The following is a 72089-nucleotide window of genomic DNA, read 5'->3' as shown; positions in this document are numbered from 1 at the left end:
ACCCCCAATACTGACCCCCAAGGAAGCCTGACACCCAGGATCCTCTCACCCCACAAGAAGGAGAATAGTGTGGAAGGAAGGAGTATAAGTTCGGAAGCCAAACTGCCCCAGGTTCAAATCCCAGCTGTACCACTTGCTAAGCTATGTGATCCTGGGCTCATTTCTTTTTTTTTTTTTTTAATTTTTTTTTAACGTTTTAATTTATTTTTGCGACAGAGAGAGACAGAGCATGAATGGGGGAGGGGCAGAGAGAGAAGGAGACACAGAATCGGAAGCAGGCTCCAGGCTCTGAGCCATCAGCCCAGAGCCCGACGCGGGGCTCGAACTCACCGACTGTGAGATCGTGATCTGAGCCGAAGTCGGATGCTTAACCGACTGAGACACCCAGGCGCCCCCTGGGCTCATTTCTTAATATCTCTGTGCCTCTGCTTTATCATCTGGGGAAAGTAATATGGTTGATTCTCTTTATTTGAGGTAGTTCTGTTTCATAAAGTCACTACGAACACTGAATTAGTGGATGTTGAACCATAACTCCAAAAAATAGATTTCCGGGAGCCTCTGCCCACAACATTTTCATCACCTGATCCATACATAACCTTGTTGTATGTGTTTCTGTTTAAAGATATCTTAGTTTAATGTATATTGCCAACTTATTAACGTTGACCCCACGGCCAATGACACTGTGACTCATGCCTGAACGAGGGTTGTCTAACACATGTATTTTCTCCCTGAAGCACATCATGGCTTTCCTGCACTTGAGAACACCGGACAGCACTTCAACACTATGCTTGGAAGCTGCTTTAACAGCGAAATTACCAGGAAAAGCACAAATATGTGAGAAATGGCGGCACTTAAGAGACCGCAAAAAGACATCTATTTACAGTATGACAGTTAAAACAGGAAGCCAGAGTAGTTGCTCTGTTTGACCTCAGCTGGGAACGCGGCAGCTCAAAGTATTTGCCTCGCTGCGCACGCGCATTGCTGCAAATGACCATCCAAGTGCCAAAGCGTGCTGCAAAAGGGTACTGACCTTGGGGTTTCAAATAACCCTCAGTGACTTCCCAAATGTGGGATCCACAAAAAATGAGGATCCACTGTACCTACGTGGTGAAGACGCAATGATTGAGAGTTAATGGAAGAGAAGCATTTAGGACTGTTCCTTGAACATAATTAACACAGGCAAAAATGTTACTTTATTGTCATTCTAATTTTACTACCATCCCTAAGAGCCTCCAGCCCTCAGAGTCATTCTGACCTTACCTGATTCCTGAGTCCCTAAGGCACAGGGTGAATTCAGTCTCTCAGACACATGAGCCCTCCAAGAAGTTTTGACTTCTGTACCTTATAGTCAGCATGATAGCCTGAATTCATGATGTTCCTCACAACCTTTTAGGACACCCAGAACCTAGACCCTGGACATGTCCAGACAAAGGCGTGGTGAGGTTTGGGACACTCTGATCATATAAGATATTCCCTTACCTTAGGGCGCCTGGGTGGCTCAGTCAGTTAAGCATCCGACTTTGACTCAGGTCATGATCTCACAGTTCATGAGTTTGAGCCTTGCATCAGGCTCTGTGCTGACAGCTCAGACCCTGGAGTTGGCTTTGGATTCTGTGTCTCCCTCTCTGTCTCTGCCCCTCACCCACTCGTACTCTGTCTCTATCTCTGTCAAAAATAAATAAACATTTTTAAAAATTTAATAATAATAAAAAAGGATATTCCCTGGCCTCAAAGGATCCAGACACTCAAGGGAATCCTGCCCTCTAGTCCATTCAGAAACACCCCCCCCCTTGCTCTTATCTTGCAAAGGGCATGCTGACACTGAAAAACCACCCAGCCCCCAAAGCCCAACCCAGGAGATATTCTCTACACACCAGCTGACCCATAGGACATTTGGACCAAGTAAAGACATATCCTGATTTGCTTAGGCACCCTGACCATGTGATGCCCACTGGTACTCTAACCTTCTCAGGTACTCTGACTCTCTCAGTCCCCGGCTTCTCAATAGGTACCCTACTCACTGCCACTTCCCCCTCCCTCCCACACACAGACAGCCCACCAGGACCTCCCAAATCCATTAGGTGATAATTCTTCTTTAAAAATTTTTTTTCATGTTTTTTATTTATTTTTGAGAAAGAGAGAGAGATAGAGCACGAGCAGGGGAGGGGCAGAGAGAGAGAAAGACACAGAATCCAAAGCAGGCTCCAGGCTCTGAACTGTCCGCACAGAGCCCTACATGGGGCTCGAACTCAAGAACCATGAGATCATGACCTGAGCTGAAGTAGGACACTTAACCAACTGAGCCACCCAGGCACCCCAAGAACAGTCCTTTTAAAATGATAAGCTTCCTGTGCCAGGCTGCCAGTATGAAGTAAGGAGTTCTGCTTAGAAGCAGTGTCTTCAAGATGGGCTCACTCCAGCTCCAGGCAGATCACCAGAGTTAAAGAGAGAAACATTCAAGGACCCTTGTTAAAGGTGGTAAGTCAGATTTTATCCAGAACCACTGGAATAGGTGTAGGGACCACTGCAATGGGACTTCACAGTGGGGGAGAGAGAGTGGGCTCAAGGCCAAATTCAGCATGGGCAAATGGGAATTTATATCCAAGCAGCAGAGTGGAGGGCAGCAAATGGAAAATTGCTAGGAAGAAACCTTGGGGGTCGTGAGTGGGAGATTCTAGCTAAACTGACCTAACAGGATCCTTGCTGAAGACAGGCCAGTGTGATCAGACATCATCTGGGAGATGGTGAAGGATGAGGAATCCTATCAGATTTGGAGGGTGACAGGATATCAAGGTCCGGGAGTTCTGGTTAGACTGACTTTGCAGGTTTCTTGAGAAAACTGGCTTTTATAAGGAAGTACACAGATGGGCCTAGAAGAAGGTTCATGGAGCAGGACTAAGGTTTGAGTCTATGTCACCAGTGAATGGCCTGGGTATCAAAATATCTAAGTATCTGCAATATAGGTGGGGTCCCCATCAAGATTTTGGTTTTATAGTAAAAGACAGCTGGATAAAGATTCAGCAAAAATATTTCTGTGGGAAAGACGGTGATTCAGGCAAAATTAAAAAGAACTTTAGAACTTGAGGTGTCAGCTTAGAGCTCTAGAGACATGCATTCCATCCATGGTCATAACAATAACAACAACAAAAGGTGGACAGGCAGAAATTAATGACTTCTTGAGAACCCATCCGAAAACTGAGGTCACCACTGATGGCGCAAACAGCCATCTTGAAATCTGGGGAGAGAGAGGCACCTTCAATGAGACACGGAACCTGGGACATTTTCTTTACCTGGGACAGAAGTTGCTGCCCTCCTCATAAGCCAGTCAAAACATTAAACTAGAAATTTTTATGTGATGCTAGAGGCCGAGGGTAGGCTAGCTCAAGAGTGGGAAGCTCCCTGAGGCCACAATCATGGGAGGAATTCCTACTTTGTCATAGGCTTTTCTTCCAGGAACCCCACCAGGCTCTCCCAGGGAGGATGGGGACAATCTGGAGAGAGCTCCCCCACGGTGCTGTCTTGGAAAGGGGAACAATTACCATTGCAAAATTTGCCCAGACCAATTCCCTTATGGAAAAAAAAAAGAGTCTTAATCTGCAGGGGAAGGACACCAGCTGAGGGCATTGATGAAATCCACTGCAGCTGGGGAGATAAACTCCACTCAGACCTAACCCCCATCTCACCTAAATTAACAAAAGGAGCCTCAAGACATAAAACTGGTAAGAAAGATAATTGGACTTCAGGGAAAGCTCTAATCCTAGAGGAGCAGAAACACTGTGACTAGATCACCCAAACACAGACCCACTGTGTATTCCAAGCACCGAGACTTAATCTCAACATTAGAGAATGCCCCCTGATCTTCCTTTCCCCACTATCATGGTAACAAACCTCCAATAATAATAACTGTGGAGGGGCACCTGGGTGGGTCAGTCAGTTAAACGTCCTACTTTGGCTCAAGTCATGATCTCACAGTTCATGAGTTTGAGCCCCACATCAAGCTCAGAGCCTGGAGCGTGCTTCAGAGCTGTGTCTCCCTCTCTCTCTCTGCCCTCTCCCACTCACACTGTCTCTCTCTCTAAAAAAAAAAAAAAAAAAGAATAAAAACATTTAAAAAAAGCAATATTTGTGGACTACAGGTGGGAGAGTTCAAGGGACAGACTCTCTCTGGGGATCCACACAAAAGGGATTCCAAGAGGTTAGACAAAAACAAAGAGACTAGAGAAATTTAAAGTTTCTAGTTCCCCTAACAACAACAACTTTCAGAACAGGTAATCATTGGAAAAACAAATCTCAAACACAACCTAGTTTGTGGCTAGATTAACATAAATCCTCATACTAACAGCCTATTACCTCAGTATTTACTACTTTATACAACACAGTCCAGCTTTCAATAAAAAGTTACAAAGCATCCAAAAAGCAAGAAAAAAACACAATGTGAAGAGACAAAACAATGATCATAAACAGACATAACATAGACATTAGAAGTATTAGAGAGTTTAAGATAAATATGATTACTAAATTAAAGGTCTAATGGAAAAGGTAGACAAAATGCAAGATCAGATGGATAATTTTAGGAGGCAGATGGAAACTATAAAGAAGAATCAAATGGAAGTGCTAGAAATCAACACACAGTACCAGAAATGAAGGATGTCTTTGATTGTCTTATCAGTCAACTTGATGCAGCTAAAGACACAATCAATGAACTTAAAGACAGGATGATAAAAGACTGAAAAAGATAAAGGAATGAAATAAGTGTCCAGTAGGAATGTTAAAGCAACTATTTCAAAAAGGAAGGGACACATGATATCAGTCAGAAACCTAGGTCTGCACAAAAAAATAAAGAGTGCTGGAAAAGGAGTAAAGTGAAGGCAAAGGCGTCTTTTTTTTTTCTTATTTTTAATTGCTATTAAAGATAGTCACTTGTTTAAAGCAACAATAGTAATGATGTATTTGACTGCACATTTTATAGCATGGAAATAACTACATGGTTACATAAAATGTTCTCTTATGATTTAAATCTCTTTAAAATATAGTCGTTAAAACAACAATATTAACAATGTAGCATGGGGCTTATAATGTATGTAAAAGCAAAATGTATGACAAAGATCAGGAGAGGAGAAGTGGAAGTACACTGGCACAAGGTTCTTGTATTATGCATGAATTAGTCTTGTATCAATTCCACGTAGGATGTGATAAGGGAAAGATGCATATTACAAACTGTGAAACGCTGCTTATATTAGAAAAGAAAAACTATACATACATAAAGTCACCACCAATTACACCTTATCTTACAAGTTTATCACTAATACCTCAATAAAGTTGGACAAGAGAGAAAGAGAGAAAGGTCTCAAATCAATCACCTAAATTTTATCTTAACAAACTGAACACATGAATGTCTAGTTGCGGACATTCTGCAAAGTAAGCAGAAGAAAGAACATAATAAAGATCCGACTGTTGACAAAGATTTTTCCCTGGACCAATCTTTAGTCAGGCTCTGGAACCTTCTCTTAGGCCCACTTGTGTACTTCCTTCTAAAATCCAATTTTACAAGAACCAGGCACAGTCAGTTTAAACAGAATCTCCCACCCTTGATATCTGGCCACTCCCCATAACTGGTAGGGTTCCTCATCTTCCATTATCCTCCAAGTGAGGTCTACTCACTCTGGCCTGTCTTGAGCAAACAATCCTGTTCGGTCGGTTGAACTAGAATCCTGTTCAGTCAGTTTGTTTATTTATTTTAATGTTCATTCATTTTTGAGTGAGAGAGACAGAGCATGAGTGGGGGAGGGGCAGAGAGAGAGAGGGAGACACAGAATCTAAAGCAGGCTCCAGGCTCCGAGCTGTCAGCACAGAGCCCGATGTGGGGCTCGAACTCGTGAACTGTGAGATCGTGACCTGAGCCAAAGTCAGATGCTTAACCAACTGAGCCACCCAGGTGCCCACCCCCCACCCCGTTTGCTCAGCTTAACTAGAGTCCCCCATTACACCTGGTGTCTCCTCTTAGCAATTTTCCATCCACTGCCCTTCACCTTGCTCCTTGACTATAAACTCCCACTTGCTCATGCTGTATTCTGAATTAAGCCTGGCTCTGTACTGAGGATTCTATCCCCCTATTGCAATAATCCTGAATAAAATCTGTTTTTGCCACTTTAATTAACATCCAGTTCTGATTTTTTCTTTGACAGTGTGAATCCATGAAATAGAAAACAGATAGGTAACAGTGAGAATTAATAAAACTGAAGGCTGGTTCACTAAGAAGATGAAAACACCAGTAAACCTCTAGCAAAGTCAATCAGGAAAAAATAAGACAGAAATGACTAATACAAAGAATGACAGAGGTAAATCAGTATAGATTATACAGATATCAAGTGGATAATAAGAGATTATTATGAACAACTTTATTCCACTAAAGTTGACAAATTAGATGAAATGGACAGTTTAAAAATTTTTTAATGTTTATTTTCGAGACAGAGAGGCAAAGCATGAGCAGGGGAGGGGCAGAGAGAGAGGGAGACAAAGAATCTGAAGAAGGCTCCAGGCTCTGAGATGCCAGCACAGAGCCTAATGTGGGGCAAGACCCCACAAACTGAGATCATGACTGGGGCCAAAATTGGACGCTCAACCAACTAAGCCACCCAGGTGCCCCAATGAAATGGACAATTTTATGAAAGACAATCTATCAAAGCTCACTCAACAACAGATAACTGAACTAGCTCAATACCTAATTAATAACGGAATTTATAGTTAAAAATTCCCCCCCCCCACACACACAAAAAAAAACACTTAATGCCCAGATGGCTTCAACTGCTGAATTCTATCAAACTTTTAAGAAATGTATAATAAAACCCTACGCAAATTCTTTCAGAAAATTGAAAAGATGTGAATGCTTCCCAATTCATTTTATAAAACATTATAATAACAGACCAATGTCCTTTATGAATACAGATTCAATAATCCTAGACAAAATTTTAGAAACTCAAATCCCATCATATCTAAATTGGATAATACATATGACTATATGGGCTTTACCCCAGAATGCAAACTTGGATTAACATTAGCAATTCAATCCGTATAATTCACTGTATTAATAAAGTAAAAAACAGGGCACCTGTGTGGCTAAGTCCATTAAGAGTCCAATTTCAGCTCAGGTCATGATCTCCTGGTTCATGAGTTCAAGCCCTGCATGGGGCTCTGCGCTGACAGTGCAGAGCCTGCTCGGGATTCTCTTCCTCTGCCCCTCCCCCACTTGCCAGTGACTGTGTGTGTGCACGCTCTCTATCTCAAAATAAATTTTAAAAAACTTTTAAAAAATACAAAGTTAAAAAGGAGAACGATCCCAATAGCCCTAGTAAATGCAATAGACAAAATTCAGCATACATTCATAATAAAACCATTCAATAAAATAAGAACAGAAGGAGATTTGCTCAACTTGATTAAAGTCACATATGAAAAACCTACAGCTAACATCATACTTAATGGTGAAAGGGTGACTATTTTCCCCTTAAAATCAGGAATAAGACAGGGATGTATCTTCTTACCACTTCCATCCAATATTGTACTGGATGTTCCAGCCAGTATAATGAGGCAATAAAAAGAAATAAAAATGTGATGTAATTGGACATATATATTTACTCTTCCTCCCTAGTTCCTGGCACATGAACTTTGAAAACCATTGGGATTTCCTGAGTGATGGGGATGAAAGGACCATATTTTGTTATGCATAATAATCCCCTTGGATATTACCTAAGTGCATGCTAATGAAGTGACCCTTGGTGTGCCCCAAGATAGCCTCCAGATGGGGGCTGGTTGCCAGAGGAACCAACTAGGTCATTAGACAGTTGAAACCTTTTTTTAAAAATGTTTATTCATTTATTTTGAGTGAGAGGGGAGGGGAGGGGCAGAGAGAGAGGGCAAGAGAGAATCCCAAGCAGGCTCCACACCGTCAGCACAGAGTCCCATGCGAGGCTTGAACCCACAAACCATGAGATCATGACCTGAGCCGAAACCAAGAGTTGGATGCTTAACTGACTGAGCCACCCAGGTGCCGGACAGTTGGAACTTTCAGCCCCAGATCCCCAACTCCAGGGAGGGAGGAGTCACTAGAGATTGAGTTAATCACCAACGGCCGATGATTTAACCATTCATGCCTACATAATGAAGTCACCATAAAAATTCCTAAACAACAGGATTCAGAGAGCTTCAGAGAGCACCTGCGTGTCAGGAGGGTGGCACACCCCAAACTCCATGGGGGCAGAAGCACCTGCATGAGGGCCACCCTTGACCTTTCCCTATGGTGCTTCTCCATTTGGCTATTTATTTGTATCTTTTATAATGTCCTTTATAATAAACCAGTAACAGTAAGTAAAGTGTTTCCTTGATTTCTATAAGCCATTAGAGAAAATTATCTACCCTGAGGAGGAGGTCATGGAAACCTCAATTTGTAGCCAAATTAGACAGAGTGCGGGTAACCTGGGGACCAACTAATTGTAACTGGCATCTGAGGTCAGCCTTGTAGGACGGAGCCTTTAACCTCTGGGGTCTGTGCTAGGTCAGGATAGTGTCAGCACTGAATTTAATTATAGGACACTGCGTTGGTATCCTGAGGGTTAGGTTAGAGAACTGGTCATCAGTGTGGGGCAAAAAAAATAAAAAACAAGACAAAACCCATACACTTGTTATCAGAAGTGTTGTGAGCAGAAAATACCATCATTAAAACACAACTGGATTAGAAAGACAGAAGTAAAATTGCCTGTGTGAGTGGAAACAATAATCATTCGTGTAGAATTTCTGGTGGAATTATAAACAATCTACTAGAGTTAATTTCACAAAGTTTCAGGATTCAAGATCAATATTTTTTAAATCATATAAAAACAAATAATAAAAAATTCAAATTAAAAATCAGTACCACTTAGAGTAACATAAAAATATGAAATATTTAGGGGTGCCTGGGTGGCTCAGTTGGTTGAACATCGACTTCGACTCAGGTCATGAATTTATGGTTTGTGGGTTCGAGCGTCACATCGGGCTCTGTGCTGACAGCTCAGAGCCTGAAACTTTCTTCAGATTCTGTGTCTCCCTCTCTCTCTGCCCCTCCCCTACTCGTTCTCTGTCTCTCTCTGTCTCTGCCTCTCTCTCTGTCTGTCTTTCTCTCTCTCTCTCAAAAATAAAACATTTTAAAAAGTGAAATAGTGTTTAAAGTTGTCAAAAATATGAGCAATCTGTACACTAAAAACTAAAAATAACATTCATGAGAGAAATTAAAGAAAACCTCTTATTTAATTTATTTTTTTAGAAAACCTTTTAAAATGTAGAAATATTCTGTACTCTTAGGCCAGGAGACTAAATATTGTTAAGCTGTCAATTCTTAATTGATAAAATTCCATGCAATCTCAATCAAAACTTCACCAGGATTTCTCATAGAAATTGCCAAACTGATATATAATAATTCAAAGAACCTATGTTGTCCTGAAAGGGTACTAGCTGTAAAGGGAAATAAGAAAACCTTTAGGATGATGGAACCATTTTGTACCTTGATTGTGGTCATGCACATGAGTATCAAAAGTCATCCAAGTGTACCCTTAAATGAGTAATGTTTATTGCCTATCAAATATAACTCAAAATAAGAAAGAACTAATTTTGGAATAGGGAAAGAATAAAGGCATAAAAATCAAACAAATGAAAAACTAGGCAATGATTAATTTCAGGGACATTCAAAAGTTGTACAGGAAAATAATTAAGATAAGTACACCAACAGTGAATAACAGAGTCAGAATGTCAATAATAAATATTGGCATGCCCCCAAAATGTGATGTGCCTGTATTAAAAGGATTTGAGGAAGAGGAAATGGGACAGTCACCCTTTCAAATGGGAAGAGGGTATAGATAAGATTGCAAATCAAAAATCAAAGATAGCATTATAGGGGTGCCTGGGTGACTCAGTCAGTTGAATGTCTGACTCTTGACTTTGGCTCAGGTCATGATCCCAGGGCCATAAGATGGAGCCCATGCGCAGTGCGGAGCCCACTTGGGATTCTCTCCCCCCCGCCCCAAATAAAACAATTTTAAAGAAGCATTATATACCTGAAACTAATGTAGCATTGTGTGTCACCTATACTTCAATAAAAAGTAGCATTATAGGTATACTATTCAGAAAAATATAAAAGTGCTTACACTGGGCAGTGGGACCCAGGGGTGGAGAGATGAACATTAGGGAACTGGGTTTTCCATCTAAAGACTTGCTTAACTTTCAAAGCTGTACTAATATATTTATTTGACTAAAGTAATTTAAAAAATAAAATGCTTGAGGGGTGCCTGGCTGGCTCAGTTGGTAGAGCACACTACTCTTGATCTCAGAGTCATGAGTTTGTGCCCCATGTTGGGTGCAGAGATTACTAAAAAAATAAATTAAATAAACTTTTAAAAAATGCTTCACCAAATACTTGATTTATTTATTTTTTATATTCATTATTAACAAGAGCATTGAAGGCCATTTTCCCATAGGTTTTTATATTAATGTTTTCTTTAATTTATAAATTATTTGGTTTTAATATTCTTTTTGATATGAAAATTGTAAACAATGCTTTAAACTTTATCAACTGGACACTTCTTTTTACATTTGGATTTTTGGTTTCCAATTTTTGATTATGTAATGGAGACTGTAAGAGAATGTAGCCTATAAAATCACTGTTTGGGGACTCTGTTAATAGCTTTTGTGGTAGCCTAAAAAATGGTCACTATTTGTGATTGTTCCTTGGGCTTGAAAAAGAATGTGTAATCTCTATTTCCAGAGTGGAAATGGATGTATTTTAAATCAAAATTTCTTCACTGTTTAAACAAAATCTCTGCCATTATGAGCTTTTGCTTTATGGAAACTATTGTTACATTGCTTCATTTGATGTTTCATTTGAGTTTCTATGAGTTTTTCCTCTATTATAAAATATTACTTTTGGGGCGCCTGGGTGGCGCAGTCGGTTAAGCGTCCGACTTCAGCCAGGTCGAGATCTCGCGGTCCGTGAGTTCGAGCCCCGCGTCCGGCTCTGGGCTGATGGCTCAGAGCCTGGAGCCTGTTTCCGATTCTGTGTCTCCCTCTCTCTCTGCCCCTCGCCCGTTCATGCTCTGTCTCTCTCTGTCCCAAAAATAAATAAACGTTGAAAAAAAAATAAAATAAAAATAAAATAAAATATTACTTTTATGATTTATGCTTCTGGTTAACTTTATTACTGCTTTATCTGTAATTAATCGTGTCACTCTTTTTCTCTAATTTTTTACGTAAACATCTCTGGCCAACTTCATATTTGTGTACTTTTTAAAATTATTTATATAGTTTTAAAGGTTTTTATTATTTAAAGTAATCTCTCCACTTAACATGGGGCTTGAACTCACAACCCAGAGATGAAGAGTTATACACTCTATGTACTGAGTTTGCCAGGTGCCCCTCTTTTTTCTTTTTTTAAAAGGTGAGTTTTGAGGGGGCATCTGGGTGGCTCAGTCGGTTAAGCGTCTGACTTCAGCTCAGGTCATGATCTCACGGTTCGTGAGTTCAAGCCCCACGTTGGGCTCTGTGGTGACAGCTCGGAGCCTGGAGCCTGCTTTGGATTCTGTGTCTCCCTCTCTCTGCCCCTTCCCAGCTCACACTCCGTCTCTCTCAAAAACAAATAAACATTTAAAAAAAATTTTTTTTAAAGGTGAATTTTGAAAACTCACCTTTTAAAAATTTTGCTTTCTGGGGGCACCTGGGTGGCTCAGTCGGTTAAGCGGCCGACTTCAGCTCAGGTCATGATCTCTCGGTCCGTGAGTTCGAGCCCGCGTCAGGCTCTGTGCTGACAACTCGGAGCCTGGAGCCTGTTTCAGATTCTGTGTCTCCCTCTCTCTGACCCTCCCCCGTTCATGCTCTGTCTCTCTCTGTCTCAAAAATAAATAAACGTTAAAAAAAATTAGAAATTTTGCTTTTTGTAGGACATACAAATGGAAACTTAGAAATACACACCCAAATTCCAATAGCCAGTAGATAACTATTTAAATGACTCCATACACAGCCCATACCCACTATACCCTACCCTCTGTCTTCAGGCAAATATCTCTAGGTGGTGCCTCTGATTTCCTGTGCCAGGGATACAGTCACTATTATATGTTAAAATACAGATTTGAGGTTCTGCTCTTAATATTCACTTTCTTAGGGGGGCATCTGGGTGGCTCAGTCAGTTAAGCATCTGACTCTTGATTTTGGCTCAGGTCATGATCTCATGATTGTGAGATGGAACCCTGCATGAGGCTCCATGCTGGGCGTGGAGCCTGCTTACAGTTCTATGTCTCCTTCTCCCTCGGCCTCTCCCCTGTGCACATTCAATCTCTCTCTCTCTCTCAAAACAAAACCCATAATTAATTTCTTAGTACAAACCAACAGATCAAACTTTGTATTTGAAAGAAGAAAGAATCCAGGGTCCTAAAACCTTACAGATTATACAAAAGAGTCAGTTCAGGGGCAAAGTGTACAGAACAGAGATGCTACCAATGTATGTGGGCCAATTTCACTGGTTCTACAATTTTTCTTCAGGTCTATTTTGGGCACAGAACAAGATACAAGGTGACACAGGCAGGAGAGGAGACATTCTTGAGGCAGTGGGAAGCATCAAGTCTGAGCACTAAACGGAGTTCCCCTCAAGCAGAGATAGCTGTGTCCAGAGAGAATAGGAACAGAGTGGTTGGTAAGTGCGCCTCTAGTGGAGCCAGGGGGAATCCACCCTGGGGATGCCCAACCTTGGCAACTATGGCTGCCCTGGTCCCTAAGGGAGTCTCAACCTCCAGGGAAGGAAGATCTATTTATTTGCTCCCAATCATCCAAGCCAGACCTGAGAGAACCACATTATCTATCTAACTCTAAATATTCTCCTCCAGTGAGAACAGGTTCCTCAGTCTTCAGCCCTGGCTGACACTGTTGAATCAATCATCCAGGGTCAAGCAAGGAGCCAGTGGAGATGGGGGTTCCATGACCACATTTCACAGCAACAGAGAACAGCCAGGTAAGAAGGGCTGGAAAGCAGGTGTGGGCACGGGACCTCCAACAACTGACAGATTCACGTGAACATAAACATATAGATTTACCTTTGGAATAACAGACACGTAAAATCCCTCTGCACCTGACCAAGCTCAACGGGGGCATGTGTCCTGGTTTGACATGTACAAGTCTTTCTCTTTTCAGGATGTGCTGCCCACTGCAGGACAGAGCAGGCACGTTTCCAAGGAGGACGTAGGAAAGCATCAGTGGGAGACGAAGGAGACAGCTCAGGTTAGTGGCGCTAGGGTCAGTGACTGCAGGCTCTTAAAAGAGCCCCACAACAGAGAGTCTTCTGGCAGACATTCGAGACCCTCCCATGCTGTCCCTACTCTGCACCTTTCTGCCAGTTGCTTCCTTGTGTTTGTCCATCCACTATTGTCTATGACCACGTAATTGAGGTGTCCCAGAAGGAGAAGCTTCTTGGATGCCACAAAGAGCCCCACAGAGGGGAGCTGGCTTGGGCTGGGGTCTGGGCGCTCAGCAGCTCCGGTTTTGAGGTCCAGGAACACAAACCCTCAATGCTGAAGACCAGATGTCTCAGAGACAGCCACGTGCTACTGAGACTCAGAAGAGATTAGTGCAGGAAACCAGGCATCCACATAGGTAAGTTATATAGGGGTGCCTGGGTGGCTCAGTTGGTTAAGCATCCATCTTTGGCTCAGGTCATGATCTCACAGTTCTTGAGTTTGAGCCCCGAGTCGGATTCTGTGCTGACAGTTCAGAGCCAGGAGCCTGCTTTGGGTTCTATGTCTCCCTCTCTCTCTGCCCCTCCCCTGCTTGCACACACTCTCTCTCTTTCTCTCTCAAAAATAAATAAACAAAATCTTTTTAAAAAGATTAGTTAGCACTCTTTTGTTAACAGGAAGCTGCATGGGAGATTGAATGAATATTCACGGGGTGGGTGGTGAATATCCATTCAGAGTAAGAGGAATTGCCATATCACCTACTCACTGTGGAATCTCCACCTGCTGGGGTTTAAACCATGAAACAAGAGATTATTTTTTCTAGTAACTGATCTTCTATTGGCGGGTCTCCTAAAAACATCCTGGCCAGATTCATTCATTTTAAGCCATTGCATACTATAAAAATGGTGCTTTTAAGTGGTCAAGAACAGTCTAAATCTTCGATCTCTTGTGTTCTACTCTCTCACGATGTGCCTTGGCTTGGAGTACGGAAGGGGAGGGGGATACTGGTAGGTGTACTCTTCCTGATTTGGAGAAAGAAAGAGAGGGGGGAAATCTAGTAGGGGTACTCTCCTCGACCAAGTAAGGGAGCTGTCTCTCCTCTGTTCCTATTTGCTGCTCCTCTGGCTTGTCTGTCTTACTTATGGGCTTTGTTGTTGTTGTTTGTTTATTTTTGAGAGAGAGGGAGAGAGAGAGAGAGAGAGAGAGAGAGCACGAACAAGGGAGGGGCAGAGAGACAGGGGGATAGAAGATCCGAGGAAGGCTCTGCCCTGACAGCAGTGAGCCCAACTCAGGGCTCAAACTCAGGAACTCAGGAACCATGAGATCATGACCTGAGCTGAAGTTGGATGCTTAACCTACTGAGCCACCCAGGTGCTCCTCACTTATGGGCTTTTATCTCTGTGGGCTGCTCATAGGGGATTTTCCAGGGATTACCAAAGGGTCTCAGAGCGGGCTCAGAGAGGGTCAGAGAGGGTCTCAGAGAGGGTCTCAGCTCTCACTCAACCCCTGTAACCTCCCGCCCCTTCCCCAGTCCCACCCAAACGGCGTTTATGTTGCTGAAGAGCTCCCCTTTCCTGGAAGGCACAGATTTTGTCCTATGAAGTAGCTGTCACATGTCTTCCACAGGGGCCACCAGCGCTCAGGGAACTCACACGTCCTTGCAATGGCACACAGCTGGCTTCTCTGCCAGCCTTCTTCCTTCTCTCCGCTCTCCCATCTCTGCCCATTTTCTCTTCCCTGCTCTGGGAGAGGGAGGGCTGATCAGCAAGCCCATATGCCCAGTCAGGACACCAGTGGATGGTCTCCCCACGGTACAAGCATCTCCAGTGTTTGGTGGGACTTTTTTGGAGGTCTCCACACTCAGAGTTGGGGACCAGGAAGCCCACTTCCCTCTCCCTGTGGGGTGTAATGAGAGGGCACAGACTTTCTTCAGAATCATTGCTTTTTCTGCTCTCATCTCTCTCACGACAGGACTTGGGGGTTTGGGGGCAGTATTAATTGTGCTCCTGATAGTATTATCCCAGCAAACACTGGCAGCAGGAGCTAACCCTAATGCTGGCAGATTTCCCAGCACAGAGTTTGGGTTATTTAGAGCCTACTGACCTAAAAGGCCCTTATGGACCTTTTCCACAGTTCCCAGACAAGAGGAAAAGCCCCACTGCCATCCTGCTATACCTCTTCCAGCTTTCACTCCCATTTTCATTATGGAGAACAGCCTGCAATTAAAACCAGAATATTCACATGTGCTGTTCAGACACAAGGAAAAAGGCTGCATAAATACAACTTTTTTTTTTGTTATAAACAACTATTTGAGTGAGATCGAACAATTCTTTTTTTTTTAATTTTTTAAGTTTACTTATTTATTTTGAGAGAGAAAGTATAAACAGGGGAGGGGCAGAGAGGAGGAGAGACAGAATCCCCAGCAAGAGTCCCTGCGATCAGCACAGAGCCTGAAGCGGGGCTGGAACTCACAAACTGTGAGATCAAGACCTGAGCCAAGATCAAGAGTCAGATGTTTAACCAACTGCACCACCCAGGTGCCCCAGGTTTGGGTTTTCCTTGACGCAAGCCCTGCCCTCCAACTTCTACGTCCCCCATTAGGCATCCTTTCCCTGGAGCGCCTACTTTCAGTAACTCTGGCTACAACCTGGTACTGCCTTTCTACACTTTTATCCTGTGATATGACTTATGAGAAAATGCCTTCAGATGTCAGAATTTTACAATGCTTTTACTAATTTAACTCTGAAAGTGCTAGGACACTTCACTGTTGCTATACACCAAAATCCTATAACCAATCCCCCTAAAATTATACCTGTAACATCTGTTGCCCCAGCCAGTCAAGCCACTTAACCTGTGAGTCTCCTCCCTTTCCTCCTACTGCTTACCACCCCAGGTTTTAGTTCTTAATCAGGAAGGCCATGTCCCATCCTCTTTACCATCCAAACCCTGAATTCTTCCATGGCTATCACAGCCACAGTGTTTTATCTGACTCCTCCTGCCTATACTAATTTCTTCATGCTAGGAATGTCACTCAGATATACCCCATAATTTCACCCTAGGAACTTGCCTTTCTCTTCAAAAATAATACCAAGTGCCACAATCCAGCTGATTGCATTTTGGCTAGCACAAGAGGGAAAAGAGGTCTCTTTGCAAAATCCTGTGCACAGCGACCTCACCAGCACACTTAGCTTATCTAAGCCAACAGTTGTGAGCGATAGCAAGGACGTTTTGATGCCATGTGGTCACAACATTGAGGACAAACTTCCAGGCACATCCTTCAAAGCCTAAAAGTAGAATATTCCTGGGAAAATGTAGGAGACACCAGAAAGAATTTGAGGGAGTTGTATACAGTAGCATTTTATTCAGGTGTCGTTGACTCTAAGTCTAAAGTTCTCTTTTGGCCAGCAAAAGAGCAGACGCAGGATTAAAGTGAGAGATGGCTAATTTCCGGGAAAAAGACAAGAGCCGTGAATAAGGGTCCTTGCCCCATATTTTTTCAGATCAGAAGGCTTACAAACGTGATGGGCATGTACAAAAAGACAAAGAAACTATGGACATTAACTCGGGGACGTGAGGGAAAAGGGGGTTTTGAAGGTATACAGTGTTTGGGGTTGGGGTCAATATAAAACAAAACGGGCACCGGACAGATGGGGAGATGGTTGTTAACAGCAGACAGGAGGCACTGTGCCTGTGTATCTTTGCTAGTCTAGGGGATGAGACAGGGGGAATAACCACAGGGTTAATAAGGCACCCTTTCGTTAACCATCTCCGCTCTGGGCTGTTTTGCCTGCAGCGCAGTGGTCCATAGTCCAATTCACCAATTTACCTAACCTGGTCCTATCCTCCTGTGAAAGCAGCTTTTCGCTATAGTACTAAATTTGGGGTGCTTTCACCCTGAATATCTAATCTTGTATATTTCATATACCTATGTATTGGGCACCTTTGCACCATTCTTATTTTAGGCCTTTGCCTCTCCCTCTCTATTCTGGGGGCTCTGCACCCCCTCTCAATTTTGGGGTGCCTTTGCATATCCCGATTCCTGGAACCTTTGTGCCTCCCTATTCTCGGGGTGTCTTTGCAATTCCCTATTCTTGGGGTGCCAATCTGGTTTACCCAAACTCGGGTGTGAGCATTTTATGACTTTATAGTTCTTTATGCCTTGTTAACCCATTGTGTAAACCCTGGGGATTCCTAAGCTTATCCCCCACATTCAGGTAAAAGAACTTGTGGCCTTGAACAAATGGTTAAATCTCCTGGCTTTATTTATTCCTTCTGTTTGATGAAGCTTGTTATTCCTAAAACTTACAGATGTTAATAAGGATAAAGCGATGAACTACATGTAAAGAAGGAGTCTGGATGCCTGGCTATGTTGGTTGTTTTTTCACTTGGTTGTATTCTCCATAAATGGTAGTTAATCAAAATGTAGAGGTAAAACTAAGGAGGAGTTTGAAGAAAAGGGAATTTAACTGTTTTAGGACTGTAAATGTTATGAGTTCTGTCATTCTAATGTGTTATTACTGAATCTCTCTGAGTCTCAGGGTTTTTATCTCTGATTCCTCTTCTCAGTCTTCCTATCTATGAATGACTGAATTCGTCATTCATAAACTAAAAAACTATGTGTGGGAAAATAGCTCCACATACTGGATATTCATTGAATGTTAGTGAAGTATGAAGTAAGCTGTATGTAATCAAAGATAATAAACATAAATTAAAATTATGGAAATTAACCAGCTATTTACTTCAGGAAAGCTAACTCTGTAGAATTATCTAATGTGTGTTATCAATGACAAAACCAGTATCATAAAAAATTTACTCAAATGATGATGTATTATTGTTTATCTACTTTTATATTTAAAGTGAGATTAATTAAGAAGTAAACTTTGGATCTGTTACCATTAAAACATTACAATCTCTAAACGGTAAATGGAACTCAATTAAACATTTCCTTTTACTTAAAAATTTTTTAATGTTTATTTATATTAGAGAGAGAGAGGGAGAGAGAATGAGAGGGGGAGGGGCAGAGAGAGAGGAGGACAGAGGATCTGAAGCAGGCTCTGTGCTGACAGCAGGGAGCCTGATGCGGGGTTTGAACCCATGAACCATTAGATCATGACCCAAGTTGAAATTGGACACTTAACCGACTAAGCCACCCAAGTGCCCCACATTTCCTTTTATTTCGACCACATTTTCTCCCCTGCAGACATGGATAGAGACAACCAGACTACGGTCACAGAATTCCTTCTCCTGGGACTCTCTGGGCAGTCAAAGCAGGAAGAGATTCTCTTTGGGCTGTTCTTGTGGATGTACCTGGTCACCATCATTGGGAACATTCTCATCATCCTGGCCATCAGCTGTGACAGTCATCTCCATACCCCCATGTACTTCTTCTTGGCTAACCTCTCCTGCATCGACATCTGCTTTTCATCAGTCACAACCCCCAAGATGCTGCTGAATCACATACTGGGAAGCAAGTCTATCTCTTATGTGGAATGCATGACCCAGATCTACTTCTTCATCACTTTCATCAACATGGATGGGTTCCTTCTGAGTGTGATGGCCTATGACCGTTATGTAGCCATCTGTTGCCCACTCCACTACAGCATGATCATGAAGCCCAAACTCTGTATCCTTCTGGTGGTGGTCTCTTGGGTCATTACAAACCTGCATGCTCTCCTACACACTCTTCTCATGGTCCGACTCACCTTTTGTTTCAACAATACTGTGCATCACTTTTTCTGTGACCCCTATGCAGTTCTAAAGCTATCTTGTTCTGATACCTTTATCAATGAGTTGATGGTATCCATTGCAGGTGGGCTTATGTCAATTACACCATTCACATGTATCACTGTTTCATATGCCTATATCTTCTCTAATGTACTGAAGTTGCCATCTGCCCATGGAATAAGGAAAGCCCTATCCACATGTGGATCCCACCTCACTGTGGTGTCCCTCTTCTATGGGGCAATCCTGGGGGTCTATATGCGCCCTTCATCCTCCTACTCAGTCCAAGACACAGTGGCCACTGTCATCTTCACAGTGGTGACTCCCCTGGTCAATCCCTTCATCTATAGTCTGAGAAATCGTGACATGAAGGGAGCCTTAAGGAAGCTAATTATTAGGAGACCAGTTTTGTCAAGACTCTAGAATTAGAAAATTTTAGAGCCAAAAAGCCTACTGGAAATTATACATTTCTTAATTTTGCAAAGGCTACTGAGGCCCAGATGGGTGCAAAATCCACCCATAACTATTTCTCTAATTAGTGACCACAATCATGCTTTAAAATGAGGCTGACAGGTACTCATAAGTCATAAAATCATTCATTTGTTACCTATAAGAAGGGCTGATCCTGTGACCCTCCTTACACAGATAAAAACTAGACTGAGGCCTGGGTGAATTAGATGATTGATCCCAAGTGATACCCAGATGCATTTTCTTAAGGGTGAGCCTAGCAATGTTATAAGATGCTGGCCACCACGATGGACTGGGAATTGTGAATGACTTTAGACACAGGCTTTTTAGAGTCAACTGCTCTACATGGTCTCCATGTGAAAAGTGAAGAATCCACATTTAGACTGATTTGGTTTGAGATCTCAGAAGCAGAAAAACCTGAAAACAGGCTATCTATGGCAACTGAGAGCTACATGGGTCAACTCAAGTTTCACCAATCCTGCCCACTGATAATAAGTCAAATTACAACTGACAATGAGTGATTCCAATATGGGAAGGAGTATCTCTGTATTATTTCACTTAGCTCTCACACAACCTCATGAGGTGATACTACAAATATTCCTATAGTTTTATGAGGAAACTGGGTCCTAGAGAAGTTAACTTGGCCAGGTCCTAGAAAAGTTAACTTGGCCAAGCCCATACAACAAATGTTTGGAACCAGAGTGATACTGACCACTTCCTCTCAAAGTATTTGGTGATTTTCATTTTTACTTTTGTTTCTTATAATGATTTTTATCATTTTTAATTTGCATATGGAAAATTGACCACTTTTTGATATACAGTTCTATGAGTTGTAAGACATCTACAGGTTTGTATAACTACCATAACTAGTAGGATAAAAGAACAGCTCTACTACCTCAAATAGTTCCCACATGCCATCCCTTTATAGACAAACTCTCCCTCCACTCCTAACCCCTGGCAACTATTGATTCTCCACCTCTTGAGTTGTGCCTTTTCCAGAATGTCATATAGTTGGAATTATAATATATGTAACCTTTTCAGTCTTGCTTTCTTTCATTCAACAGATTCATCCATGTTGTTGTATATATCCATAATTTTTTCCTTTAAAATTTTTTTTCTAATGTTTATATATTTTTGAGACAGCACAAGCATGGGAGGGGCAGAGAGAGAGAGAGAGAGAGAGAGAGACAGAGACTGAAGCAGGCTCCAGGCTCTGAGCTGTCATCACAGAGCCCAACGTGGGGCTCAAACTCATGAACCATGACATCATGACCTGAGCTGAAGTCGGATGCTTAACTGACTGAGCCACCCAGGCACCCCAGTTTGTTCCTTTTTTATTGCTGAGTAGAATTCCATTGAATGGGTGAAGCTACTGTAAAAATTAGCATACAGGCTTTGTGTTTCTGTTCTCCAGGTAAATACCTAAAAGGGAGAATCCCGTGTCATACGTAACTCCATATTTGAATTTGCAACCAAGCCATCTTCCATCATGGCTGTAATGTTTTGGATTCACACCTGCAATGTAGGTCTAGTTGCACCACATCCTCACAAGCATTTGGTGTTGGTGTGTAATGTTATTTCAAAGGGATCTAAGTTTGAATTTTTCTAATTGCTAAGGGTGTTAAGCAACTTTTCATGTGCTTATTTGCTATCTACATACCTTCTTTGGTGGAATGTCTGTTCAACTCCTTTGCCCATTTTTTGTTGGAATAATTCGCTTTACCTTTGAGTTTTGGATGTTCTGTATATATCCTAGATAGAAGTCCTTTGTTAGATGTGTGATGTCCATATTTTCCCCATAGGTACCTGTACCTGGCTTTCCATTCTTTTAACAGAGTCTTTTGCAGAGCAAAAGTCTTTAATATTGATGATCACAAGTCACTGTTATAATTTTTGCTTTCATCCACCATAAACATTTAAAGAACAAAGGGTAGAGAAATTCTCTATTATATTTACTCAGATATTTACTATTTTTGTTCTTATTTTTGATTACAGAAGCACCAAATTCCCTTCTGGTACTAGTTCCCCTCCACTTAAAGAATATTCTTTAGCACTTTTTTAAAAAGACCGATTGGTGAAAAATTAATTCTCAAAGAATGGAATAGAAATGAGTAACTATTTTCAACTGGATGATAATAAAAATAAGTTATATCTTTATATTGTATCTATATGACATGATTGATGTAAGCTGAACTTACTGCGGAAATCATTTCATGATATATGTAAATCAAACCATCATGCTGTATGCCTTAAACTTATACAGTGATGTATATCAACTATTTCAAAATAAAACTAGAAAAAAAGAGAGCATGTGTTTGCTTCCCAATTTGTCATTAAATTAGAATGGATTTTTACGAGGTAAAAAAAAAAGGAAAAGAAAATAAATTGTATCATAATGTGTGGGATGTTTAGAGGGAAATTTGTAACTTTAAAATGATACAATAGAAAAAAAAAGGAGTAAAGTTTGTAATCAATGATCCATGCTTCCAGCTTAAAAATATAGGGGCAAAAAAAACCCCACAAAATATATCCAAAAGAACTAGGATGAAGGAGATAATAAAGCCGAAAACAGAAATCAGTGAGATACAGACTAAGAAAAGAAAATATAAAACCAAAAGTAGGTTCAGTTAAATTACACATTTGTTAACCCTAGCAAGATTAATTACAAAAAAAAAAAAAAAAAAAAAAAAAAAGAGAAGGGCGCCGGGGTGGCTCAGTAGGTTGAGCGTCCAACTTCAGCTCAGGTCATGATCTCACAGTTCGTGAGTTCAGGCCCCACGTCAGGTTCTGTGCTGCCAGTTCAGAGCCTGGACCCTGCTTCGGATTCTGTGTCTCCCCCTCTCTCTGCCCCTCCCCTGCTCATGCTCTGTCTCTGTCTCAAAAATAAATAAAAGCATTAAAAAAATTAAAAAAAAGAGAGAAAACACATTATATAAGGAATAATAGAGTTAATATAACTATACATCCTGGAGACTTTTGAAGGAAAATAAAGAAATATCAATTAAAACTCTATGCTAATAAGTTGGCAGCTTAGGTAAAAAGGACAAATTCCAGCAATATATATATATATATATATATATGTGTGTATATATATATATATATATTGCTTACCACAACAGATCCAATAAAACAAAACTATTAACAGCTCTATTTCTATTAAAGAAATTGAAATCTTCATTAAAAATCTTCCAAAAAGACAGGGCGCCTGGGTGGCTCAGTCGGTTGAGTGTCTGACTTCAGCTCAGGTCATGATTTCGCGGTCTGTGAGTTCGAGCCCCATGTCAGTCTCTGTGCTGACAGCTCAGAGCCTGGAGCCTGCTTTGGATTCTGTGTATCCTTCTCTCTCTGCCCCTCCCCCGCTCATGCCCTGTCTCTGTGTGTGTGTCAAAAATAAACATTAAAAAAAATTTTTTTTAAATCTTCCAAAAAGAGGGGTGCCCACGTGGCTCAGTCAGTTAAGCTCAGATCATGATCTGAATTGCTGACAACTCAGAGCCTGGAGCCTGTTTCGGATTCTGCGTCTCCCTCTCTCTCTGAACCTCCCCTGCTTGTGCTTTCTCTCTCTCTCTGTTTCTCTCTCTCTTTCAAAAATGAATAAACATTTAAAAAAAATTTTTTTAACTTTTCCAAAAATAAAACTCCATGTCTAAATGGTTGTGCTGGTGAATTCCATCAAACACTGAATGAGAAAACAATATTGGTATTCTACAAACTCTTTCAGAAAATACAGGAAGATGGAACTTATTCCCACTCATTGTATTAGGCCAGCTAAGTAACTTTGATACTCAAATCTGACAAATACATTACAGAAAAGAAGAACCTCAGACCAATTAATGTAACTATTATATAAATGGACTAAGGAATAAAAATGATAGGATCTTATTAGTTGATGCAGAAAAAGCATTTGACAAAATTCAAAACCCAATTAGCTCAGTGAATTCCAAATAGAAGCAAAGTCCCTCAGTCTGCTACAGGCTTCTACACAAAGCCTAAAGCCAATACCACATTTCATGGTTAAAGACTAAATGTTCTCCCCTCTAAGACTGGGAACAAAGCAAAGATATACACTCTTACCACTCCTACTCAACATTGTACTGGAAGTCCTAGCCAGTGCAGTGAAGCAGGGGAAAAAAATACATACAGATTGAAAAGGAAGAAAGTAAAGCTAACCCATTGGTAGATAACATTACTGCCCAGGTACAAAATTCCAAGAAATATACAAAAAAAAATCTCACAAGAAACAAAAAACTCCTAGAACACAGTTTAGCAAGGTCATCGGATACAACACATAAAAATCAATCAGATTTCTGTATCTCGGCAATGAATAATTGAAAATAACAATTTTTAAAGTATTATTTATAATATATCAAAACACATGAACTACTTAAGTCTAAATTTTAAAACATATGCCAAGTCTTTTTTTTTTTTTTTTTTTTGAGAGACAGAGAGAGCTAGCATGTGAGCAACATGAGCAAGGGAGGGGCAGAGAGAGAGGGAGACAGAGAATCCCAACCAGGCTCTGGGCTGTCAGTGCAGAGCTTGATGCAGGGCTCGAACCCACGAACCATGAGATCATGACCTGAGCCAAAACCAAGAGTTGGCCACTTAACTGACTGAGTGCATGCAAAGTCTCTATGCTAAAAACTATAAAATGTTTTTGAAAAAAAGAAGACATAGAAATGGAAACTATCACAATGTTTACAGATTGGAAGACTAAGTATTAGAAAGAAACCAACTGCTCTCCAAATACCCTACAGATTTATCACAAGTCAAATAAAAATATTTGACGGACTATTTAAAAATTTTTTTAGAAATTAACAACCACTTGTAAAATTTATATGGCAAGGCAAATGAATGATTTTGAGAAAAACAAAGTTGAAGGATTCACACTACCTGATTTCAAGACTTAACATCAAGTTACAATAGTTTTGACCAGAGCATAGACACATACATTAATGGAACATGATAGACTCAGAAATAGACCCACTCATCTATGTTAAATTGATTTTAGAAAAAGGTGCCAAAGCAATTAAATGTGGAAAAGATAATCTCTTTAATAAATAAACTACAATATTTTAATAAACTGCAATATTTTGATAGGCAGAGTAAAAAGAAAAAATTAAACAGATCCTTATCTCACATGATACACAAAATTAACTCAAAATGGATAATGGACATTAATGTAAAACAAAAACTATAAATTTCTAGGGGAAAACATAGGAACAAATCTTTGTGATCGTAGGTTAGACAAAGATTTTGTAGGTCTGACAACATAAGCATGATCCATAATGTGATTTAAAATTATAAATCAGACTTCAGAAAAATGTAAAATGTTTGCTCTTTGAAGATACTTTTAAGAAAATGAAAAGACGAGCCACAAACTCAGAGAAAATATTTGCAAACGCTACATCTGATAAATGCTTAATAAACACAATATGTAAAGAAGTCTGAAAATTTGAAAATAAGAAAACAGCTCAATTTTTCAAATGGGTAAGAGATTTGAATAGACCACTTGACCCCAGATGATGTATGGGCAAAAGATGCCCTGTCTCATTAGTATTCAGACTTGCAAATTAAAACCACAATGAAATCACTCTACATGCCCTTTAGATTGCTAAAAACCAAACCCTGAAAAGATCATGGATGTGCAGAGCAATAGCAACTCACTTTCATTGCTGGTGAGAATGTAAATGGTACACCTACTTTGGAAAATGGAGTTTCTTAAAAAGTTATACATACACTTGCTTTATTAGTCAGGTGTCCTGCCATCACACAACACCACAGACTGGGTAGCTTAAAGAACAGAATTTATTGCCTCATGGATCTGGAGGTTATGTGTTCAAGATCAAGGTTCCAGCAGATTCAGTGTCTGGGGAGAGCCATCCTCTTGGCTTGCCCATGACTACCTTTCCACTGTCCTCATATGACCTTTCCTCAGTGCCTCTGTGCAGAAAGAGGAAGAGAGTTCTTTGGGGTCTCTTTTTCTAAGACAATAATCCTATCAGAACAGAGCTGTACTCTGGGGTGCCTGGGTGGCTCAATTGGTTTAGCATCCAGCTCTTGATTTCAGCTCAGGTCATGATCTCATGATTTGTGGGTTCGAGCCCCATGTTGGGCTCTGGGCTGACAGCTCAGAGCCTGGAGCCTCCTTTGGATCCTCTGTCCCCCTTTCTCTCTGCCCCTCCCCCACTCACACTCTGTCTCTCTCTCTCTCTCTCTCAAAAATAAATAAACATTAAAAAATTTTTTGAAAAATCAGGGCTGTACTCTTGTGACCTCATTTAACCTTAAGTACTTGCTAAGACACACACACACACCCCCAAATACAGCCACAGTGGGGTTAGGGCTCCAACATATGAATTTGGGGGACATAAACATTCAGTCTACAATACTCCTAGATATCTATTTAAGTAAAATAAAAAGCTATGTTCAGAAAACCCTGTATACAAACAACTATAGTGGCTTTATTCATAATCCATCAAACAGAAAACAGTGCAAATGTCCTTGAACTAATGAATGGATTAACAAATGCTGGTACATCAAAACAATTAAATATTACTTAACAGGAAAATGAACAGCAATATTGATATACTTATATCATGATTGCTGGGGGCTGGAGTTTGGGTAGGGGTTACCTACAAAGGGACACAAGGCAATTCTGAAGGATGATTAAACCGTTTGGTATTTTGATTATCATGGTGGTCACAACACTAGATGCACTTGTCAAAAACTTGCAGAACTGTACTCTAAAATAGATTATATAAAGTATACTTAAATTTAAAATAATCAAGCAAAAACTCGTTTTCTTTCTGTATTATATTTGTTGAGTTCTAATTTTATTATTTTATGACCAGAGAATGTGGTCTCCAAAGTTTAGATTTCAGAAAATTTTTAAGAGTTTTATTTTAATTTTTTAACGTTTATTTATTTTTGAGAGACAGAGAGAGACAGAGAATGAGCAGGAGAGGGGCAGAGAGAGAGGGAGACACAGAATCCAAAGCAGGCTCCAGGCTCTGAGAGTCAGCACAGAGCCTGACGTGGGGCTAGAACCCACAAACTGTGAGATCATGACCTGAGCCGAAGTCGGACACTTAACTGACTGAGCCACCCAGGTGCCCAAATTTTCTTATAACCAATAAGATATTCAATAATAGTTAATATTCCCTGGGTTTAGGGAATTATTTATATATAATTAATATAAAAATGTTATGTATGTGTAATTGTGCATACGTGTATATATACTTACTTAAAATTACTAGATCATACTTTAAATTTGGTAATTCAAATCTCTGATTAACATGATTTTTGCCTACTAGAATCATTAAGTTTTGAGAAAGGCATAATAAAGTATTTTAATAAAAGTAAATTTTTTCTTGTAGTTTTAAGAGCTTTTGACTTTTTCTGTTATGGTGGTTGTTACATTTTTCATACAGTTTCTTAATTGGTTAAATGTTTATGTATATTATGTATTTGATCATCACAAAGCATACCTCCCACTTTCTTCCTGTCACTGATTTCCTAGACAGACAACAGACTAAGAAAGGAGGATGTGAGTATCCAAAATTGTATAACAAGTATTGGAACAAGATTCCAGTCTCTCTCATTCCTATTTTTTGTGTCTGGACAGAATATGAAAAACAAACACTTAAAATGTGTGTCTCTATGGGGAATCCACCCTGGGGACACCCAACCTTGGCAGCTATTTCTGCCCTGATCCCTAAGAAAGTCCTAATCTCCAGGGAAGGAAGATCTGCTTGTTTGTTCCCAATCATCCACACCAGACCTAGGAGAGCAACAAAGATTCCTCAGTCCTCAGCCCTGGCTGACACTTTTGTATCATCCAGCGTCAAGCAAGGAGCCAGTGGAGATGGGGGTACCATGACCACATCTCACAGCAGCAGAGAACAGCCAGGTAAGAAGGGCTGGAAAAGCAGGTGAGGGCATGGGACCTCCAACAACAGATTCACGTGCACACAAACACGCAGATAAGCAGATACACGAAATCCCTCTGCACCTGACCAAGTTCAAAGGGGGCATGTGTCCTGGTTTGACACATACAAGCCTTTCCCTTTTCAGGACGTGCTGCCCATTGCAGGACTGAGCAGGCACGTTTCCAAGGAGGACGTGGAAAAGCAGCAGTGGGAGACGAAGGAGACAGTTCAGGTTAGTGGCACTAGGGTCAGTGACTGCAGGCTCCTAAAAATCCTGTCCAGAAGCTCAGGCCAAGAGCTGCCCCTTCCTCCCCACAACAGAGACTCTTCTGGCAGACATTCAAGACCCTCCCATGCTGCCCCTACTCTCTACCTTACCTCCTCCCACTATATCCACTCATAGTAAGAGGAATTCAGTGGGTGACTACTAAAATGTGGCTGGTTTCCTGGGGAGTCTCAATTTGAAGGTTTAAACTGGGAAATTCTTTTTTTTTTTTTTTTTTTTTTTGGTTGTAACCTACATTCCCAATGCTGGAAGTGGGAAACTACAACAAGGAAGCATGGGATACTCTGAGCTTGTTTTACTCACTATTTGGCCTTTGTAGCAATTCAAAGATGACAGGAAGAATCTCATTTGATATCCTGTTATCCCTCTTTTTTATCTTCTCCTCTGTTTCCATTATGGGAAACTATCTGTCTTTGAGACCAGAATATTCACACCCACTGCCCAGCCAGTCTCTTGTCTTCTTGATGACGGGTCTCCCTCACCCCTCAACGTCTCCAGTCCACATTAACCAGGTTCCTTCTGGAGCATCTTCGAGCTTCTGTCTAGTACTCTTTTACCTACCTGTGTCCTGGGAAATAGTCCAGGTAAAAAACAACCTCCAGTCTCAGCACTTTTCCCTTGATTTTATGGATTGAAATCTCAGGGGCAGGCACCTCACTATGGAGATTTTCCATTTTATATATATCCTACAACCAATTCCTAGGAATATTCCCTACAACATTCTCTGGCCTAGCCATCAAGTCCTATCACAAAGCAGTTCGTGCCTCTCTTTCTTCCCTTTGCCTCAAGCCTTTGTTCTCATGACTAACAAATGCACTCCCTCTCCTTCACTATTTCAATACCATAAATTCTTCCAGGGACATTGCATTCACAGTGCTTTACTTGACTCCTCCCTCCCTATAATGATTTCTTAGTGCGGGGATTATCTGCTGGAGGTACCACATGAATTTGCTTTACCAATCAGTAAATCCCTTTTGTCCAATAGCAAAAATAATCTGACTAAATTATTGTGTGTGTGTGTATACATATATATACACACAGTAAAACCTTGGTTTGCGAGCATAAATCATTTCAGAAACATGCTTATATTCCAAAGCACTCATATATCAAAGCGAATTTCAAGAACCATTGGCTCAGTTGTGATCATGTGACATTTGGCTTTACGCACTACTTGTATTGCAAGACATTGCTCCTTTATTAAGTTAAAATTTATTAGAAATGTTTGCTTGTCTTGCAGAACACTCAGAACAAATTACCATCCAAGGTTATACACACACACACACACACACACACACACACACACACATACATATATACACACATGAGTGTATCACTTTCAAAAATATATCTGTCTTTGTTCTTCTATCAAAAATCAGATGAATGTTTCACACAGCAACCTGAACAGTGTGCTTAGGTCAGCCTTCCCAACAGCTGTGATCTATGCTTAGGTCAACTTAAAAGCAGCTAAAATTTTAGGGACAAACCACCAACTAGGTCTTTCAAAACCAACAAATTTTCCATAATTTGGGAAAATATAAATGCCACAGATAACATTTGCAGGTTTGTAATACAGCATTTAGTACAGAACCTGCCACATGGTTAAGTTTTTACAATAAATGGTTAGCGAATCAAAAAAGACCATACAGAAAAAAGCATTTCACCCAATTTGGATATCTAACTTGTCTCATGAATTTGAAAATATCACTTAACTGCCCTTGAGCCTCAGTTGTTTTATATGTTAAGTGAAATAAAATATCTCAATTATTAGATGAGGCTAAATACCATACATGAAAGTATCTGTATATGGTACTCAGTAAATAAGAGTAGAATAAATAAAACTATAGCCTCTGGTAATTCAACACTCTTAAATTAACCAGGGTTTTTCTGTAAACCTGTAATAGTAAAGTGTGAAAAAGACTATTCAGCTTTAGGTAATTCTAAACCAAATGGAAAAGTGGTTCCAAAATATATTTGCTCAAATGTTGACATATGATCTAACCCTATGATGATATTTTCTCCCCTGCAGACATGGATAGAGACAACCAGACTACGGTCACAGAATTCCTTCTCCTGGGACTCTCTGGGCAGTCAAAGCAGGAAGAGATTCTCTTTGGGCTGTTCTTGTGGATGTACCTGGTCACCATCATTGGGAACATTCTCATCATCCTGGCCATCAGCTGTGACAGTCATCTCCATACCCCCATGTACTTCTTCTTGGCTAACCTCTCCTGCATCGACATCTGCTTTTCATCAGTCACAACCCCCAAGATGCTGCTGAATCACATACTGGGAAGCAAGTCTATCTCTTATGTGGAATGCATGACCCAGATCTACTTCTTCATCACTTTCATCAACATGGATGGGTTCCTTCTGAGTGTGATGGCCTATGACCGTTATGTAGCCATCTGTTGCCCACTCCACTACAGCATGATCATGAAGCCCAAACTCTGTATCCTTCTGGTGGTGGTCTCTTGGGTCATTACAAACCTGCATGCTCTCCTACACACTCTTCTCATGGTCCGACTCACCTTTTGTTTCAACAATACTGTGCATCACTTTTTCTGTGACCCCTATGCAGTTCTAAAGCTGTCTTGTTCTGATACTTTTATCAATGACCTGATGGTATTCACTGTGGGTGGACTGATATTTCTGACACCATTTACATGTATCATCATTTCATATGCATATATCCTCTCTAATGTACTGAAGTTGCCATCTGCCCATGGAATAAGGAAAGCCCTGTCCACATGTGGATCCCATCTCACTGTGGTGTCCCTCTTCTATGGGGCAATCCTGGGGGTCTATATGCGTCCTTCATCCTCCTACTCAGTCCCAGATACAGTGGCCACTGTCATCTTCACAGTGGTGACTCCCCTGGTCAATCCCTTCATCTACAGTCTGAGAAATTGTGATATGAAGGGAGCCTTAAGGAAACTGATCTCAAATTCTAGAAAATTTTAGAGTTTAGAAGATTTTTGGCTATCATACATTGTTTCATTTTATAAACAGAGAAACTGAGTCCCAGATAGATATAAACTCACTCATGACTATTCCTCCAATTAATGATACATGATCATGCTCATGCTTTTAATATGAGGCCAATAGTTGCTTGTAAGTCCTAAAACTGTTAAGTTTGTTAATTATAAAAAGGGCTCATTCTAAACACTCATTTTACCAACAACCAAAAACTCAGGACAAGACACATTTGGATAGTTTTGGGATGATTCCAGCAACCCCATGAGACAGTGGCCACCACAATGGTCTGGGAATTTCAGAGGACTTTAGAGCTGGCTCTAAATCAATGCCCTCTTGGCTTCACATTAGGAGATGTTAAAATTATCCCCAATTTACTGAGTCACAGAAAGGTTATCATTACCAAAGCTGTACAACTAGTAATTGTTGGTTACAGAATGGTCCTGTTGACTCTCAGGGTCACTAGTTGTTACTGAGTTAGGTAATTTTCCCTCTATCCTAGGCTCAAGTCAATCTCCCAACTTCTTACAGTTCAGAACCCTACCTGTACACTACTCTCCCTCACTACCATTCTAAATTTTTGGTCCTTTTTTGCTCAGAAGGGAGTCAGGAAACTTCAGATAGTAGCTAGACTTCCTCATGGAACTCTTGGTATCCCTTCAAGTCAAAATGGTCTAAGGGAAGGGGTACCTGGGTGGCTCAGTCAGTTGAGCATCTGACTCTTGATTTTGGTTCAAGTCATGATCTCATGGTTTGTGGGATGGCGCCCTGCATTGGGCTCCATTGTGCTGACAGTGCAAAGCCTGCTTGGGATTCTCTCTCTCCCTGTGTCTCTGCCCCTCCTCTGCTTGCACTCTCTCTGTCTCTCTCAAAATAAATATATAAACCTTTTTTAAAAATGGGCTAAGGGAATTAGGATCCCTTGATGCTGAAGTGTCCAGAGTTACTATAGCATCTTAGGGACATGAAAATATGAATTAATTATAGAATTTGGATTGGGACCCAGGACTTCTGATTCAAAGCCCAGAGTTTGTTCTACTCCATGGGGCCAAGTGTCCAGGAGTCCTAGCCTCTTCTCCTACTCTACATCTGAGGGCTCAGAACCCACAAGGAAGTTCCCACCTCCTCTTTCTTGGTGTCCAGAGGGCACTCATCTAATCTCCAGTGGCCAATCTTCAATATTCCTCCCCTCACTGGCCTTCTTGCCCTCGCTTCTCTCCTTTCGCAAACTCCTCAAATCTCCAACCCCCAAACTCCAATAGGACTGAGTGCTAATCAGTACTCATTGTTCTCACGATCCGCTCCTTTCTGACTTGGTCCTAACAGTGACCAACTCTTACCTTGACCACAGCAACAGCCTTATGGTAAATCTGACTGCCTCCTGCTTCTCCCTACACATCTACCCTGCACACAGGATCTGTCTGATCATCCTAAATCACTGATTGTATTTTTTCAGTCAGTCCTTATATAAAATATTGAAGAGGCCAGGATAAATCCAAATATTACCTTCAAATAAAATGTCTAACATGATTTGGCCTCAAGCTATACCTACAATTTTGTCATCAACTCACATATTCATCTGTTCCATGACTTGTCTCTCCTATTTTCCTTCTCTTTCCTTCCTTCATTCTCTGCTGGAAGACTCCCCAGATTTTTTTAAGACTGGAATATTTGTGCATTTCCCTGAACCCATTTACTGATCACATCCCACAGACATTTATGGAGCACACAATATAGTGCTTCTCAGATATAGCATGTGAACTTCCTAATGTATGTTGGTGCTGGTGGAAACCTGACTATATGTGGTAAACCTGATGTATCTTCCTGAACTAGGAGTTTGATTTTAGAAGTAGTTTAGTGCAAATGTTCGAGATATAAGAGACCAACATTGGTGTTTAAGGTTATAGGACCATTTTAGGCTCATCATATTTTTTGCATTGCCCATATCTATCTGCATACATGTCTCATATGGTTATTACCCAATGTACTTATTCAAGAAAGTACCATAGATTATGCATGGGCATATCCCCTACAATGCTTAGTAGACCTTTTCTTCATCCCAAATAATCATGTATTGAAAAATCATTGATGATGTGGTAGGCAAGTGTAATGGGAAACTGGAAAGTGGACATTCCAAGACACAAAAAATCAGAGTAGTAGAATTTACATCTAGGGATCTAGAATACTGACAAATTTACTCTGGAACATGGAAACATTTCACTGAATTCTAGGACCCAAAGAGGCATCAGGGTTGAATGGAAAGAGCCATGTTTTGGGGTATGGTTTTATTCCTCAGTCCCTCTCTCCCTCAACTTTCAGTCAAAGGTTGGGTATGAGAAGGAGGATGAAGACAGAGGGAAGTCAGTGAATGTACTAGGTGGTACAGACTCTGATCACTCTGTATCCACATGGTTCCCATCAATTCATCTTAGGGCAGAAGCCATCATTCACTATACAGCAAATTTGCCTTCAAGGGGAAAAGAATCCTCTAAAATATCAGCGTCATGGTGTGAACAGAAAGAGGAAAGGCCTTGGTCTGGGTCAGACTGGCTACGGTATGAGAGGTTATATGCTGGTCAATTTACCAGAGCCTCAGAACTTTAATCTTCCTACTTCTGCAGACCACCTTCTACTGAATCTTCACTGGCTCCCTGCATTACTTTTCACGGGCCTACTACATAAGGGGACTGTAGGGGAGACAGTAAAAGGAGTTTACTCCAGGGGCCTGGGCAGAATCAGCCTTTATTGTGGTTTCTTGCATGTGAGGCACCCATAGGATATGAACTCATGAAATTCTGAACTCATAAATTAAAGCTCAGCATCATCTGGGGCCTCTAATGCCCTCTCCTCCATAGAACCAGATGCAGGACCAGGCTGGCAGAGTCCACCCTGGGTGCAGTCAGGAAATCAGGACTGTGTCTGGGAATTCACCCTCCAGGGCCTTTTCTCTGCAGGTGGGACTCCCAGCAGACACTATCCCCCTTCCTCACAGGCAACTTCCATCCAGCACTAATTAGCCACTAGGGGCCAGCTTTTTGCAAACAATTGAAACAACTTGGGTAGTTGACTTCAGCTCAGTGAATGTTGAAAGAGAGGCTTATCCCTCTTCCCAGCATATTTCCCCAGACACTGGCCATTGCAAATGAGATGTTTTCCAGTGACATGGGATCATCTCCCTCCAACTTGTGCTTCAAGTGTCTGCTCCAAGGCTACGCCAGCCCAGGGAGCCTTCCAGGAGAGCCTGGTACTATCTCTTATGAGCTGAAGCCTTTCACTGGTATTGCAACCTCATAAAGATTGTTACTGTCCTGCATGCAGTATCTTGTCTCCCTGTGCTTGAGGCCAGAAGCTAAGCTTCACATGGACTTTGTCTCTCACAACATCAATCGGCCTTCAGTAGATGACCTTGTCCTTTTATCCCATGAATATTAAAAACCAGTTTGGCCTAACTGATGAATTCTGATTCCTAATAAATCTAGTTATCTATACTAACTTTTCACGAGGCACAAAGAATCAGTATCTTGCCAAACCCATTTTCAAGACAGGTCATCTTTTATTTGCTCTAAACTTTAGGCATGTCATGTTGACGGCCAAAAACTACTGGTCCAGGCTTGTCTTGATTTTTAAAGCTTTTAAAAAAATTTTTTAATGTTTATTTACTTTTGAAAGAGAGACAGAGAGACAGAGTGTGAGCAGGAGAGGGTCACAGAGAGAGAGAGGGAGACACAGAATCTGAAGCGGATTCCAGGATCTGAGCTATCAGTACAGAGCCCAACATGGGGCTCGAACTCACAAACAGTGAGATCAGACCTGAGCTTAAGTCGGACACTTAACCAACTGAGCCACCCAGGTGCCCCAAGGTGTCTTGATTTTTAAATGTGAGATACAGTGATATGTAGGAAGATCCCTGCTACTGTATTGTGAAAACATCTGGCAAGAAGGATGTGACATTATTTTTATTCTTTCTTAGGTCTTTGAGTATAAACAAATAAATAGCTTTTAAGCCAAGTTATTTTAAGCAAGCACAATACAGACTTCCCATAACTGATGTTGATATGCAATCTGCCATTTAATACCTTTTAGAATTTAGTTGAAAGAGCAGTTTCCTGAAATTGTCAGCAGACATGACATGAGGTATGAGAAAGTAAGGAAGGGGCACCTGGGTGGCTCAGTCAGTTAAGTGACCGACTTTGGCTCAGGTCATGATCTCACAGTTCGTGGGTTTGAGCCCCTCGTCGGACTCTGTGCTGACAGCTCAGAGCCTAGAGCCTGCTTCAGATTCTGTGTCTCCCTCTCTCTCCCTCTCCTGCTTGTGCGCTCTCTCTCTCTCAAAAATGAATAAACATTAAAAAAGTAATAAAGTAAGGAAAAGCTTTAAAAAAAAAAAGATGGGAGCATGACAAAGAGACATAGCAGGCAACAGAAAGAGCTCCCAATGACCAACACTAGAACAAGTCAAGCAACAAATAAATAAAGTAGTACTGCATTATAACCCAAAGTATAAAGTAAATAAACATGAGTCCCTACTAATAAAAACAAATGATTGAATATACAAATAAATGGGGGAGAAGGGGTACATTTTTCTTACAGAAAAACTCCAAGTATTATATGTAGATACTTTTCCCACCCCAACTTGCCAAAAGGTGGAAGTTAATCCTCTTCCCCCTCCTTCATGGTGGCTGGACTTAGTGACCTACTTCCGAAGACCAGAGTACAGAAAAGGGAAAACAGTAACTTTAAAATACAGAAACCTGACCATGATACTACCTTAACCAAGTAATCAAGGTTAACATCATTCAAAGTCACAATGATATCATGTGCTCCCTATATGACATGATGAGAAGGGTCCTCCACCTCTGTGGGATTCTTCCCCCAAAGCCATAATGATAGCCTAACCATGAGAAAATTTCTAAAACCCAAAACTGAAAGGCATTGTACAAAATACCTGACCAGAACTCTTCAGAAGTGTAAAGGTCATGAAAAACAAGGAAAGACTGAGGAGCTGATACAGATCAGAGCACACATAAATGAAATAGAGACTAAAGAAAAAACAATAGAAATGACCAATGAGACAAGAGCTGATTCTTTGAAAAGAGAAACAAAATTGATAAATTTTTGGTCGGACTAATGAAGGAAAAAAGAGAGGACTCGAATAAATAAAATCAGAAATGGAAGAAAAGTTACAACCAACATAACAGAAATACAAAGGATTATAAGAGACTACTATAAAAAATTATATACCAAAAAATGTGCCAAACTAGAAGAAATGGGTAAATTTCTAGAAACATAAAATATTCCTAGACTAAATAAAAAATAGAAGATCAATCTGAACAGACCAATTACTAACAAAAATTGAATTTAAAAACTTCCAACAAACAAAAGTATAGGACATTTATCCTAACATTTAAAGAAGAGTTAGTACCTATCATTCTCAAAGTATTCCAAAAATGTGAAGAGGAAGGAATGCTTCCAAACTCATTCTACAAGGCCACCATTACCTTGATATTAAAACCAAACAAAGATAACACACAAAAGGAAAATTACAGGCCCATATCCCCAATGAACATAGATGCAGAAATCCTCAACAAAATATTAGCAAACTGATTTCAACAATACATCCAAGGAAGAGTATTACAGATCCTTACAAGGATCAAGTAAGATTTATTCCAGGGATGTAAGAATGGTTCAATATCCACAAATCATTCAACATGATATACCATATTAATAAAAAGAATAAAAATCATATGATGACCTCAACAGATGAATAAAAAGTGCTCAAAAAGTGGGTATAGAGGAAACATACCCAAACATAACAAAGGCCATATATGACAAACCCACGGCTAACATCATACTCAATGGGAGAAAACTAAAAGCTTTTCCTCTAAAATCAGGAACGAGACAAGGATGTCTACTCTTGCCACTTACACTGAACACAGTTTTAGAAGTCCTAGCTACAGCAATCAGACAACAGAAAGAAATAAAAGGCATCCAAATTAAAGAAGTAAAACTGTCACTATTTTCAAATGACATACTATATATACAAAACCCTAAAGACTCCACCAAAAAAGTTTAGAAATAATAAATGAATTCAGTAAAGCTTCAGGATACAAAATTAATATACAGAAATCTGTTGCACTTTTATACACTAATAACGAACTCTCAGAAAGAGATTAAGAAAACAATCCCATTTACAATTGCATCAAAAAGAATAAAATATCTAGGAACAAATTTAGCCAAGAAGGTGAAAGACCTGTACTCTAAGACTATAAGACAATGATAATTAAAATTGAAGATGATATCAATAAATGGAAGGATATACTGTAGATTCATGGATTAGAATAATATTGTCAAAATGCACATACTACACAAAGCAATGAACAGATTCAATGCAATCCCTATCATTTATCACAGAAGAAGAACAAATAATCCTAAAATTTGTATGGAACCTCAAATAGCCAAAGCAATCTTGAGAGAGAACAGAGGTGGAGGCATCTCACGCCCTGATTTCCAATGATATTACAAAGCTATAGTAATCAAAACAGCATGGGACTGGCACAAAAACATAGATAAAATGTAGATACACAGATAAATGGAACAGAATAGAGACCCCAGAAATAATCCCGCACTTATATAGCCAACTAATCTTCGATAAAGGAGGCAATGGGGAAAACACAGTCTCTTCAATAAGTGGTGTTCAGAAAACTCAACAACTACATGGAAAAGAATGAAACTGCACCACTTTCTTATACCATATACAAAAATAAACTGAAAATGGGTTAAAGATCTAAGTCTAAGGCTGGAAAACTCTTGGAAGACAACAAAGGCAGTAATCTCTTGGACACTGGTCTTAGCAATATTTTTTTGGATTTGTCTCCTCAGTCAAGGGCAACAAAAGCAAAAATAAACAAATGGGACTCCATCAAACTAAACACATTTTTTACAGTAAAGAGAACCATGAACAAAATGAAGAGGAACCTACTGAATGGGAGACAATACTTGCAAATAATATAACCAATAAGGGATTAATATCCAAAATATATAAAGAACTCACACAGCTCGATATCAGAGAAACAAACAATCCAATTTAAAAATGGGCAGAGTACCTGAATAGACATATCTCTGAAGAAGATAAATAGATGGCCAACGGACACATGAAATGATGCTCGATATCACTAATTATCAAGGAAATACAAATCGAAACCACAATGAGATATCACTTCACACCTGTCAGAATGGCTATTATCAAAAAGACAAAAGCGTTGGTGTGGATGTTGAGAAAAGGGAACCCTATGCTCTGTTGGTAGGAATGTAAACTGGAGCAGCCACTGTGGAAAACAGTACAAGGTTCCTCAAAAAATTAAAAATAGAACTACCATGTTATCCAGCAATTCCACTTCTGGGTATTTATCCAAAGGAAAAAAACCCCATTAAATAAAAAAGATATATACACTCCTATGTTCATTTCAATATTATTTACAATAGTCCAAGAAATGGAAACAATAGATGAATGGATAAAGACGTGGTATACACATACAATGGAATATTACTCAACCACAAACAAAACTGTGACATGGATGGATCTAGATGGCATTATGCTAAATGAAATAAGTCAGACTAGATTTATAATGATATGATCACTTCCTTATATAAACATTGCACAACTAACTGCTATACATCTGAAACTAATATAATATTGTATGTCAACTATACTTCAATTAAAAAAAACCACACAACTAGTAACTACGTACACCTGGGAAAATCTTTTTTTCAGTGTTTTTTTAACTTATTTTTTAAAATTAACCTATTATTTTATTTTATTTTATTTTATTCTATTTTATTTAAAATTTACATCCAAATTAGTTAGCATATAGAGCAACAATGATTTCAGGTGTAGATTCCTTAGTGCCCCTTACCCATTTAGCCCATTCCCCCTCCCACACCCTCTCCAGTAACCCTCAGTTTGTTCTCCATATTTATGAGTCTCTTCTGTTTTGTCCCCCTCCCTGTTTTTATATTATTTTTGTTTCCCTTCCCTTACGTTCATCTGTTTTGTCTCTTAAAGTCCTCATATGAGTGAAGTCATATGATTTCCGTATTTCTCCGACTAATTTCACTTAGCATAATACCCTCCAGTTCCATGCACGTAGTTGCAAATGGCAAGATTTCATTCTTTTTGATTGCCGAGTAATACTCCATTCGATATATATACCACATTTCCTTTATCCATTCATCCATTGATGGACATCTGGGCTCTTTCCATACTTTGGCTATTGTGGATAGTGCTGCTATAAATATTGGGGTGCAGGTGACCCTTCTAAACAGTATACCTGTATCCCTTGGATAAATACCTAGTAGTGCAATTGCTGGGTTGTAGGGTAGTTCTATTTTTAGTTTTTTTGAGGAACCTCCATACTGTTTTCCAGGGTGGCTGCACCAGCTGGCATTCCCACCAACAATGCAAAAGAGATCCTCTTTCTCCACATCCTTGCCAACATCTGTTGTTGCCTGAGTGGTTAATGTGAGCCATTCTGACAGGTGTGAGGTGGTATCTCATTGTGGTTTTGATTTGTATTTCCCTGATGATGAGTGATGTTGAGAATTTTTTCATGTGTCAGTTGGCCATCTGGATGTCTTCTTTGGAGAAGTGTCTATTCATGTCTTTTGCCCATTTCTTCACTGTATTCTTTGTTTTTTGGGTGTTGAGTTTGATAAGTTCTTTATAGATTTGGGACACTAACCCTTTATCTGATATGTCATTTGCAAATATCTTCTCCCATTCTGTCAGTTGCCTTTTAGTTTTTGCTGATTATTTCCTTCGCTGTGCAGAAGCTTTTTATTTTGATGAGGTCCCAGTAGTTCATTTTTGCTTTTGTTTCCCTTGCCTCCGGAGACATGTTGAGTAAGAAGTTGCTGCGGCCAAGGTCAAAGAATTTTTGCCTGCTTTCTCCTCGAGGATTTTGATGGCTTCCTGTCTTACATTGAGGTCTTTCATCCATTTTGACTTTAGTTTTGTGTCTGGTGTAAGAAAGTGGTCCAGGTTCATTCTTCTGCATGTCACTGTCCAGTTTTCCCAGCACCACTTGCTGAAGAGACTGTCTTTATTCCATTGGATATTCTTTCCTGCTTTGTCAAAGATTAGTTGGCCATACGTTTTTGTGTCCATTTCTGGGTTCTCTATTCTGTTCCATTGATCTGAGAGTCTGTTCTTTGCCAGGGAAAATCTTTATGTACCCATAGTCATCTGCAAATCCTTGAAAAACTTATGAAGGCTACACCAGTGTGTACAGAATGTTTTCAGCAGCAGGATTTTTTTTGAAAAGTTTTTTATTGTGGTAAATTACAAATATAAAAATACACAATACAATTTACAATCTTAACTACTTTTCAGTGTACAGTTCTGTAGTCTTAAATTCATTCATAGTGTTATGCAACCATCACCACCACCCATCACCGCAACTCTTCATCTTGCAAAACTAAAATGCTGTACTGGTTAAACATTAACTCCCCATTCCTAGCCCCTGGTAACCACCATTCTACTTTCTGTTTCTATGATTATGACCACTTTAGGTACCTCATGTAAGGAGACTTATAGGTTACTTGTCTTTTTGTGACTGGCTTATTACAGCAGCATGTTTTCTTCACAATTATTATTACTCTTATCAGGCAATGAAAAACGAAAAACCTTGGGACAGAGTCAGTATTTAGCCCATTGAGAGCCATTTGATTAATGCGAGACAAAGGAATTTTAGTTAGTTTTCAGTTTGTTTCCTGCTTCTTGTTCCTCTGTTTCTCTTTTCTGGTCATTTCGTGGGTTATTCTTAAGATTTTCAGATTTCCATCCTGATTTATAGAGTGTTTTAGAGTGTATCACTTTGTAGTTTTTTTTTTTTGATGGTTGCTCTAGATATAACAATATACATTCATAACTTATCAGTCAGCCGAGTGCAGAAACCTTACTTCCATGCCTCCTCACTTTTAAAATATAATTAAGTATTCCCATTATATACATCAAGAATGTCAAATGGTGTTATTTTTGCTTCAACCATCATGTCTGACGTAAGAAACTCATGAGTAGGATAGTGTATTTTATAGTATCCGTTTTTTTTACCCCCCCCCCCTTAAAAGCTTTTTAAATGTTTATTTATTTTTGAGAGAGACAGAGTGCAAGGGGGGTGGGTCGGGGTAGAGAGAGAGGGAGACACAGTATCTGAAGCAGGCTCCATGCTTTGAGCTGGAATCACATGAATGAAATCACATACAGGGAGATCATGACCTGAGCTGAAGTCGGATGCACGCTTAACTGACTGAGCCACCCAGGTGCCCCAATCCCCCATCCCTTTTTTAATCCATTTTTATGTTCTTTTCTTTCATCAGTTTCAAGCCTTTGTTGTTGTTACCATTTACTTCGTTTAAAGTATTTCATTCAGTTATTCTTTAAGGGTGGGTTTGCTGGCAATCAATACTCTTAGTTATCTTTTGAAAATGTCTTTATTTCCTTTTTATTCCTGAATGATATGTTCACTGGATATAGAATTGATTGTTGACAATTCCTCTCATTCCACTTGAGAAACATATGCTATTTCCTCTGGCTTCCATCTTTCAGATCAGGGCAAGGGGGTGTTTTTTCCACTGGTGTTTGAAGTAAGGTGGGCATTACCAACAAAGTTCTCTGTTAGGCCACCCTTTTCCTGGTTTTGACAAGGAGGAACAGGCTTAGAGCTTTTTTGGTCTGTGTCTGTTGGAGGTTCTGGTATGGCAGCTTCTGGAACACATTAGCAGAAAGATACGGGAGAAGATAAGAAAAAACAAAGGGAATTTATCACCATGTTGCTCCTCAGCCCTGAAGTTCTTACAATTTGCCTTCTTCTTTTCACATTTCAGAGTCTTCATATGCTTGTTTATTGTTTGCCCAGGATTTTTCAGTTGTAAGAGGAATGACTTAGGAGGAATGGTGGTCATCTGTTTTGTCTCAAACCCCTGATACAGAGTTTTTCCCAACATTTTATTATGAAAACTTTCAAACACAAAGTTGAAAGAATTTTATAGTGAACACCCATATACAATCACCTAGATTCTACTATTAATATGAGAAGGGGTCTACTTCTCAACTTGGGTAGATGTCTTTAGAATTAGGTGTTGGGGTGCCTGGGTGGCTCAGTTGGTTAAGCACTCAACTTCAGCTCAGGTCACAATTGCATGGTAGGTGAGTTGGAGCCCTGCATTGGGCTCTCTGCTGTCAGGTAGAGCCTACTTAGAATCCTCTGTCTCCCCCACCCTGCCCCTCTCTGTATGCACACTCTCTCTCTCAAAAATAAACATTAAAAATTTTTTTTAAATTATTTTTTATAAATTTTATAAATTATATATAAATTATTTTTTAATTATGTTATTGTTGGATTGTATGTTCCAATTGCCTTTCTGGATATTTCACATTTTTAAAAGTATGAAAAAATATGATTCTACTTTTGTTTCATACACACAAATGTGTGTAAGCACACACAGTAGCATATATGAATAGACGTAGTGTTTCTTTATTAATATTTCTTCATTCCACATACTATGTGTAAACTTTTTATAATTTTATTTTCAAAATCAGGTAAACAATAAAGAACGTCTCTCTTTACAAAACTTGTGCATATGCAATATACCAAAATTTTGAAAACTTTTTTTTTAAACGTTTAGTTATTTATTTTTGAGAGAGAGAGAAAAAGCATTAGGGGAGGAGGAGCAGAGAGAGAGACAGAGAGACAGAGAATCCCCAGCAGGCTCCACACTGATATGGGGCTCAAACCCAGAAACTGAGATCATGAGGTGACCCAGACTTCAGATGTTTAACAGACTGAGCCACCCAGGCCCCCTTGAACATTTCAATATAAAGTACATATACAAGCAATTAAAATTGGAAAATATTTAAATGGTTCGATACATAAGAGATCATATTTAATTTCACAAGTACTCAAAATTAGATATAAAAAATTTGGCCTACTGAATAAACAAAAGCTTTTTCAAAAAAAATGTTAAAAAAAAAAACAGAGTAGGCATGGATGCTAGGCACAGCACATATTGTCACCAACTGCTTATGGAAATAAAAACTGTAAAATCTTCCAGGAACGCAACTAGACAATGGGCTTAGAATTCCACCAGTCTTTGATCCAGTAACTCAAGAATTTTAAACTAAGAAAACAATCTTCAAAGATATAGGTACAAGAATATTAATGGAGCAAAAAACTGGAAATAATATAACAATAGGGTTAAATAAATTGAGCTTAGTTCAATACACGTAACTAAAAAAATTTAATTAGTCGTAGTGGGATGCGCTGAAGCCATTCAAAATAGTACTGAAGGAGACTATTTATTGGCAAATTCAAATGCTCAAACCACATTCTTAAGCAGGGAAAAACCCAAAAGAGGTTACAATTGCTATCTGCAAGATTCCATTTTGTTAAAAGGAGGTCAGCAGTGATTGAGAGATTAACATGGAGTTTAAAGGGCTGTTAAAAGATGTTCACCAAATCGATAACCTCTTCTGTGTACTGGCATCAGGTGCAAACCTTCCAAATGGGACATATTCCTAGTACGAAAAAAAGGGAGAAAAGGGAGGGAAGGAAGGAAGGAAGAACGAAAAGATAGCCTTTGACTTCTCTGCACCTAGAATGCCCCTACCCTCCTTCACTGCCCTGTAATCTTCCCTCCATTGCCTCTCCTGGAGGGCTGCCAGAGAAACCCCACTCTTCCAAACCCACCCAGATCCCCCGACCCTGCTTTCCTTTCGCTGTTTTCCATAACGCGTATTTTCTAAAATGTTATATAATTATGTTCATGGCTTATTGTCTGCTCTGTACCAACTTCCCCAAAAGTTCTCGAAAGCAATGATCTTTGCTTTGTTCACCAACTGATTTCCAAACAATGGTGTTTGGCACGTAGCAGGTGCTAGATACCATGCGGTTGAATCACTGAAGGGAAAATACGTTTGTTCTCGGCGGTTGTCTACTTGCCTTACTATCATTTACCCAGATGCCCAGCTTCAAGGCACCGCCCTTGGCGAACCTACGTTTGCATTCCGTGGTACTGGAAGACACAGCTTCGCAGCTCAAGGACTGTGACCCCCGAGCCCGGAAGTGGGATCTGGGCACGTGACAGGCTATCGCGCAGAACTACACTTCCCAGAATGCTTGGGTCCTCGCGTGAACTACATTCCCCAGAGGCCTTAGCGGCCGTCCCTAATTCACCCCCTGCCCCGCCTCTCTGGACACCCGGCTTCAGCAGCAAGCGGCTCCGGGCCTCAGGTCCGCGCAGGCAGCGCCCAGGCAGCGCCAGGGGAAGGATTCTGACCCCGGGTTGCTGTCCGCCGAAGCAGCGCTGGAGCCTCAGCCTGCGGCGCACGGCCGGGGAGGCGCGGTGCCCTGAGGTCTTGGCGAGGTGAGCGGCGGAGGGTCGGTGGAATGAGGGAGGGAGGACCGGGGCCTCGGGAGGATGCGGCGCCGGGGCGCGGGGCACAGGCCCGGGAGGCGCGAGCGGGCTCTTTGTAGTTGTGGGCGGGCCAGGGGCTGGGCACCCCCGATGTGCCCGCCTGGCACCGGCCGTCCCGCGGTCGTGCCCGTGACCTCGGCAGGTCGGACACTTGTCCCCACCGGCCCAGGCCCCCTCCGCTCCCTCCCAACCGGTTTCCAGAGTGCTACCTGCCCAGCTACCGGTTGTCAGCAAACGTGAGGAATTGTGTTTCCGCCCTTCACCGGCGGCACTGCCCTCCAGGCGGCGGGCGCAGAGATGCGTTTTCCGCCAGAAGTGAGTTGTCCGCTTCCCCCGACGGCAGATCCTGGACGGGAACCGAGGTTTTCGGTTTCTCTGCCTGTTCTCCAGATAGCAGCCATAGGAAAACTGATGTCATCCCTTTCCGAAGCGGTTTTCTCCAAAAATCTGGAGATTCCTTGACAGGAGGGGGGTTGGGTGGGGAAAGCTTGAGGTGGAGAAAAGTTGTCCCATGCAGGCAGCGAGGTTGGGGCAGGTGTTCTGGAGGCGCGTGGTATAGATCCCGGTGCACCCTCCCTGGCTGGGTGAACTGGGGCAAGGTGCTCCCGCTCTACCCTCGATTTCCTGATCTGTAGAATGGGGGTGCTGACAATGGCAGCTGTGCTGCTGGACTAAACCGGTGTTGGCAGTCCCTGGCATGCGGTGAGATTCAGTGAGTCGCTGCGGCTGCTGATAAAGTCCTACACCCTTTTTCTCTGAGCCAGAGCGACCCGGCACTTCTCTGGTCCTGTCTGCTCCCAGCTCCTTATTTCCCTCTCTGGGGGCACATGGGGTCATTCTCAGGTGGTGTGAGGATTTCAGAGTTGGTGATTCTGAGGGGTTGGAAAGCAGAAGGGGCTTCTCCCTCCTGGCTCCCTTTTTCTTCTTTCAGATCTGCCTTCTGGAGACACCACCCATCCTAAGGGAAGAGCCCAGAAAGAAGATATGGCTATTGGACAGAGGGAAGCGAGGCCTCGGGTGAGTTCATTGCCATCTCAGATCTTAGAGACAGATTGATTGATTGATTGATTGATTGACTTTCTTACTTACCCACCTGGGAACTGAAGTTCCCTACTCAGTATAATCTTCTCCAGGGGTTGGAGCCCAAGCCCTTTTCTCTTTGAAGAGTTGGTCCACCCTGGTGGATGGCAGATTGTGTAGGGAATGCTAACCTCCTACCCGCCATGTCCAGTGTTTCTCTTTTCTTTTCCTAACAGACACTCTTTTATTCATTAATCACAATATACTGTCTGATTACTAACTTGACAGGTAGATGTCACATGGGGACAGAACAAACATGCACACTTGGCAGTTCCTTTCTGGCCTTGCTTCCTTGGCTTGCCCTGGTCTCCCTCCCTGCCTTTGACTTTTCTTTATGATACCTTCCCTAGGCTCTTCCAGACCAGTGTTTTTTTCTCTCTCTTAACCTTTTGGATCATGTGCCTTGCTTCCGCATTCTCTTGAAAACTGTTCTTGACCTGCCATTTTCATCTTCATGTTGTGGAACGGGGGAGGGACCCCATCCCAGGAGGCCCGTGCATGAACAAGGAATAGCCGTGTTGGAGGGGACACAGTTGGAGAGGTCTCTTGACTGCGAGGGCAGAAAGATGACTCCTCAGGAAGCAGCGGCGAGGATTTCGTGGGGTATCAGTAGTGGAGAGGCAGGGTATCCGGTGGCTGACAAGTGGGGCTTTTAAGCCAGACTGCCGGATTTGAACCCATCTCCTTGGTTGTTGTCTCTGGGCCTTGGACAAATAGCTCCATCTCTCTGTGCCTGTTTCCACACCTGGAAAGTGGGGATCACAACCATGTCTACCTCATAGGGCAGGTGAGAGGATCACGTGAATTCAAGTGCATGGAAAGTGTTTAGATCGGGCCGGGCCCTTGCAGATGGTCACTGTGTGGCAGCTCTGGGAGCTGATGATGTTACTGCAGTAGTAATATCAGTGCTGACAGACGGGAACTGCCATCCAGTGTTTCCAGGACCCGGGAGATACGGGTCCTTCCATGACTCACCTTCACCTGAGAGTAGCAGTTAATGTCCCGTGGGGGGACTTCCTGAGGGCTTTGCCTTTGTTCTCACTCTCCTGCCTGTGCAGCAATTATCATACCCATTTTATTTCATTTATTTATTTATTTATTTATTTATTTAACGTTTATTTATTTTTGAGACAGAGAGAGACAGAGCATGAACGGGGGAGGGGCAGAGAGAGAGGGAGACACAGAATCGGAAGCAGGCTCCAGGCTCTGAGCCATCAGCCCAGAGTCTTACGCGGGGCTCGAACTCACAGACCACGAGATCCTGACCTGAGCTGAAGTCGGACGCTTAACCGACTGAGCCACCCAGGTGCCCCATCATCCCCATTTTACACATGAGGAAATGGAGGCTCAAGGAAGCCCGGTGACCTGATTTCAAACCCAAGTGTGTCTGGCCTCTGGGTTCATGCTCATTACTGTCCAGCCATTCCCCTGGTGCCTCTCTCAGAACTCAGGGCAGACCCAGCTCCCGTGTCACCAGCGCCCTTCTCCACTGTGACATTGTGTTTCGGACCCATGAAACTCGCTAGTGTCTGATCTTTGGGCCGAGGCCTGCCATTGCATGTTCCAGCTGCTTTTCTCTAAGGCTTTCCTCTTCCATTCCATTGGAGCCATGTTACTCTTTTGGCCAGAATCTTCTCCATCCCTGTGTGTGAGTGAATCCTCGTGGCATTCTCCCTAACCTCACCTGCCACCCTTTTGTCACCTGCACGGGCTTGTGTGTAAAAGTCAGTGACAGGGTGTTTAAGAGCAGAGAGAGAATATACCGAGTGCTGGGTTAAAGGCAGACTTGAATTGTTGTCCTGCCTCTGCTACTAAGAAAGTATGTGACCTGGGTCTTGACTGCCCTGGAACTTCTGGTTCTCGTCCCTAAAATGAGGATTGAACTGGGAAATGGCATACAGGCCTGTCCAGCTACACAGTTTCCTTTCATTGAGCAAATCATTGCACACGGTTTTCTTCTGGTCTGTCAGTTGGATCGTAAATTCTTATGAGGGCTAAGATTATTTCTATATTAACTATTTCTAACTATATTAACTATTTCTAAGTTACCTTATTATGCATGTATTGCATGCTCATGTTTAAAATTTCAGAAAATAGGCGTGCCTGGGTGGCTCAGTCGGTTAAGACTCCAACTTCGGCTCAGGTAATGATCTTGCAGTTTGTGAGTTCAAGCCCCACGTTGGGCTCTGTGTTGACAGCTCAGAGGCTGGAGCCTGCTTTGCATTTTGTGTCCCCCTCTCTCTCTCTGTCCCTCCCCTGCTTGTACGCTCACTTGCACTCTCTTTCTCTCTCTCAAAAATAAATAAACTTTAAAAAAATAATTAAATTTCAGAAATAAAAAATATATACATAAAGAAGAAAGTGAAATCACTCTTTTTTTTTTTAATTTTTTTTTTTTAACGTTTATTTATTTTTTTGGGACAGAGAGAGACAGAGCATGAACGGGGGAGGGGCAGAGAGAGAGGGAGACACAGAATCAGAAACAGGCTCCAGGCTCCGAGCCATCAGCCCAGAGCCCGACGCGGGGCTCGAACTCACAGACCGCGAGATCGTGACCTGGCTGAAGTCGGACGCTTAACCGACTGTGCCACCCAGGCGCCCTGAAAGTGAAATCACTCTTAACGCAGCATCGAGAGATGGTTGCTGTCACCCCTTTGGTATATGTCCATCAGAATCCTTTTCTATTCACTTTTGTGTTTTGTTTATGTATGTATTTATATGTACATAGGTATGCATCTGTTTTACCATTTTAGCTTTTTTATTGTAATAAAATATACATGACATTATCACCTTAGCTTTTTTTGCATGTATAATTCAGTGGTATTAAGTACATTCACATTATTGTGCGATTATCACCACCATCCATCTCCGTTGTATAGATTATCCCATTTATTTCTTAACCTCATGAGGTAGACATTGAGAGGCAGTATTGCAGAGTTGTTAAGAACGGAGACTTGGACGTCCTCCAAATTGCAATTCTACCTCTACCTCTGACCAGCTGTGATATTGTGATTCATAGTATGAAATATATATTTGGTCTTCATTCCTGTTCCTGGCACATAGGAGATTATAAGGGTTTGGAAGCTAAATGATGAATAATAATAGTTGGTTTTTATTCTTGAAATAACTTCAGAGCAACAAAGGTGAAATTGCTGTGTTTTGTTACTCATAACAAGCCATTTCAACCAAGCCAAAGTTGATATGAATGAGGTGACTTTTGAAAAGCCCCTAAGGATCCAGTCCAATCAGGGGAACCAACCTTGATTAGAGGGTTCGATCTTTCAGGCTCTCTACCCCAACCCAGGGCCATTCATGCCTATCTAATGGCCAGTGATTTGATCCATTGTGCCTATGTAATGAAGCGGCCATAAAAACCCAGAAGGACAGGGTTCGAAGAGCTTCTGGGTTGGTGAACAGTTGTCGGTGGGGAGAGTGGTGCATCCTTGGAGGGCGTTGAAGCTCCACACCCTTCCCACATACCTTTCACCTCTTTCCCGGGTCTGTTCTCAATAATATCCTTTTGGAATAAACCAGTAATCTATTAAGTAAATGTTTTCCTGCATTGTGGCACTTTCCCTGCATTTACCACTTGAGCAAGTTAATTAAACCTGAGGAAGGGAGTGGTGGAAACCTGTGCAATTTATAGCCACTTGATAAGAAGCACAGGTTACCATCTGGACTTGGGATTGGCATCTGAAGTTGAGGCAGTTTTGTGGACTGAGCCTTAACCTGTGGAATTGGGCTCTCTCTCCAGATAGATGGCATGAGAATGGAATTAAATCGTAAGACACCTAGCTGGTGTCACACAATTGCTTGGCATGTGGAAAACACACATGTCTGGTGTCAGAAGTAAAGCAGTATTGTAGTATTGAGAGTCGATACACAGGGGGAGTGAGTCTTCCTCTATACCAGCTGTTTGGTTTGGACAAATTTCTTTTTTTTCTCGTGTAAGATGGGGGCAATATAGTACCTATTTTATAGAGTTGTTGTAAAGATAAGTATTTACACTAAAAGTTAATACAAATCTCTTAAGAAGAGCTTGGTCCAAAGAAAGCTTTCAATAAATAATAGCTATTTAGGTTTCCATTATTATTGTCCTCTGGCTTCAAGACAGTGTCTCAAGTTAGTTAACCTAACTTAAGCCTGCAGTGATTTTATCAGTAACATCATGATAAACACCTTGGAGGTCCATTTTTGCACACTGTTCATTGTGATGCAAATATAGTAATTGGTAAGTTAAAAGATCCACACATTTTAAGTCTTTAAATATCTATTATCAAATTGTCATCAGAAATGTTATTCTAATTAACATTCCCACTAATGTCCTTAATTCCTCCCCACATGTCCTTACAGTGTTTAACACAGGGCCTGGTTAACAATTCATGCTTTCATGAACACTTCAGTATATATTTGTCACTGGCCTTTTGTTCATTAAACAAATGACCTGAAACCTTCAGAAACCAGAATAACATCAGAAACGTTTCATGGGAGCCCATCTACCCCCCACTGCCACCTTCTTCACTCTGTGTGATGGGAGGTCCTGGGTGAGCTGGGATGGCTTGTCATTACAGGTGTCACTGACCTTCGAGGATGTGGCTGTGCTCTTTACACGGGAGGAGTGGAGAAAGCTGGGTCCTTCTCAGAGAAACTTGTACCAGGACGTGATGCTGGAGAACTATAGTAACCTGGTCTCATTGGGTAAGGAAATTTTCTCTGTAGATAAAAAAAATTCAGAAATTAGGATAAGTCAACACCTGCTTCCCAGGATAAAAGCCATGGGTCATCAGGAACTTTTAGCTGAATTTTGCCTTAAGACTGTACAAATTGTTAATAACTATTAAAACTTTTTTCCCCTTATAGGCATGGATTTCTCCCATGACAGGACAACTGACATACTTTTATGTTAGAAGTTCCCTCTTGGTTAGGCCACATTTTCCCGCTATAGGAGTTTCTGTGATTTGTTTGCTTGGCTCACAGCAGACAGCATCCATCAACCTACCACTGGCCTTTCCCAATTCGCTTTTACATCCCAATGAGCATTGTATGATCCATCTTTGAAAGGGAGTCAGATAGTGTTTTCTCGTTTAAAAAAACTAAAAAGAATCTTTTTTAATGTTTATTTGTTCTTGAGAGAGAGAGAGAGAGAAATTGAGCAGGGGAGGGGCAGAGAAGAGGGGGACACAGCATCTGAAACTGGCTCCAGGCTCTGAGCTGTCAGCACAGAGCCCTGTGTGGGGCTTGAACCCCAGAACCATGAGATAATGACCTGATGCGAAGTCAGATGCTTAACCTGAGTCACCCAGGCATACCTAAAAACATTTTTTTTAAGTTTATTTATTTATTTCAAGATAGAGATAGAGCAAGTGGAAGAGGGGCAGAGAGAGAGGGACACAGAGAATCCCAAGCAGGCTCCATGCGTCAGTGAAGAGCCTGACGTGGAACTTGAACTCACAATCTGTGAGATCATGACCTGAGCTGAAATCAAGAGTTGGATGCTTAACCAACTGAGTTACCCAGGCACCCCTGTGTTTTCTCATTTTAAACAGGGGACTTGGTACCTGTTCACAAATATGTAGTCTGTACATCTAACATAGTCCCTCTTCTGTAGAAAGCCCTTGATACTCCATGAATCAAAGCTGCATATTTATCATATTTCTCTAACATACAATTATTACATAGGTATGTCCTAAAGGTCACTTGCCTTTTCCCTCATACATGCCCTCACATCATGGGGACACAGCGGGAGCACCCCCCAGAATCTCTTTGTACCATCCTCTGAGTTTTCTACATAGATCTGTGATGCTTCTTTGAGTCAAAACAAAGACTTGGGTTTTTTTGTCTCATTTTATTTTTCTTTTGTTTGTGTGTGAGCAGGACTCCTGTTTTCCAAACCAAAAGTGATCTCCCTGTTGCAGCAAGGAGAAGATCCCTGGAAGGTAGAGAAAGAAAGTCCTGGAGGCCCCTCTCTAGGTGAGTGGCTGGGACGGAGGAGCCCGGGAACTGCTTTGGGCAGCAGTCTGTTTACTAAGTGACGGTGGGGCTTGGAGATGTTGGTTGGGGAAGCTTCTCTGTCCTCAAGAAGTGGCGGGGAGGGGACACTAAGGCCCCAGACAGGAGCCTCCTCTTATTCTGCAGGAATCACTTCCCAAGTGAATCTCTCGGGATCTCCTCTTATTCTTTCCTGTTCTCAGAGGAGGGCGGCACATCAGGTATTCAGTCAGCAAACAGTGTATTTGAAGAGTGGCAAAGAATTCATTCTGATGGAGGCTCAGGGGATGCATGTGAGACAAGGAGCTGAGAAAGGAAAGGGTGTCAGAAAGCTAGCAGGGGCCATGTTACAATGTGCTTCAACAAGATTCTTGGAGATGGACTGTCCCATGGAAAGAAAGGATTTTAAGCAGGAGAATGATACGGTGTTGGTGTTTTAGAAAAATTGGCCTAAATCTGAAACAATGTAGAGGTCTTCCAATAAAGGCATGGCTTAAGAAGCTGTGGCAAGTCCCTTGCCCTGGCATGGAGCGCCGCGTCAGACAGAAGAGCACGCTGGTGTGGCCAGAGCTCCAGGGCAGGTCACAGAGCATGATGGTGATGTGCCCCCATTTGTGTTTAAGGAAAATTACGTGGCTGTTTGTATGTATAATATGTGCGGAAGTGCAGAGAGAAAGGTTAGGGGACACACCTTAGCTGGTAACAGTAGTCCCGCTTGGAATGGAATCGAGAATGGGGGCGGGGGTGGGGATCAAGAATGGGCAGGATGAAAGAGGGCTTTATTTGTGTGGAATCTGAATATTTCACAGAGAATACATTCATGGAGCCCTTATGTAATTTGAATTTAATAAGAATGGTCACCTTGGAAGAATTTTGGGGAATAGATTTAAAATGAGGGAAAACGTGATGTGGAACCTTCTGGAGACACTTAGTCATGTAGGCAAGATGTTCCTAGTGGGCTCCAGGAGGGAAGACGAGGGGTCCCTTTGTTAAGGGTGTAGCTGAGTTCGCTGTGGGATGGGTCTCGCTTGAGGCACAGGTGGAATGCTTCAGTAGAGACGCTGGTGGACAGTTGATTGAGGTCTGTGGCAACTCGAAAGGGATGTCAGGGCGCTATGGGTACAAAGGTGGCATCTGAAACCTTGAACTGACCAGGTGAGGGCACAGGGTACAGGACAGAATACTAGGAAACCTCACCATTTACGAGGTGGGTTAGGAAAGAAGAATCTGGCCAAGACTGAGAAGTCATCAGAGGAGAGGAACAGGAGAGGCTGCTGTCATGGAAGTTTGCGACAGATAGCTGATGAATGTTGGGGGGGTGGGGGGTGCTCGGCCTCTGGAGCATCTGGGTTCAAACCCTCACCCATGGCTTTCCTGTCGGTAATAAATGGTGAGTGAGCTCCACCCTAGGCACTGGCAACGTTACATTGGCAGAAAGACACAGGTCCCGCTGGCTGCAGGTCAGGGTCGAGTAGGGGCACAAGTGTTCAGGAACTGAGTGCAAACAGGGTGTGAAATGACAGCTGGTCAGGCCCCCACCAGAAAGATGCAAAGTGCTGTGAGAGCTTGTGGCCAGAGGGGACGGGCCCAGCAGGAGGGGGGATGGGTGCAGCAGGAGGGAGATGGCTCAGCGGGAGGGGTGGGGTGGGGGGTGGGGGGTAGAGCAGGAGGGCAAAGGTGCAGGCGGAGCGTGCCCAGTGGGCAAAGACTTCCTGAGGAGGTGGGATCTGAGGATGCAGAGAAATAGTCCAGGCACAGAAAAGGGCATTTGTGTTTGTGCAGAGAAAGGAAGCCAGCAGGTGCTGATGGGAGCCAGGAGAGAGCAGCAGGGACCAGATCCCACTGAGCCAGGGAAGCCCGGACACAGGATTTGGACTGTGTCCGAGAGCCACGCACAGTGCCTGAGGAGTCGGAAGTACCTGGCCACGGACCCGGGTTTACCCTCTGCAGAGATCAGCCTGCAGCAGACAGGGAGCCTGTTGGCATGGAAGTGGGGACTGGTCCCGGCTGTCCTCAGGTCCACACGAGTCAGTGACGGCCCCTCATGCTGTGGGCCCCACAGAGGACCCGCGGGATAGGTGGACTCCTTCTCCAAGTCCCCAGGTCAGGGGAGCCTTCTTCCTGCCATAGGTTGAGGTTTTTGATGTGGGAACCACCCTTGTCTGTATTTCTATCTTTTTAACTTTGATTTGGAAGAAGGACACAAATTCTGTGGAAGCTGGTAGAGGCCACCACGAAGTGATCAGAGAATGCAGGCCATCAGGGAACCAGGTGGGGTTGAGGAGGGTCCTCAGTCCCACTGTTGGGTGTGAGCCGGGTCTGGCATGGAAAGTCAGAGGAAGAGCAGGGCTCCCTTTGCCCTGACCTCAGGAGCCTCTGATCTATTAATGAATCTGAGTGAAGTGAGTATTCGTTCAGTTAAGGGGAATAGATAGTGTGACTGGAGTCCAAAGCTGTCCTGAGAGGCTCTGGGGCCAGCGGGTGGTGGGGTAGGAGTCCAGTCAGCCTCCTCCTCCATTCTGGGGAGATGTCCCTGAGGCTAGACCATGGGTGGACGTCGGACAGACATAAGGACATCACAGCTGACCAGTATGTGGGTGTCTCTGGATGGGATGAACCCCCTCTCTTCCCTCAGAGGTGGAAGTCACATGGGCCACCCTGGGAGTCCGGGCATGTGGCTGTGTCTGTCCTGTACCCCTGGGGGGTTGGGGGGCTCCATCTGCCTGGACTGAGGGGACCTCAGAGCAGCTTCCCCGCCCAAGGGCAGCTCACTCCCCTGCGAGCACGGGTGAGGGAGCCGGTGTTCATGGGAGTGCCTCGGCTTGTTCACTCTAGACCCAAACCAAAACCTTCCCCTTGGGCAGCCAGTGATGGAAAAGCCCGTGCTCCCGGGGTAGGACTCCTAGAACCTCTAACTGCCTCCAAATATCCTCTTTTAAAAAAAATTACTTTTATTTCAATACTATTCACAAATAGGAAAAACAAAACAAAAAGAACAAAAACGAACTGTCATCCCAGGTATGTAGGCTTTAACTTGAGAGATGGAAGGAGATGGCATGCAGGGTGTGTGTCTCTTCTGAGTCTATGAACCTAAATTGTAATCACTGAGGTTGTGCTCTTCTGGAAGAGTTGTAATAAGGTGATACACATCATGAGTTTGCTTTACACCCAGAAGTCGAACTATTCTTGAAATCTAAAACTCAAAAAATGCAGGGAGGGGTACCTGGGTGGTTCAGTTGGTTGAGTGGCTCCTGATTTCAGCTCAGGCCCTGATATCGTGGTTGTGAGATCGAGCCCTGCATGGGGCTCCTTGCTGAGTAGGGAGCCTGCTTGGGATTGTCTCTCTCTCTCTGCCCCTCCCCTGCTCACTCTCTCTCAAAATAAATATTTTTAAAAATGCAAGAATGATCTAGGTAAACAATTACCTCCAATGAAAATATGTTCTTCTTTCCCCATCATTTTCTCTTTGTTATCTGAACGCAAGAAGCCTTGTAGGGTGGACTGAACCTGGGCCACGTGGTCAGCCAGGGGGCCACCTGGGAGTTGCCTTCCACCCACCAAGCTGTGCTTGGACTGCCCCTGTACAGGGGGCAGGGGGCAGGGGTCTTCTAATTTGCACGAAAGTGCTGCCCTTAGCAGCCTAGTGACCCAGCAGGTGGTGGTTTAAAGAGTGAATCTCTTAAGAGGTAAAAGCAGAGCCCAGGTCAGTATGTTCAGGTCAGTCTTCTCCTTGTTCCTTTCCCTCCCTAACAAGACCCCTGCATGGCCCTGCACCTCTCTACTGCCACCAGCATCTGTTCTTGTAGCTGCCAGAATGCTCTATTAAAAGGTAAATCAGGTCATCTCACTCCCCTGGGCAAAACTTCTCCGGGCTTCCTTCTTGATGCTTACCTTTCAAAGAGATGGCTCCCAGCCTCTTAAGAACATCTTTGGGTTATAATGTTCACAGAGGCTTTACAAGATTTATATACATATCCTATCAAAAGCATAGAGAAAGGATTTACAAATACAAATTTTCTCAAAGAAATGCTTTAAGAAAAAGGTAAGGACACATGGTTCCCTTTTGAGGTGCTGCCACACTATTTTCCAGAGTGTTTGTACTCCTTGACATTGCCACCAGCTGTGTATGTAGTTAGCTTCCAGTTTATCCACAGTGTTGACAAAACTTTCTGTCATCCCCTGATGATTTTTTTATTATGGTACAAATGTAAAATTTACCACGTTAACCATTTTTAAATGTACAGTTTGGTGGCATTAAGTTCATTCACGGTGCTGTGCAACCATCCCCACCATCTAGCTGCAGAAGTTCTTCATAATCCCTGAATTGTCCCCACTAAACTAATTCCCCATCCACCTCTCTCCTCATCCTCTGCTAATCACTGTTCTATTCTCTGTCTCTCCGTGTTTGACTATTCTAGGAACCTTACAGAATTAGTATCCTGTAACACTTGTCATTTTGTGTCTGGCTTATGTCACTCCACATAATATCTTCAAGGTTAATCCATGTTATAGCATCTGTCAGAACTTCTTTTCTTCTTAAGGTTGAATAATATTGTGTTAATATGGATATACCACATTTTGTTTATCCATTCATCTGTCACTAGAAATTTGAGTGTTTTCCATCTTTGGCTATTGTGAATAACACTACTGTGAACATGGATGTACAGATACCTCTTTCAGTCCTTGCTTTCAGTAATTTTGGGTACATAAGGAGTAGAATTGCTGGATCACACAATAATTCTCCACTTAACTTTCTGAGGCACTGCTGTATTGTTTTCCACCATGGCCCCTTTCATTTTTATTCCCACCAGCAATGTGTACGTGTTCCAGTTTCTCCATATCCTTGACAACATTTATTTTCTGGTTTGTTGTTTTTTAATAATAGCCATACTAATGGGTTTAAAGTGGTATCTGGTGGTTTTGATTGGTATTTCCTTACTGATTAGTGATGTTGAGTGTCTTTTCATATACTTATTGGTCATTGGTATATCTCCCATAGAGAAATGTCTGTTCAAGTCCTTTGCCCATTTTGTTTTTCTTTTCTTTCTTTTTTGTAATTCCAGTATAGTTCACATCCTTTGTTGTATTAGTTTGAGGTGTAAAATATAGTGATTCAACAATTCTGTACATTACTCAGTGCTCATCAAAAGTAAGAATAGTCTTTAATCTCCATCACCTATTTCACCCATCCCCCTCACACCTCCCCTCTGGTAACCATGTTTTCTCTACAGTTAAGTCTGTTTTTTGGTTTGCCTCTTTTTTTCTTTGTTCATTTGTTTTGTTTCTTAAATTCCATACATGAGTGAAATTATATGGTATTTGTCTTTCTCTGACTTCTTTCACTTAGTATTATACTTTCTAGCTCCATCTATGTTGTTGCAAATGGCAAAATATCATGCTTTTTTATAGCTGAATAATATCCATTGTATGTATATATATGCCACTTACTCTTTATCTGTTCATCAGTTGGTGGACACTTGCTTTGCCCATTTTTGAGTTGTTTTTTTTTTTGTTTGTTTGTTTTTTACTGTTGAGTTGTAGGAGTTCTTTGTATATTCTGGATATTAATCCTTTATCAGATATCAGATTAGCAAATATTTTCTCCCCATTCTGTATGTTACCTTTTTATTCTGCTGATAGTGTTCTTTGATGCACAAAAGTTTTAATTTTGATGAAGTCCAATTATTTGTGCCCTATCTCAGAAATCATTGCCAAATCTAATATCACGAAGTTTTTGCCCTGTTTTCTTTTAAGAATTGTATAGTTTTAGGTCTTCAAGTGATAGATCCATTTTTGAGTTACTTTTTTGTGTGGAGTTGTTAAGGGCCTAACTTCATTTTTTTGCATGAGGATATCCAGTTTTCCCAGCACCATTTGTTGAAAAGACTGTCTCTTCCTCATTGAATGGTCTTGGCATCCTTGTCAAAATCATTTATCCTATATGTGAGGGCTTATTTCTGGATTTTGTATTCTATTCTATTGGTCTATATGTCTGTCTATGCCAGTACCACACTATTTAAATTACTAATAAGTTTGTAATAAGTTCTGAAATCACTATACTTTTTGTAATAAGTTGTGATACCCCAACTTTGTTCTTCTTTTTCAAGATGATTTTGGCTTTTCAGGGTCCCTTGAGATTCCATATGAAGTTTAGGATGGGTTTTTCTATTTCTGCAGAAAAAAAAAAATACAGCATTGGAATTTTGATAGGGATAACACTGAATGTGTAGATCACTTCAAGTAGAATTGCTATCTTAATAGTAAGTCTTATAATCCATGAACACCTGGTGTCTTTTCATGTCTTTTTTACTTTCTTTCTGCATTGTTTGTAGTTTTCATTCTGTCACCTCCTTCTTTGAGTTAATTCCTCAGCATTTTATTCTTTTTGATGCTATTGTAAATGAAATCATTTTGTCTATTTTCCTTTTGCATTGTTCATTGTTAGTGTATAAAAACACAGGTGAGTTTTGTGTTACTACTGCTGCTTTGCTGAATTTGTTTATTAGTTCTAACAGTTTTTGTTTGGAATCTTCAGGATTTTCTACGTATAAGATCATTCCATCCATGAGTGAGATAATTTTATTTCTTCCTTTCCAATTTGGTATCTTTTAATTATTTTTCTTCACTGATTGCTCTGGCTAGAAATTCTAACACTATGTTGAATAGAAGTGGTAGCAGTGGACATCCTTGCTTCGTTCCTGATCTTAGAGGAAAAGATGAGTTTTTCATATGTGGCCTTTATTACCTTGGGGTAGTTTCCTTCCATTCCCATTCCCCTTTTATCACAAAAAGGTATTGAATTTTGTTAAATGCTTTTTCTGCATCACTTGAGATGATTGTGTGGTTTTACCCCTTCATTCTGCTAATGTGATACATTACAGTAATTGGTTTTCATGTGTTAACCATGCTTGCATTACAAGGATAACTCTCCTTTGGTCCTGGTGTATAATCCTTTTATTATTATCCTGAATTATGTTTGCTAGTATTTTATTGAAGATTTAAAAGTCAGTATTCATAAGGAATATTGGTCTTCAGCTTTCTTGTAGTGTTTTTGTTTGACTTTGTTATCAGGGCAATGCTGGCTTCATAGAAAAAGTTACAAAGTGGTTCCCTCCTCTTCAGTTTGTTGGAAGAGTTTGAAAAAGATTGGTGTTAGTTCTTTAATATTTGGTAGAATTCACCAGTGGAAACCATCTGGAGCAGGGCTTTCCTTTGTTGGAAGGTTTTTGAATACTGATTCAATCATCTTACTAGTTATCTGTCTATTCAGATTTTCCTCTGAATAGTATAAATTTTCCTCCTAGCACTGCATTCCATAAGTCTTGATAAGTTGTGATTTCATTTTCATTTGTATTTTTAATTTCCTGTGTGATTTCTTCTTTAACTCATTTCTTTAAGATCGTGTTGTTTCATTTACACATATTTGTGAATTTTCCAGGTTTACTTCTGTTATTGATTTCTAACTTCATCCCATTGTGGTTGAATACCTGTGTGATACCTGTATCTTTAAATCTGTTGAAACTTGTTTTTGGTGTAACATATGGTCTACTCTGGAGGATGTCTCGTGCATTTGTGAAGAATGCGTATTCTGTTTTTGATGGATAGCACATTTTATATGTATCCATTAGATCTAGTTGGTTTATTGTATTGTTCAAGTCCTTTATTTGCTTTCTTCTTTTCATCTGGTTTTTCTGTTCCTTGTTGAATATGGGGTATTGAAGTCTCCAACTACTATTGTATAACGATTTCTCCCTTCAGTTTTGTTCATTTTTCCTTCATGTTTTTTGAGGTGTGTTACTAGGTATGTAAATGCTTACATTGTAATATCTTCTTGCTGAATTGAAACTTTTATGAATATACTTTATCCTTCTCTGTCTCTTGTAAGTTTTTTTCTAAACTTTATTTTGTCTGATACTATTATAGCTACTCCCGCTCTCTTTTGGTACTTCCATGTATATGAAGTATCTTTCCATCTTCTCACTTTGAACCTATTTATTTCTTTGGATCTAAAACAAATCTCTTATTCAAACAAAAAACAAACTGAGAAACAGAGAACAAACTGTTGCTTGAGGTGGGTGGGAAGAGGGGTGAAATAGATAAAGAGGATCAAGAGTACAACTATCTTATGAGCACTGAGTAATGTGTAGAATTGTTGACTCATTATATTGTACACCTGAAACTATATGTTAATTCTACTTCAAGAAAAAGAAAAAGAAAGAAATGAGCCTTTTAGACAGCATATAGTTAGGTTATGGGTTTTTTTTTTTTCCCATTCTGCCAATATCTGTATTTTGAAGTAATTACTGATATGGAGAGACTTACTTCTGCCATTTTGCAGTTTGTTTTCTATATGCCTTTTATCGTTTTGTCCCTGGTTTCCTGCATTATTGTCTCCTTTTGTGTTTAGTTAATTTTTTGTAGTGAAATATTTTAATTCTCCCGTTTTTAAATTTTTTTTTTCAACGTTTATTTATTTTTGGGACAGAGAGAGACAGAGCATGAACGGGGGAGGGGCAGAGAGAGAGGGAGACACAGAATCGGAAGCAGGCTCCAGGCTCTGAGCCATCAGCCCAGAGCCCGATGTGGGGCTCGAACTCACAGACCGCGAGATCGTGACCTGGCTGAAGTCGGATGCTTAACCGACTGCACCACCCAGGCGCCCCTAATTCTCCCATTTTTAAATATATATTGTATTTTTTATTACATTGCAATTATGTTTAACATCCTAAACTTATAACACTCTGATTTGAATTTATACCACCTTAAGTACAATAATGTACAAAATCTCTGCGTCTGTACACCTGTATCCTCATCCCCTTTTCAGTTATTGTTGTCACAGATTGCATCATTATGCATTGTGTGCCTTAAAAACACAGCCTTGTATTTAAATACATTTAATTTTTAAATACATTTGTCTTTTAAATCATGTAGAAAATAAAAAGCAGAGTTATAAGCCAACATTACAATAATACTGGTTATTATATTGACCATGCATTTACCTTTACCAGAGATCTTCATTTTGTATCACTTTGCCTTGCATCCTTTCATTTCAACTTGAAGGACTCCCTTTAATAATTCTTGCAAGGCAGGTCTAGTAGTAATAAACCCCCTCAGCATTTGTTTACCTGGGAATATCTTAATTTCTTCATCATCTTTGAAGGGCAGTTTACCAGATGGAGAATTCTCTGTTGAAAGTTTTTTCCCTTTCTTTCAGCACTTGGACTAGATCAACTCACTACTTTCTGGCCTTTAAAGTGTCTGATGAGGGGCGCCTGGGTGGCGCAGTCGGTTAAGCGTCCGACTTCAGCCAGGTCACGATCTCGCGGTCCGTGAGTTCGAGCCCCGCGTCGGGCTCTGGGCTGATGGCTCGGAGCCTGGACCCTGTTTCTGATTCTGTGTCTCCCTCTCTCTCTGCCCCTCCCCCGTTCATGCTCTGTCTCTCTCTGTCCCAAAAAAAATAAATAAACGTTAAAAAAAAAAAGTGTCTGATGAGAAATTTGATAATCTTATCAAAGATCCCTTGTATGTTATGTGTCTTGCTTCGCTTTTGCTGCTTTCAATATTCTCTTTTTGGCTTTGGGTTTTTGACAGTTTGGTGATAATGTGTCTCAGCGTTGGTCTCTTTGAGTTTATCCTTTTTGGAGTTCATTAAGCTTCACAGATTTGTAGATTCATATCTCACATCAAATTTGGAAAATTTTCAGCCATTGTCTTCAAATGATCTGTCTGCCCCTTTCCTTCTCTTTCCAGGACTTCCACAAGGCTATTTTGGTCCACCTGAGGGTGTCCCACAGGTCTCTTAGGCTCTGTTCACTTTCTTCAATACTTGTTGTTGTTATTCTTCCTCAGACTCAGTAATTTTAATGACCTATCTTCAAGCTTGTGGATTCTGCCTGCTCTAATCTGATTTTGAATCTCTCTAGTGAAATTTTCAGTTATTGTACTCTTTGACGCTAGTATTTCTTTTTGGTTTCTGTGTTTTCTATCTTTTTATTGATATTTTCATTTTTTAAATCATCTTCATGACTTTACCCATATCTTTCCTTAGCTCTTGAAAACTATTTAAAGTTTAAAAGTTTTTGTGTAATATGCCCATCATCATCTCTTCCTCATAGATGTTTTTTGTCTATTTTGTTCCTTTGAGTGAGTCATATCTTATTTTTTTAATGCCTTGTGAGTTTTGTTTGTGTTGAAAATCGGACATTTGAATTTTATAATGTTGTAACTCTAGGAATTAGATTCTCCCCCTTCCCAGAGTGATTTCCTTCTCATACATTTCCTCCTTTTCACAAGGATAGGACTAGCTTAGCTATTTGATAAAGCCTCTTCCAGGCCTGAATCCCCTATGATTTACTGTAGTGTCTGAATACTTTTATGTCACAGTAGCATGGAACATTAGAGAACAGCCTAGATTTTTAGCTGATAGAGAATCAGCTTAAATATCACCGAATTTTAGTTTTAGGAAAAATTGGTTTTATTTCCAGCTTTATTACTATTAGGTATTTGAGCTTGTGTAAATCGCTTAATCTTTGAGTCTAGTTTTCTTAGGAAATGAAAATATTATGCTAAATGATTTCCAAGTTTGTAGCTAGTCCTAGAGTTCTGTATTTGTACAAAATTGAAATATTCTATTGTGCTATTGCTGGGGAATACAACCAACACTTTTGAAGCTACTAATTTTATGTTGAGCTTTAAAGTCCATAATTGTTATCTTGGAAAATAATATTTGACCTACAGTATGTCCACATAAATTCAAGAAAATCACTTTATAACAGGGAAAAATGGTAGCTGTGTGTGTGTGTGTATGTGTGTGTGTGTGTGTATCTTCATATATACAACTGATTTTTTGTTGTTTTTGTCAGGTGTCTCTGTGCCATGGACCAGCCTGAGATATAAACTAAAGGTTTTCTCATGTCTTTTCTGAGCCTTTGTCTTTCCCTTGGCATGTATGATGACTTTCTAAATTCCCCGTGTATGCAGTTACTTTTGAATTTCCTTATACTTAAATATGTGGTTCCCCAAAGTAGGAAAAAGGTAACATGCAAGTGGGAGAGGGTAGGGGGAAGACAGACATGGGCCCTGAAATTCCCTGGCAGCTGCTTCAGCTAGTGGGGCAACAATGGCAGCTTGCCTTTCTGTCTATACCTCCATGATCCCAAGCAATAATCCTCAGACAGAACCCAGATCTACAATAATTGGAGAACAAGGTTCTTGTCATCCTGGCTCCTGCAAGCCATCTAAAGAATGCCAGTACAGCTGCCTGCCATGGGGCTGGAGGCTGGGGCATGGGTAGCTGCTACTGACTGAAATTAAACTGCAAGTTCCTGATCAAGCCTTCCCTTAGAAGCTGCCAGCCTTCAAATAGATTCCACAGTTTCAGAATCCTTCCATCAGTCAGCTTCTGCCAGTTCATTCGTTGTTTAGGTAGGGAGGCAGAATCCTAGAGCTTCCTACTCTGTAATCTTCCTTGATGTCCACTTTTCCCTCTTTTTTTTTAAAGATTTTATTTTTAAGTAACCTCTACACCCAACCTGGGGCTCAAACCCACAACCCCAAGATCAAGAGTCACATGTGCCACCAACTGAGCCAGCCAAGCACCTGCACTTTTCCCTTTTTTAACTCACATTTTACAAGTTTTAGTATTTTCTTTCTTCTTTCTCAAGTAATGTTGAAGATGAAGACTTGGATAGAAATCTCATAGTTATGAAGTTATTTCTTATCATTTGGGGAAGCAATTTTGTTAATTTGCTTGCACTGAGCTATCATTGTCTTCAGTTATCCAGAAAGCTTTGGTATTTACTATTTATTTTTTTAAGTTTATTTATTTATTTTGAGAGAGAGAGAAAAAAGTGGGGGGGGGGGGGCAGAGAGAGAAGGAGAGAGAATCCCATGCAAGCTCCGTGCTGTCAGTGGATAGCCCAACACAGGGCTCAATCTCACGAACCATGACATCATGACCTGAGTCGAAACCAAGAGTTGGATGTTTAACCAACTGAGCTACCCAGGCACCTCAGTATTTACTATTTAAAGATAAGTTTTATAATTCTATAAGTATTCTAATTTTCTACTTAGGAAGTATGTTTTTTAAGTAAAAGTATTTTTTTAAGATCTTGTCTTTTGTATATTGATATTTTTAAATTCAGGTGTGGAACACTGACTTTTAAAATTGTAGGTCTCAGGGTGCCTGGGTGGCTCAGTCGGGTAAGTATCTGACTCTTGGTTTTGGCCCAGGTCATGAGCTCATTTATGGTTCCTGAGTTTGAGCCCCACATTGGGCTCCATGCTGACAGTAAATAAAGTTGCAGGTCTCTTATTAGATATGATCTTTAAGAGGAAAAAGATTAATCTATTCACTCCTATTGCAATAAATAACAGAAAGTGGAAGAAGAGTTAATTTTTAGTTTTATTATGGAAAGTGTAAACATGGGAAGGTAGGAGTGGTAGAAAGGGTAGGTGCTAAAGCACAGGGCAGCCCCACAACAAAGAATTATCTATCCCCAAATGTCAGCTGAGGTTGAGAAATCCTGATCTCTACACAGGATTTAAAATATTTTTATGTATTTTCTTTAAAATATCTTTATATTTTTATAACAATAAGTTGGTCCATCCAAGAATAGAAGAGGTCATTCCATTCGTTCAGAGGTACTTTAATGTCATTCAAGACTGTTTTCAAATTTTCTTCATAGAAGTTTTTTTACATTTCCTGTAAATTCATTCCTCTAATCCTTTGTTAGGGTCAGTGAAGGTTATTGTCTGTAGCATGTTAATTTTCTATCCTGCTACGTCACTGACCAAGTTTTTATTGTTGGTTTCCTGGAGTTAAGTAGATAGAGTATAATATCACCAGCAAATAGGGTTAGTTTATTTCCTCGTTACTCATCCTTGTGCATCTGATTTTTCTTATGTAACTGTATTAATACAATACAACACAATACAATACAATACAATACAATACAATACAATACAATACAATACAATTAAGTGATTACAATAAAGTGAAAATAATGGGCATCCTTGTCTTGTTCTTGATCACAGTGGAAATGTGTTTCTTCATTAAATAAGATACTGGTAGGGGCGCCTGGGTGGCTCAGTCAGTTAAGCGTCTGACTTCGGCTCAGGTCATGATCTCACTATTTGTGAGTTTGAGCCCTGCTTCAGGCTCTGTGCTGAGAGCTCAGAGCCTGGAGTCTGCTTCATATTCTGTGTCTCCCTCTCTCTCTGTCCCTCTCCCACTTGCACTCTGTATGTCTCTGTCTCAAAAATAAATAAACATTAAATATTTTTTTAAAAAGATACTGGTTTTAGGAGTAAAATATATGTATTTTAGCATGTTGAGAAAGTATCCCTAAATTCTTATGTTCTTCAATGTTTTTACTACTGAATTTTTTTGAAGGCTTTCTCATTGTCTCTGAATATGCTCATAATTTTCTCCCTTAGGTATATAAATTAAAATATATACCGCAGTAAGTGGTATAATAAAGGGAATGGATTGTGAAAGGGTACTGGAGCCTCCAGTGAACCCAGTGCCCGTGGCACTGGAGCCTCCAGTGAACCCAGTGCCCGCGGCACACAGGGTACACAGGGTACACAGAGGAGTTAATGCTGGAACTGAGTCTGAAGGCTACAGAAAAGTTTGGAGGGATGACATTCAGCAGTAGAAATAATTGTATTAATGAGAACAATGTCATGAAAATAATGTATAAGTCTGTCATAGGCTTTGGATGCCAGACCGCATGTCCTAATCCTCCAATCCTGCCTCTCCATTCATTCTCCTGGTCACTTGTACACTCTCACCTTACTTTTTTTTTTTTTTTTTATAATGTTCATTTATTTTTGAGAGAGAGAGAGAGAGAGAGACAGAGCGTGAGCATGGGAGGGGCAGAGAGAGAGGGAGACACAGAATCTGAAGCAGGCTCCAGGCTCTGAGCTGTCAGCACAGAGCCCGACACGGGGCTTGAACCCACGAACCATGAGATCATGACCTGAGCCGAATTTGGATGCTTAAGCAACTGAGCCACCCAGGCGCCCCACCTCTCAGCTTCCTTAAATGAGCTTCTTTGATTTTTTAGTCACCCTTGTCCTTTGCCATCATCCATTATTATTTATTTTTTTCTCTTGCTAGGAAGCCAGAAAGCAAGCCCTTATTTAGGTATCATTAACATTTATTCTTTGTACACATTAAGTTTCAGCCAGTCATGTGAATCATAAGCATTTTTTTTTTCCAGGATATAAGAGCAGTCCTAAAACTACAAAGTCAACTCAAACTCAAGATTCATTATTTCAGGAGCTAATAAGGAAAAGACTCAAAAGGGATGAACCCTGGAATTTCATATCAGAAAAATCCTGTGTATATGAAGACAGATTAAAGAAACAAAAGGACAAAAATGAAAGTTTACAAATAATTTCAATCACCCATACAAAACTCCTCACTGTAGAAAGAAGCCATAAAAATACTGACTTTGGCCAAAATTTCAGCTTGAGATCAGTCTTTGTGAAGCAACAGAGGGTCGCTAGAGAAAAAACACCCTCAAAATATGAAATACAAAGAAATAGCTTCAAGCAGAATTCAAATTTACTTAACCAACCAAAAATCAAGATAGCAGAGAAACGCTATAAATGTAATATATGTGAAAAAGCCTTCATTCACAATTCATCCCTTCATAAACATCAGAAAAACCACACTGGAGAGAAATTATTTAAATGTAAAGAATGTTTGAAAGCCTTTAGCCAAAGTTCAGCTCTCATTCAACATCAAAGAACTCATACTGGAGAGAAACCCTTTATCTGTAAAGAATGTGGGAAAGCTTTCAGCCATAGTGCGTCCCTTTGTAAACACCTTAGAATCCATACTGTGGAGAAATCCTATAGATGTAAAGAATGTGGTAAATCCTTCAGCAGGAGATCTGGCCTTTTTATACATCAAAAAATCCACGCTCGAGAAAATCCCCATAAATACAATCCAGGTAGGAAGGCATCCGGCCTTCCTGGATGTCAGAGAATTCACCTCAGAAAGAAGTCCTATTTATGCAATGAATGTGGCAACACCTTCAAGTCTAGTTCATCCCTTCGTTATCATCAGAGGATTCACACAGGAGAGAAACCTTTTAAGTGTAGTGAATGCGGGAGAGCCTTCAGTCAGAGCGCATCTCTTATTCAGCATGAAAGAATTCACACTGGAGAAAAGCCCTATCGATGTAATGAATGTGGAAAAGGTTTTACTTCGATTTCCCGACTGAACAGACACCGAATTATTCATACTGGTGAGAAACTGTACAATTGTAATGAATGTGGTAAAGCCTTAAGTTCCCACTCGACGCTGATCATCCATGAAAGAATTCACACTGGAGAGAAACCGTGTAAATGTAAAGTGTGTGGGAAAGCCTTCAGGCAGAGTTCAGCCCTCATTCAACATCAGAGAATGCACACTGGAGAAAGACCCTATAAATGCAACGAATGTGGGAAAACATTCAGGTGTAACTCATCCCTTAGTAACCACCAGAGAATTCACACAGGAGAGAAACCATATCGATGTCTGGAATGTGGGATATCTTTTGGCCAAAGTTCAGCTCTTATTCAACATCAGAGGATTCATACAGGAGAAAAACCCTTTGAGTGTAACACATGTGGGAAAACTTTCAGACAGAGCTCATCACTTATTGCCCATCAAAGAATTCATACTGGAGAGAAACCCTATGAATGTAATACATGTGGCAAACTTTTCAGCCAGAGGTCATCCCTTACTAATCATTATAAAATCCACATTGAAGAAGATTCCTTGAAAGTAGATTTGCATGTGTGCAAGCCTTAAACCAAAGCTCATCACAAGATACATATTTGAGATTGATTTAATAAATGTAATGAACATGAGAAAACTATTTTAATTTTGTTTTCATCAGATATTAAATTCTAAGGATAAAAAGCTTTGAGTATGTAATGAGTATATGGAAAACTTTTGTACCTTTCTGTCACTTTTGAAAATATCCCAAGACAAGTAAATCACAGTTGCAAATACTGATTTTAACCCCTTGGAAGATAAAAGATGGGGATTTTTCTATCTCTTTATAGAGCATTATACACTATATGTGATAGGTAAACATGAGAAAAATCTGGGGGTAGGAATTCTGGGTTTCTCAAAGACATCAACTGTATGAGCCAGTAGCAAAAGATAATTGATCTTAAAATATATGCACATGTAGACCAAATAATAGATAAAAAACAAACTGCAAACTACCTCAGTCTCTGGAATTTGCCTTTTGCAAAACTGTTGTCAAACGTTCTGCATGGTTTTCATTAAAAAAGAGAAAGGAAAAAAAAAAAACCCTGTTCTCTTACTCCTTTATTCTTCTAGTTATTTCCAAACTACATCTAAGAGTCTCCCAAAATTTTTAAAACAATTTCTTTAAAAAAAATTTTTTTAACATTTATTTATTTTGGAGAAAACATACAGGTCATGAGCAGGAGATGGGCAGAGAGAGAGGAAGACACAGAATCTGAAGCAGGCTCCAGGCTCTGAGCTGTCAGCACAGAGCCCAACGCAGGGCTCAAATCCACAAATTGTGAGACTGAGCCAGCCAGGTGCCCCTAAAACAATTTCTAATTTTGTTCTCAGAATTACTTTTTAGTTGCCTTGAAGTATTTATTATTTAACTGTACTTGCTGTGTTCTGAACAGCATGTTAATTTAAGTAGAAAAAATGTAGTTTTTTAACTTCAAGGTTAATAGCTTCAGAGTTAAAGCTATTAATATTTTTTTTAGTTGGCTGCAAAAGAAATCCTAAGAAGTAATTTAAAGAACATGTCACTGTGGCAACATCTTGAAAATGAATCAATCTCATGAAATAAAAGCATGTTTTCCCTACTTGATCTTTTCAAATTAAAAAAAAAAAAAAGACTGCAAAGGCAAATAAAGGAAATAATTCTAAGCCTTAGAAATGGTTTGCTTAATCCCAGGTTTGAGCCAAGCACTATCCTGGGCGCTGGTAATTATACAGGAAAGAGAAACAGTCCCTATCTTCAAGAAGTCATGAATTGAGAGGATGGGGTTGAAGGGAATAGTGAATAAATATGCAAATTATCATAACGTATTGAGGTATTTTTCACAGAGAAATAGAGGTTACAATGATACTGTGTTACAGAACATCTTATAGAGATTTAAACAGGATTCAGAAAGAAGGGACAGAGCCTAACCAAGGGACCTTGACCATATACAGTGACATATATGACAGTGATGCCTGAGCCCAGTTTTGAAAGAATAGCAATTCTCCAGAGAGTGAAATAAGTACTCCCTTAAAAAAAAATTATTTATTTTGAGAGAGCACATGCTTGAGAGCAGGGCAGGGACAGAGAGAGAGGGAGAGAGAGAATCCCAAGCAGGCTCTGCACTGCCAGTGCAGAGCTTGATATGGGGCTTGATCTCACAAACGGTGAGATTATGACCTGAGCCGAAATCAAGAGTCAGGTGCTTAACTTCTAAGCTTCAGTCTGTTCAGTTATCTTCGACCTCCTAAACTCATTCTCCACACATTACCGTCAGAGCAATTTCCCTTACATATAATCTTTAATTGGTTCTATAATTTCGGAATCAAATTCAAATTCCTTTAGAATAGCAATTAAGACCTTTGGTCTTAATTGGCCTCTGCCTTTTTCTCAAGCTTCAACCTCTGTCATTCTCATTATTTAATAGATGTTCTACAAATGTGCCATGCTATCACCCACCTGTACATTTGCGTATGTGGCTCCCTCTCTTTGAAGTACTGATCTCTCTCACTCAGGGCGCCTTTGTGTTTGCCGGTGGGAGATGATAAATCTTTAAATGGAAAGGTCAGGAACGAGCATCACTGGTAGAAGTAACATCTGATCCCTGTACTCAAAAACCTGTCAGGAAGTATCTGTGTGTCTGGATATTATTCAGGTTCAGTAATGAATGAAAAAATCTGAAAACTGACAGAACGAAAGGATTTTAACTAAAGAATTCCTGGCCTGGAAGGGCTCTTCCTTTGCTTCAGGAAATGTGATATCTGTCCTTGTAAGGAGCCTCATTTACCAGGCTATTGACCAGGATTCTGTGGGCAAAGTCAGAGTTCCAGATACACAGAGTCACAGGCCTGTTATCCATGGAGCTGCCCTGTGGGCCAGGACAGGAACTTAGGGCGAGGAAAGGTCCTAAGCCTGGGGTGAGAAATATAGAAAAAAAGAAAATGGATGTTAGATTGTTGTGATCAAAAGGCTGCTCTTGTCCCTCAGTTTTTTTGTCTTCCTTTGTTGCCTTAAAATTTTTAATATTTCATTAGCATAATACCCATCCATGTTGTCACAAATGGCAGCAATTATCATCCTCTTTATGAATGAGTATAATCCATTGTGTATATATGCCACATCTTTCTTATCTATTCATCTATCAATGGTGGACACTTAGGTGGTTTCCATATCTTGGCTATTGTAAATAATGCTGCAATAAACATAGGGGTGCAGGGGCACCTGGGTGGCTCAGTCAAACTCATTCAGCTTAGGTCATGATCTCGTGGTTTGTGGTCCTGAGCCCCACATCTCGCTCTAAGCTGACAGCTCGGAGCCTGCTTGGGATTCTCTATCCCTACCCCCACTTGTGCTTTCTCTCGCTCTCTCTCAGAATAAACTTAAAAAAAAAAAAAAAAACCATAGGGGTGCATATATCTTTCAAATTAGTGTTTTTGTGTTCTTGGGGTCAATATGCAGTAGTGGAAATACTGGACCATATAGTATTTCTAACTTTTGAGGAATATCCATATTGTTTTCCACAGTGGCTATGCCAACATTCCCACCAACAGTGTATAAGGGTTCCTTAAGTCAGACTGAGAAATACAAATACCATATGATTTCATTTATATGTGGAATCTAAAGAAACAAAACCAAAAACAAATGAATAAGCACAGAAAAAGCAGAATCATACCTATAAATATAGAGGACAAACTATGGGGGGGGGGGCACAGGTAAAATGGGTGAGGGAGAGTGGGAGGTACAGGCTTCCATTTATGGAATGAATAAGTCACAAGAACAAAAGGTACAGCATAGGGGGCACGTGGGTGGCTCAGTCAGTTGAGCATCCAACTTCAGCTCAGGTCATGATCTCAAAGTTCATGGGTTCAAGCCCCATGTCCGGCTCTGTGCTGACAGCTCAAAGCCTGGAGCCTGCTTTAGATTCTGTCTGTCTCTCTCTGCCCCTCCCCTGCTCATGCACTGTCTCTCTCTCTCTCAAATAAACATTAAAAATTTTAAAGTACAGCATATGGAATATACTCAATGATAAGGCAATAGCATGGTATTGTGACAGATGGTAGCTACACGTGTGGTGAACATAGCATAATGTATAAATTAATCACTATGTTGTACACCTGAGACTAATGTAACATCTGTCAACTATACACAAGTTAAAAAGAAAGATTCTTAATAATTCAGTTGAGTGACCTAATAAAAAAAAAATAAAAGATATTTTAACATTAGGTAATCCATTAATGTCTTACCTGTGAATTTGTTAAAATATGGGAGATCACGGTATTGAAAATAATAATCTAATGTTTTAAGAACTAAGCTAGTAATATGTCATTTTAAGGTAATAAAGAATCTTGAGCTTCCCCTTCTGTCTGCAAATGAAGTCACAAGATCCATACTTCCTTCCATCATCAAATGAGTAAAAAGCCCAATGAACTACAATGAAGCATAACGACAGGAGTGCAGGGCGCTGTCTGGAGGCAGGAACCATCCTGGCTGTCCCAGCTCAGAACTTCTGGAGCTTCCAGGATGCAGTGAGGAAGGGATCCAGGCAGAAAGCAGGGGTCCCCCTGAGTTAAGGAAATAGGGATGACAATTTGAGAAGGGAAAGGCAGCCTCAGGTCCAAGTATTAAGGAGGTATGTATGTACTTGCTGCAACAAGGGGGCAGTTTTTAAAAAAGCTCAGAAGAGTCTGATGAGAGTGTGGTAAAGGAAAGAATCTGTTAGCGTGACTGGCCCAGTCTCTAAATAGTACCTTTACCTAAATTTTTAAAGAAGTTTCTGATCTTTTAAAAAAATGTGTACTTGGCATTGTTATGAAATTATGTGGTTTTTCTGATACCAGTTCTTTGAAACTACTTTTGAAACTACTTTCGAGACTACTTTATAGCCTAGCATGAGGTAATTTTTTAAAATAAAAGTGTTAAAAATGTGTTTTCATTAATTTTGGAATTTCTATATGTCTCTACATTAAATCAAACATTAATTTTGCTGTTCAGAAATTCTATATACTTGGTGACTTTTTGGGGGGGAGTTGGGGATCAGCTTTTCTATCAGTTACTGATAATAATAAGTTAAAAATATCTCTGTAATGGATTTGTCAATTCTCTTGTCAATTTTTGCTTTATGTATTTTGAAGCTACATCATTAAATACATGAGTTTATTAATATTTTCTTGGTGAATTAACTTTTTATTGTTATGTAATTACTTTTCCTACTTCTAGTAGTGTTTTTTCTTAACGTGTTATTTTGCATTTAACCAAATGTAGCCACATGAATTTTCTTTAACTATTTGCCAGGTGTATCTTTTTCCATCTTTCTACTTAGAAGATGTGTGTATCCTTGTTTTAGCAGATATCTATATTTTTAAAAATCTAGTCTTACAGTATTTTTAATTCGAAAGTTCATTCCATGTGCATATCTAGTAGTTACTGATAGACCTAGGTTTATTGCTACCATCTCCTTATGTACATTTGGTCTAAAATTTTGTTTTGGGTTGTTAGTTTTTTTTGTGGATGTAGTTCATGTCATGTCATGTCATGTCATGTCATGTCATTTGTCTTCCCTCTTCCCTGTTCCATACCCTCTGCCTACTTGTTTGGAAATTGCACGCTTTATGTTTTGAGTTTTATCAAGGACCATTTCTATACCAGAGCAACTATGATGAATATGTTCATGTAGTTGCTA

The 72089-nt window shown here is 40.7% G+C and overlaps 3 protein-coding genes across 4 annotated transcripts; all 3 read left to right on the top strand.

The window, feature by feature from the left end:
• Positions 1–18413: 18413 nt before the first annotated feature.
• LOC121010855 (olfactory receptor 1361-like) lies at positions 18414–19382 on the top strand. The gene has a single exon (XM_040444729.1). The coding sequence runs from the start codon at positions 18441–18443 to the stop codon at positions 19380–19382; it is 942 nt and encodes a 313-aa protein (XP_040300663.1). The 5' UTR covers positions 18414–18440.
• A 10290-nt stretch (positions 19383–29672) lies between these two features.
• LOC121010854 (olfactory receptor 1361-like) lies at positions 29673–30605 on the top strand. The gene has a single exon (XM_040444727.1). The coding sequence runs from the start codon at positions 29673–29675 to the stop codon at positions 30603–30605; it is 933 nt and encodes a 310-aa protein (XP_040300661.1).
• Positions 30606–43861: 13256 nt separating this feature from the next.
• On the top strand, positions 43862–67028 carry LOC121010534 (zinc finger protein 354B). Of its 2 annotated transcripts, XM_040444237.1 has the most exons (5): positions 43862–44036; positions 45019–45104; positions 49739–49865; positions 51042–51137; positions 65381–67028. In XM_040444237.1, the coding sequence occupies exons 2-5, from the start codon at positions 45072–45074 to the stop codon at positions 66961–66963; spliced, it is 1839 nt and encodes a 612-aa protein (XP_040300171.1). In that variant the 5' UTR covers positions 43862–44036; positions 45019–45071; the 3' UTR covers positions 66964–67028. The 2 variants fall into 2 exon arrangements, with proteins under 2 accessions (XP_040300171.1, XP_040300169.1); XM_040444235.1 differs by lacking the exon at positions 43862–44036 and having other exon boundaries at positions 44080–45104.
• The last annotated feature ends 5061 nt before the right edge of the window (positions 67029–72089 follow it).

Source organism: Herpailurus yagouaroundi, unplaced genomic scaffold (assembly GCF_014898765.1).
Source record: "Herpailurus yagouaroundi ecotype Mexico unplaced genomic scaffold, PumYag 192, whole genome shotgun sequence".
In the NCBI taxonomy this organism is placed as follows: domain Eukaryota; kingdom Metazoa; phylum Chordata; class Mammalia; order Carnivora; family Felidae; genus Herpailurus; species Herpailurus yagouaroundi.
This window is presented reverse-complemented; position numbering and strand designations above follow the sequence as displayed.

Coding starts and splice junctions, on each gene's coding strand:
- LOC121010855 (XM_040444729.1), top strand. CDS start 18,441: ATGGATAGAGACAACCAGACTACGGTCACAGAATTCCTTCTCCTGGGA.
- LOC121010854 (XM_040444727.1), top strand. CDS start 29,673: ATGGATAGAGACAACCAGACTACGGTCACAGAATTCCTTCTCCTGGGA.
- LOC121010534 (XM_040444237.1), top strand. CDS start 45,072: ATGGCTATTGGACAGAGGGAAGCGAGGCCTCGG. Junction 49,866..51,041: donor TAGTAACCTGGTCTCATTGG/GTAAGGAAATTT, acceptor GTGTGTGAGCAG/GACTCCTGTTTTCCAAACCA. Junction 51,138..65,380: donor TCCTGGAGGCCCCTCTCTAG/GTGAGTGGCTGG, acceptor TTTTTTTTCCAG/GATATAAGAGCAGTCCTAAA.